The 71,548-nt window shown below is 38.1% G+C and overlaps 4 protein-coding genes and 1 long non-coding RNA gene across 8 annotated transcripts; all 5 read left to right on the top strand.

The window, feature by feature from the left end:
* Window positions 1-6,746: 6,746 nt before the first annotated feature.
* Window positions 6,747-7,396, top strand: LOC104602691 (uncharacterized). The gene is made up of 2 exons (XM_010266470.1): window positions 6,747-7,159; window positions 7,267-7,396. Exons 1-2 carry the CDS (start codon window positions 6,747-6,749, stop codon window positions 7,394-7,396), a joined length of 543 nt encoding a protein of 180 aa, XP_010264772.1.
* A 4,801-nt stretch (window positions 7,397-12,197) lies between these two features.
* Window positions 12,198-18,664, top strand: LOC104602527 (gamma-interferon-responsive lysosomal thiol protein). Of its 2 annotated transcripts, XM_010266253.3 has the most exons (5): window positions 12,198-12,650; window positions 13,281-13,346; window positions 16,323-16,463; window positions 17,896-17,988; window positions 18,208-18,664. In XM_010266253.3, exons 1-5 carry the CDS (start codon window positions 12,375-12,377, stop codon window positions 18,406-18,408), a joined length of 777 nt encoding a protein of 258 aa, XP_010264555.1. In that variant the 5' UTR covers window positions 12,198-12,374; the 3' UTR covers window positions 18,409-18,664. The 2 variants fall into 2 exon arrangements, with proteins under 2 accessions (XP_010264555.1, XP_010264556.1); XM_010266254.3 differs by lacking the exon at window positions 16,323-16,463 and having other exon boundaries at window positions 12,219-12,650.
* A 9,607-nt stretch (window positions 18,665-28,271) lies between these two features.
* Window positions 28,272-40,303, top strand: LOC104602529 (eukaryotic translation initiation factor 2 subunit alpha homolog). 2 transcript variants are annotated; one of them, XM_088897570.1, is made up of 8 exons: window positions 28,808-28,928; window positions 34,786-35,412; window positions 35,914-35,970; window positions 36,073-36,159; window positions 36,240-36,386; window positions 36,489-36,593; window positions 39,623-39,721; window positions 39,921-40,303. In XM_088897570.1, exons 2-8 carry the CDS (start codon window positions 35,188-35,190, stop codon window positions 40,074-40,076), a joined length of 876 nt encoding a protein of 291 aa, XP_088753696.1. In that variant the 5' UTR covers window positions 28,808-28,928; window positions 34,786-35,187; the 3' UTR covers window positions 40,077-40,303. The 2 variants fall into 2 exon arrangements, with proteins under 2 accessions (XP_010264559.1, XP_088753696.1); XM_010266257.2 differs by lacking the exon at window positions 34,786-35,412 and having other exon boundaries at window positions 28,272-28,928.
* A 7,938-nt stretch (window positions 40,304-48,241) lies between these two features.
* On the top strand, window positions 48,242-52,279 carry LOC148802170 (uncharacterized). The gene is made up of 2 exons (XR_016082267.1): window positions 48,242-51,847; window positions 51,912-52,279. It is a non-coding gene; the product is annotated as an uncharacterized LOC148802170 (long non-coding RNA).
* Window positions 52,280-62,853: 10,574 nt separating this feature from the next.
* Window positions 62,854-71,472, top strand: LOC104602530 (putative methyltransferase PMT23). 2 transcript variants are annotated; one of them, XM_010266258.3, is made up of 8 exons: window positions 62,854-63,567; window positions 65,169-65,318; window positions 65,931-66,201; window positions 66,422-66,532; window positions 66,762-66,933; window positions 67,035-67,289; window positions 68,851-69,045; window positions 71,080-71,472. In XM_010266258.3, exons 1-8 carry the CDS (start codon window positions 63,046-63,048, stop codon window positions 71,315-71,317), a joined length of 1,914 nt encoding a protein of 637 aa, XP_010264560.1. In that variant the 5' UTR covers window positions 62,854-63,045; the 3' UTR covers window positions 71,318-71,472. The 2 variants fall into 2 exon arrangements, with proteins under 2 accessions (XP_010264560.1, XP_010264561.1); XM_010266259.3 differs by having other exon boundaries at window positions 62,856-63,567; window positions 70,968-71,472.
* The last annotated feature ends 76 nt before the right edge of the window (window positions 71,473-71,548 follow it).

The raw sequence follows: 71,548 nt of genomic DNA, 5'->3' as shown, positions 1-71,548 counted from the left end.
TGAGAATTGCAAATAACTTCTTCAAAGGCAAGTGCTTTGGGTTATACCGGGGAACAGAGAATAAATTGGGCTTGGTAGAAAAGTGAGATTCACGAGATCTTTGATGACTTTGTTGTCTTGCTCTTCGCAAATCCTCTATTAGTTTGGACGAGCAACCACAAGAAACTCAAAATAGTGGAATACTTAAAAGAAGTATTTTTGAACTTTGGCCATTATCTTTCTAGGAGCTCGGAAGGGCACTAAGCATTGTAAATAGTATGCACAAAAAGCAGGGAAGTTTCAAATGGGATGGACTATGTGGGATTTGGGAACAGGTTCTCTTTCTGCAATCCTTTTGTGTCAATTGTGTCTTTCCGTAGAGCTACAAACACTATGGCACATGAGTTAGCATCTAGGACTAGATTATCTGAGAATAGTCAATCGGAATTCCATGATGTGCCTCTGGACCGGATGAGAGAATTGTTTTGCACTCATCCTTCCCCAGAGGAGCTTTGTAATCTCTCCAACTAATGAAGGTCTTTTGGTTTGCCGAAAAAAAAAAAAAACTCAACACATTGTCTGAACAAACCTGACTTTTCCTTATCTTTCTTCTCCATTTTCTCTCCTGCTCTCATTCTCTCTTCTTTGGTTGGAAGAAGAGGAATTCATCAGTAGAAGATCACACCAATGAGGAATTCATCAGTAGAAGATCACACCAATGAGGAATTCATCGGTAGAAGATCACACCAAAGAATTAGAGGGTAACATAATATTTTAAAATTTTTTATGAATTCACATGTGAAATCAGCCCATAAGATATATTTAAATCTATTTTAAAAACTCAAAATATATTTAAATGGTTTTCTAAAACCCCAAATATGTTAGGCTGCATTTATTTGCGATACAAATGCCGAACCGAGGTATTTATGTACTCCTGTTCACGTTTGCAAGCATTTGTTTGTGATACATAGATACATTGATTATTAGCGTAAAAATGTTTTTTTTTGATAGGTTTGTATCGTTTGAAGAGTGCATTACTGCATTGATTTTTTGGATGTAATCTTGCTCTCTCGGATTGACGATGTAATTAGGGTATGTATTTGTGCTGTTCGATTGAAGAAAATATAGCCGTTCGGTTGACGAGTGAAAGGAGATTTGCTGCACCCCCCTCCCCTTCCAACGGTAACTTTTTCACCCCCATCTCCGACCATGGCATGGTTGTTGGTGGTCGGCGATCAGTAGATGTTAATCTCCTCTTGTGTTTAAACAGATTTTGTTTTGCTATTTTCATGTTTAGATCTCATCTAGGTTGTGGGGTTCCTGTCGATCTTCATCTAGGTTGAAGATCTTCATCTAGATCGTCGGTGGTCGGGGTTCCTGTCGATTTTCATGCCCGATCTTCATCTGGGTTGAAGTCTTCCCTTCAAGATCTAAACAAGGTAATAGTAGATCTGACTTGAGCTTCACAGATCTGATGTATAAACCCATCTTCGCCCATACATGCACAGATCTGGTTTGTTGCTTCGACTAATAAGGTTTTTTTTTTTCCTTTTTTGTTGCTTCTTTCTCAGATTTAGACAAGTTTACACATCTTCCGCTTTGTCTTCAACAATCGAGTATGTACATGGTGAAAGTTAGTCTTATTGTTTGTTACTCTTCTTCTTAGTTAATCGTTTGTTATTGTTATCCTTCTTGTTTGTTACTATTGTTTGATCAAGACCTCTTATTGTTAATCTTCTTGTTTGTAATCCTTTTCTTAGTTAAAAGGAATTTCAGTTTCTTTAAACAGTAGAGTAAATATATTGCTCTAGTCTTGAGTTTCCATTAACCAACTTTTCCCAAAAAAAAATAAAATAAAATAAACGGATCCATAATATTTCAAGAAACACTTTGCAAAAGAAAATGAAAAGGAGAATAATTTTGCAAAAGGTTCGATCTATATAAAAGAGAAATGAACCTGCTAAATTTTGCAAATGGCAGTGTTGTTAGAACCCAAAAAAGGATACAATAATACATACATTTCTCTTGCCAACTGAAGCAAATTTTAGCCCAAAATCATTTTCAGCCCTTCTATTTGGAAAATTTCATATTCAAATTTGTTGAGAAATGCCAACATAAGTTGGAGTTTAGGGCTTATAAGGGTTAGTGGATCAAATACACCATTAATTGAGAATCCCCTGTACGTAATTAAGAACTGCCTGTCAAAACACAGACAGGTGCAACCTGAACGGGCTGGGGTTGTGGGTCAACCCGAGTTACAACCCACCCTAGTCACAAGTAACTAATCAAATTCATGCGGTGTGGTTAGCTATATGGATTTAGTTTACCATAAAGATATATATATTTGTGTGGTGTCACAAGTAATTTAATCATCCAAATGCCTAATTCTAGTTTTTTAGCCAAGTTAGAATTTAATACACAATAATTGCCAAAAAAGTACAAAACAACACAAGGAGCAGCAATTTTAGAAAACTATATGCTCCATCCCAATTTTTACATTTCCTTCCAAAGCAAAAAAGAAAAAGAAATAAAAAAAAATACTTGAAACCCACCAAGATCTGATAGACTCAGAAAACATGTTTTTAGATATGCAAATCTGCAATCTTTTTTTTTTTATTTCTATTTCCTCCCTTGAGTAACAATACATAATATACTGTTGGAACTCTTAGAAATTATGCTGCAAGAACAAGTTCTGTTTAGGAGAAGCAGGCCCAATCTCTTCCTCCAAACACCTCAACCCATAACCAGCACCCCCATTACCCAAGTTTTTTGCTTCAAAATTCTTCCCATCAATGTCTGCATCTGAAACTGAAAACTTCCTCCTTTGGTATGAGGCAACACTTAGAAATGTGATCCAGGAAGGAGCCCTAAACTCAAACCTTTGATCCTGATCAGCTTCGATTGCATCTGCATCTGAGCCTGATCGGTTTGAAGACCTCTGTGATGACTTCTTATGCAGCCTACTACTACCCAAGACCACCTCCTCCACTTTTTTCTAACATTTTCATTTAGGCTGTGACAAGTACGTGTTAAAAAAATAAAATAAATAAAACCTATACATATGAGGAATACACATGTAATAGAACATCTGTCATTGATTAAAAGAAAATTTAAGAGAGAAGGTGTAGTAGATCATGACCCAGAAGAGAACACTACTTCTGAGCTCTTACCGACCCCATTAGGAATTGAATAAAGAATCTTGGTCTGCAATTCAGTCCTGATTAGTAGGGCCAGTATTGGTTTTACCTGTTCTGACTTTATTGAACCCAATGCAAATACATAGCAGATGACAAAGATACCTCCCACTATTCTATATGTTTCTTCTCATGGTTTGCCTATAGTAATTTTATCCAAGATGCCTATATTTGTCATTTTATATGACATACATGAGAAGAGAACATAAATTTAGCAGGTTTATTGTCAAGTTGTAGAGAAATTTTGCAGCATTTGGTAAATAGGAAGTGAAATGAAGTGATCTCTGATCTATATACAAGAAAAGGAATTAGGAGGAAGGTCATTTGTTTGGAAGTATGTGGTAGAGGCAGAAAGATGATTTCCTCTCTACTTTATAAGAGGGAGGCTAGCTACTAATACAAGTGAATGGACCAGAGGATTCAAAGAATCACACATTCCACTAAGGAACCCTACTAATAACATAAGTGGGAGCTTATCCCTAAAATGGTGATCAGTTTCCTTTCAGTATAGAAGGATCACAGAGTTCCTTTTCCTGCATTATCTTGTTACTTGGATACCTCAAGGAATGGCAAATAATCATTAAATGAAATCAATTCAAGTTAAACACCCATAATAAATGTCAAAATGAAACCTAGTTAGCTATCTATCTATCTATCTCTCTCTCTCTCTATATATATATATATATTAGTTGATACATTTCCATCTAGGTACTCCATATATGGATTCTTTTACATGTGGAATCCGAACAGAATGATGAACTTGGGTCATTGGGTCTAATCCAAGCCACTTTGATGTTATTTCCAAGTTCCATATAATTTCCAATTAATTTGTACTTTTTACATTATGTCCATATAACACAAAATTCATGTTTAAACTAGGATAAAATGAAGTACTACATTTGGCACCCAATTTATTTTTATATTGTCTTACAATGGCATGTTGTCTCATGGCACTATTGACTTGTCAGTCAAGCATGAGGGTAACACATGACACTGTGGCCAAGCGTAGATGGATCAGTGCAGCCATTAGTGCCACTATGACATATCTTGTAGTGGTTGTCATCATTAAACAGTATACTGAATCTATGAGTCGGGGGGTACGGGAGGTCAGAAGCCTAGGGAAGGGAGTATTTCTTAACACCGTATTTAGGTGGCATTTGATAATTTGAAAATTCAGATCTGAAAAGTTAAAAAAATATTAAAAGTGTCTGAAATCTGAAAAGAGGCATAGACGCTTTTCTACTATTTGTAAATGTTGAGTTCAATTTGCATTATCTCATAAAAAATAATTTTCAACCTCAAAATAATATTGAAACAATACAAATAACAAATAATAAATTAATAATTACTAATTAATAAATGAAATGATTAAAATTAAAAAATAAAAATTAATGACTATAAAAATATTAAAATAATTAATAATTTACACAAATAAAAATTAAAATAATTTTTAAAAATTAATTAAATAATTAAAAATTACTAGTTAATAAAAGTAATTAATAAATAACACAAGTAAATTTAACAAAAAATTATTAATGTTTAATAAAAAATATTAAAATAATTAATAATTAATAATTAATAAAAATAATTTATAATAAAATATTTTTACTCACCGAACCACCGCTACTGCATGTTGCAACGGCGGTGGTGGTGGTGAAAACACAAGGGAGGGGGGGGGAGAGAGAGAGAGAAGACAGGGGGAGAGAGAACTGCAATGGCGGCGATGGGAACGTAGAGGGGAGAGAGAGAGAGGCGTTCTTCCTCCCTAAGCGAAAGTGAGAGAGGCGTTCTTTCTCCCTGCGAAATGATTAGGTTTTTTGGATTTGGGGGTAATCAAGGGTAGCACGTGCCATTTCTAAAAAATTAGAAGGGTAGATTTGATCTTGCACCGGCTCTGAAACGCGTCTGAGCGTGTTAAGAGCCGACCCAAGGTCTATTATTTTCAGATTTGAATATAAGATTCAAACCATGTTTAAGAGGTAAAATCAAACAAGGGGTGAGGTCTGAAAAGTAGCATTTTCATATTTAGACATCTGAAAAGTGCAATTAAATGACTCCTTAGTAGTGAGGCATCCTGTTTATCTCAAATTAGGATGAGAAAGCCATGTTTTGATTCCCTCTATCATTTACTTATGACACATAGTGGACTTCGATCAACCATTAATATGTCTGTCGAAGAGCAAGTTGCAATGTTTTTGCACACTATAGGGCATAATGAAAGGAATAATGTCATACATGTTACCTTCGGGTGTTTACAAGAGACCGTAAGCCGGTAATTCCATAAAGTCCTACGTGTTATACTTAGATTGTACATTTTGTTGGTTATACAACCAACTAGAGAACAAGTACCCACGGAGATTAGGAATGACTCCCGGTTTATGCCATGTTTTAAGGTATGTAACGGATTTTTACATTTTTTTCCTTAAAACCTCCCTAAACCATGAAATTAACATAATTTAGTTAAATGTAGGACTGTATAGGTGCAATTGATGGGACCCATATCCCATGCAAAGTGTTTGTTAAGGAGCAAGGCAAGTTTCATGGTAGGATGGGAAAAACAACACAAAATGTAATGGTTGTAGTGACATTTGATTTAAAATTCACTTATGTATTGGTTGGGTGGGAGGGTTTGGCCACTGATGCCACGTCCTATATGATTCCCTGCAAAGAGAATGCAAACTCCAAGTTCCAAAAGGTAATTTAAATTGATACTCTATCCTTTCTAATACTCGAATAATGGACTCCATTGTCTTAACTAACTGCTTATTGCCAATGATCACTCAACGCAATATAGGAAAATACTGCTTAGTAGATGCCAGATACAGAAACATGTCAAGCTTCCTAGCACCTTACCAAGGCATTAGATACCACCTTAATAAGATATGAAGGCGGTTGCCGGAGTCCCCTAGGTCGATTTTCAACCACAAACATTCATTATTGAGAAATGCAGTGGAACGTGCTTTTGGTGTTGTAAAGAAGCGTTGGACAATCCTTGATGCAACACAACATTTTGACTTTGACACGCAGGTCAAGATTGTTATAGCTTGTTGTGTGTTTCACAACCATATCATGGGAGTTGATCCACATGACCAATACACCCAAGAAGGGATTCGTGAGGCGGACATGCAAAATACATTCGGTGGGGATGAATTTGTGGATGAAAGTGCCAATGCAGATTCTCTTGCACCGAGGTTGCAAATAAATAAACTCGCAAAGTGGTCCACATTTAGGGACCAAATTGGGTCAGACATGTTTTGGGACTGGAGGAGATTGCGAAGATGATTAGGAGTTGTAGTATTTGGATTAATTACTCATCATCATTTGGAACCAATTTGTATTAATTGTAGTTCTTAATGTTTAAAACCTCCAAGTTATTTGTTTTATTATATATTCATGACTTGGTATAGACATTTGATATATCAGCAATATTTTTTAAACACTTTATTTCTGTATTGTACATGTTACTTTTATGTTGTTGAATACTAGAGGTATTTTCAATATTTCTTTATGATAGTGTATGTACATGTCTATATGTTATTTATTTACTACATGAAATGGAATACTTTGGTAGGGATGGTCTCTATTAGAGATACAACAAGAACATCTATTAGTAATAGGAAAGATGGCAATAAGGGAAATGATGTATTGTTTGTCTCTCAAACTATGTCCAACAAGGGTGATCGAAGTCGACAAGTAAGATGGAATGATGCCATGGATAAGGCATTGATTGAGCTACTTGCTGATCAAGTAGCATTGGGCAACAAAATTGATAAGGAGTTTCAGACATCTGCATATACATTAGTATGCAAGGAGATGACTGCCCATTTCAATATTGATATGAGAACACCCCATATTAAGAGTAGAATGAGAACATTAAAACCCATATACATGGAAGCCAAGAAGCTACTCGGGACTAGTGGCTTTGGTTGGAATGAATCCAAGAATCAAATCATACCTGACCCATTGTTTGGGATGATTACATCAAGGTAAATGTGGCTTATTTGGTTTTTTAATTAATATTTAAAAATTAACAACTGGTCATGATGCCATCTATAATGTAGGCCAGTCAACTTACACTGTGTGTTAAAGGCAGAGTGATGGAGATGTTTGAGGAGATGCAAACAGTTCTGGGAAATGATCAGCCTACAAGTGACAAGGCTATGGTAAGGTTTGAATCCATGACTGAGTGTAATGTTGATGCTGATGGTGCTGAAGAGGTTTGAGTCAATGATGATGCAACAACCCCACTAACTATTGATGAATTTATTTGTGAAGATGGTACTCAATCAGTCTCCAACAACAACCGTAGGGCAGCTTCCTCAAATTCAAAATAAAAAGGGCGCATGGATCAAAACCGAAGCCCAACCAAGACTTTATTGATGCAATTAATAGAATGAATATTACAATATCAACAATTGCATTTGCACTTATAGTGGAGACTGAGATGAATTTCTTAAACTATTTATGGAGGGAAGTTATGGACTTGGAAGGGTATGACATCCAAGTCCGGAACACTGTCTTTGGGTACCTAGGTGAAATGAGATGGAAGCAAAGATTTTCCTTGCGAGGGACAAGCCATTTAGAGCTCAGATGGTCATATCCATCATATCTAAGATGACTGGTTTTGGTGGAATGCAGTAGTACCTCTTGGCTTGTTATGGAGTTTAGACAATGAAACTTAACACTTCTACTATTTTTTGTTATAACCAAATTAGGTTGATGCATTTGCTGGTAAATCCTATTAAGTAGTTGGTGGCAGCTATAGTAGCTATTACAACTCCTTAGAACTTACCTCTATAATGATACTTTTGACTTACTGATATAATGGAACTTCCTTGTTATAACTCTTTGTTTGTAGTATATCATCATTTTTCTATTGCTTGAAATATATGTATAATTAATTACATTGTTAATATCTTATACTCACATCAGTTTGTCCTAATGATGAAGTGTGTAGCATGAAAAAAATCCTATGTTGTGTTCAAGGGGAGAAAGCCCGGTGTGTATGACTCATGGCCCAAGTGTCAAAAGCAAGTTGCTGGGTTCAGGGGGAATTCTTATTGTTCATATAACAGTCGAGAAGAAGTTGAAGATGTATACTATAAGTATTGTAAGGTAGAGCTGGATACAACATATTCCTTTGAGAAGTTGGTTGCAAGGCCATACACATCAACAATTAGGCCATATCTGATAGGAGGCATCATTGGATTCTTTACTGGGATTATGGCATGGGGGTTGTTTAATTAGCCAAATCATTTGGAAGGTTATATATATATATATATATATATATAGGGAGAGAGAGAGAGAGAGAGAGAGGGAGGCATGAGTGGGGGAGAGAGGGGATGTATGAGTGAGGGAGAAAGAGAGAGGGGGATGGTTCAGATGCAACTCAACTAAACACTAGGTGTGTGTGTATTTGTTATCCTCTGTTATGGATATGGATTTGTTTTCATCTATTCCTTTTTATCCTCGGAGGAACCACATTTTGGATTTACAAAAGGTCAATTGTTTGTTCAGCCATTAAATATCTCATTCCACCAAACAGAAGAAACATGGATATGAGTCAAAAGATATCTTACTTCTGCCATAAAGACATATTTTACACAACTGAAAGTTTGAAATTCAAATTTATTTTCTGTGAGCTGGTAATTATATTGTATTTTTATAATTGTTTATCTAAAAAATCTATAGCATTTCTTGACAATGATTGGATTTATTTACACATCATGTTGGTGTGAAGGGATTGAATAGGAAGGGGAAGGTGATTTCTATAGTTCCTTATGCCAATATATGGTCTATATGATTGGAGAGGAACTGTCATTCTCATATTTTTGAACAGATGACCAGATATGAAGGAGTGATCATCCACAAAATATGGGTTTCCCCATATAATCTGCATCATCTTCATCTGAAATATGGGTTTCCCCATATACTCGTCTGAGTCATAGCTACCCCATCCTGTTATCATTAAAAAAAAAAAAACCAAAACAAAACCTGGCATGTGGTTAGTGTGCCAGCATTCAAACTGATGTTTACGATTGGAATTCAGAAGCATGAAAGCACATAGCATCACAACTAGCTTGAACCAAAATGGCTGAGGAGGATTTGAACCCACAACCACACATGGTGGCACGGCAGCAAAGCCTGAACCAAAATGAATTCTGGGGTGGAGCCCCAGCTTTTTCTACCCATCAATCCATCTTCTTACGCTATCATTGATTAGAACTCTGGGTTTATCTGTTTATAGAAATCCGACCGTAATAATTGGCTAGAACTGCATATGAATTACATATTAATTGGCATCTTACACGAAGAAGTTAGAATTGCATATGAATTCATAAGAATGGACAGATCAGATTTCATCGAACCTGGACTGGTGGTTATTTGACCGAAAGTTTAATAGGTAGTTAGAGCATTTATGTTTACGAAAAGAATACAAAAACCAGACTAAGATATGAACTGACTTTACATTCATAAACCGAGATATAAGGGTAAATATGCAGAATACATATTTATATTTACATCGAAAACAAACGGAGCCTAAAGTTTTTTATTCTTAATATAATTATAATTGGTTGAAATATTGATTTAATATTATATCCTAATTGCACTCAATATTTGTTAAATCAATTGACGAATTGCTATAGACAGAAGCTCTTTAAGTGGGGTCTAGTGGTGTGGTCATTGTTGCTGGTTCCACCTAGGAGGCTCGGACAAACACAATTAAAACAATAAAACCGTAGGCCTTTGTTGGGACTGCCTTTATTCAATCTTTTAACGGAAGAGTGTGCTAACTAGGTGATGGGTCCATAGTCCTTATAGACTCGTAATCATCTGGTGGTTGATTTAATGAATGCATCTTTTTAGAGGACAAAGAGAGAGAGAGAGAGAACGGTATTTGCATCAGTTTTAAAATTTTAATTTTAACGAACAATGACAGCTTTTTTGCTGTTGTGGTCGGCAGGTTATAAAGTTCCAAAACTCCCCCTCTTTTCCTCTTTTCTTTGGGGTACTTGCGTCGTCCTTCATGGAATTGGAATGGAATGAAGCAGCGAATTGAAACTCCTCACCTCACGTTATCTGTGTAGCATAGTTACTTCTCTTTCACGCAAAAAAATAAAAACCTGATTACATTTCCAAATGAGATTCAGATTCAGACAATGTCATTCTAATAGAAATGAAAATGAGATTCAGATTCCATCCAAGTAAACAGTTGAAATAAAATGAATTATTCTGATTTAAATACCAAACCCCTATTCCCACGAACGAATGCTCATCAGCCAACAAACGCATCAGAGAGATCTGGGCCTTATCACTAAAAGTTGCTACAGCCCTTTGAGCATATCTGCTGAATCAGGATAACAACACCACAACCTTTGAGCATATCCCCCACTAAAAGTTGCTACAAACTCATCACACTGCTTTGAAGATGTCAAATAGATCTTCTGAGTTCTGATCAATGGCATCTTGGACATCCTAGCTAGGGAACCATTAATTGTTGCATTACTACACTACTCCAGCATCTTAATTAGACTGGTCTCAAACCAAATTTAAGGGGCAGTTATTTGACTTTCCTATATCAACTCTTTACCTCAGCTTGGAAGGACTATAAATATAAATATGTACAGTATAAATACAAGTAAAATAACACTGAATATAAGGTTTTGCACTCTTACATATTTGCATTTGTAGGAATACAAATGTAAATACGTAGTGTAAATACATATAAAATATAAGGTTTTACATTCTACATATTTGTATTTGTACTCCTTCCAAACTGAGCCTTAAGAGGAAAACTTTGTGTTCTTGTTTATGTTTTTTATGGAGTTAAATATCCTTTGACTTTTTCATAAAAGTCAACAGGTGCCATTTTTTACAGTTTATATTTACTTTTTTTTTCGTTTTTTTTTGAAAAATAACCGCTAGGATGGATTTGAATCGAGTTAAATATCTGGTTATTCGAGCTTGATTTATCAAAAAGAAAAAAAAAATGAGGCTCCATCTTTAGCTTGATCTCGATTTGAGTTAGAGGCTTGAAATTGAATTTGGCTCAATTCAAAAACTCACATGCTTGAGCTTCTTTGAACTTGAATGAGGTCCAAGTTTTATGTAAAAAAAAAATATAAAAAAATTATACATGAAAAAAATAAAAAGTATACATAGAAAAACTATTCCTTATTTCGTATATAAAAAAATATTTATTATTATATAAAATATAAATTTAATTAGGCCTGCAAGTTTCGCAAACCGAACTTCATTGAACTCAAACTTAGCTTAAAACTCAGTTTAAACAAAGTCGAAACTAAAGTTTCACAAGTTGAGCTCAAAAAACTTGTAAAAATCTTGATTCATGTATGTAACTAATAACCAATAGATTGATTGAGTTCATTAACAAACCATTAAGAAATTTAACCTTAGCTCCATTTAAAGAACTATTTTTTTTTATGTGCAACCAAACACTTAAAGTTATTTTTAAAGTAATTTGGAAAGAATTTTTTTTAATGATCAGGCTATTTATTTCCCTGCTTCTCGATGTACGCAATAAGCAAACCAATGGACTATCCGGAGACTATGTTTGGTTTAATAGAAAATAACAAGGAAATAATAGAAAGTTAAAAGAAATTCTTAACAAAATATACAAAACTTCTGAACAATTTTCCCCAACTTTATGTTTCTTTCCATTAAACCAAACACAATTAAAAATTCGAAACTCAGGAGGGGGGTTTCGTCTTTTAATACTACCCTCTAAAGTATGTGTCTAAATCATTCTTCACACAAAAAGTTTTCGAAAAAGGTTAAAATACTACCCTCTAAAGAAAGCGTGGTTCTCCTCAGTCCTCAAAAGCTAAAGTCGAAGGGTCATTTTCTGATTCGGGCCTAGAGTAGAGTTAAAAGCTACCAAGGGACCTTAAAAAAAGGAAATAAATAAATAAAAGCTACTAAGGGTATTTCTGTCATATCGGCAAAATTATGAAACAGACCGATCTAGCGGCTAGAGAGTAGAGAGATCCTTGCTATTTAGAAGGGGGCTTCTTCGCTTCGATCGTGTCATCCAAATTCTAAACTAACGAGTATCTCCCCCTCTCCAAGTGCAGAAATGGCGGGGCCAACGGCCCTAGTCTGTTGAAATTAAATACCACCGGAGCCCTAATTTTCGAATCTCACTCAGTTCATCTAACGCATCTCCAGGAGTTTTCCGCCATGGCTTTTCGTCGATTGGCTTCTCTGTTTCTTCTGTCATATCTCTTCCTCTTTGGCTCTCTATTTTCTTATTGTTCAGCTGCCAGGGTTTCATCTTCTGCTTCTGGTAAAGTATCGCTGGCTCTGTACTACGAAACCCTGTGTCCCTACTGCTCGAGTTTCATAGTTAAACATCTGGCCAATGTTTTCGAGAAAGGACTTATCAAGATCGTCGACCTCAAGCTCGTCCCTTACGGAAATGCTAAAGTCGGATCCAATAACACCATCACCTGCCAGGTTTCCTTCTCCTTCTCTTCTTCATTTTAATTAAAACTATTAAAACGCCCTGAGAAATGTGATTGATGTTTGAAGGGGTCAAGAGGTATTTCAGTTAATCTTAAAGGTGATTTTGGTCATTTAAATTCGATAATAGCGACACGAGGCCTTTTTTTTATTCGTTTGGGCGTGCGAATGTGATCTGGATGAAATCCGCGGGAATAAGGCCCGTAGGAAGAAGCTTAATAATAATTAAACTGGCAAAGCAATTAAAGCATAATTTTTTTTTTATCAAAATTATTAGAATTTGGTTTTTTCAGTATCGATTATGCGATATTAAATCAGTGGAGTGACCATAGCCCTCTCCATCGGAAAGGATGGATTCTGGTTACTGTTTACAAGTATAGCTGGAGAGGATTCAACTTTCAAATTCAAGCTTGCGCGGTTGCGCCGAAAGGTCCAAAGCTATGTCGCTTGAGGACTTGAAGCCTTGAATTACACATGTGTTAGACATTTTCTCTCTAACTTGCATTTTCGCCTTTCGGGAACAAAATGGTTATTCATTCTTCTTGACGAATAAAAATAAATAAATAAACAAAAACCTGATGGACTTCGTTGTCTTTAATCATTAATTTTATTTACTTTTCACAGCATGGCTCATACGAATGCTTACTGAACACCGTCGAAGCCTGTGCGATCAATGTCTGGCCGGATCTGGTAAGACCACCCACAACCCCCGCCGAATTTCTTTTAATAAATTATTAATTTGTTGTTACATGGCCATGCATTACACTTCTTCTCATTGCATCTCTTCCTACCGAAAAAAAAAAGACGTGCTTCTCTGGATATGAGTAGTTAATTTTACATAGTACATGCAGAGGAGGGGCCAGGGGGTGCCACCTCTCCCAATTTTTGAAAAAAAAAACCCTTTATATGTGGATCTATACAGACTACTCTCATACTACGTGAGGAATATTTCAAGAAATCCTGAATCCAGAAATCATGCTCCATCTTCCCTGCACGAGTTCAGATAGATAGCCTAAATGTGCAATGTTCCTGAAGAATGTGGTTTCAGTTCTCTGATTCTAATGTGGGTGCACGCTACCATAGCGTCCAAACATTCTGTAATACATGCGGCACGTGTTTAGCCAAATTTCATGGCATTCGGGCAATCCTAGGCTTCTAATATTTAATGTCATTCTTACCTCCATGACTTACGGGATAGTGTGGTACTTCAACGAAAAGGTTCTTCAGCAATCAGCAGTGTGGTTAGAATCAGTTTTCCAATGCTTAGTTCCAAAGTCATGTCAATTTCTTTAGTTCACAAGGCATGCCTAGTTCAACAGATGACTGAACATTTAATTGCCAACATCCACATGTACAGCATCCATATCATCAATGACTATATATCTCAGTAATATGGGGCTGGAGACTTTTCATCGGACGTTTAGGTTTTTTTTAGTAATGTAACTACCCGGCTGTAATCTCTATATAGAATTACCTAGTATTTAGATAGCTGGATGTACAACCATTTGTGTCCTGTCTACATGTAGCATATAGAGTGGTTTCTTGATTCTGTATGAATGAAACCCTTGCTTAATCCATTTACGAATTACTTTTAGAAAACATGGCAACCTATATCTTCACATAAGAATGGACTATTCCTCAATCAATGTCTGTTATTTTTTTAAGTTTTTTGATGAGTAACTTGAGAACTTTTATTAATAAAGTGAAGGGTAAAAGTAGATGATAGGACCAAAAAAAGAGAAAGGCCTACCACAATACCCCCTAAGGTAGAGCTACAACTTGGGCAGGCCCAAGATGAACTTTTGCACTGGTTGGACTTGGATTTTCACGCTCTGAACTGGGCCAGAGCCTAAAAAATCAGGCTTTGTCTCAATTTGACTTGGGCTTGATTAGGATCCCATGGAATCAAAACCTAGCCAAACGGAAGCCCTGCTTACTATAGTATATCTACCCCATAATACATGTACATTGTGTATTTATGCTACATTTATTTGTGTATACCATACACTAATATGTATACTCTAGAGGTTACAACACATATATGGTCAATCCGGGCCCACACTCAAATAAAAAGATGTACAAACAATAAACATATATTATGCATGCTATGCCATTTATCTTTTATTTTTGGTAAAACCATATTTATATACATATGTATGTAAATACTTATTATCTACTGACATTTGCATGTAATTTTCTTTTATTCTATATTTAATTTGGGCTATAAAACCCAAATGAAAGCTAAGTGCAAAACAGAATCAAGAAGATCTTCAAACCCAACCAACCTGCCCAGGGCCAGCCTGATTTGTATCAGAATTTGCTTGGGCTAGCCAACTCAGATGTTGAGCCTGGTCTGGGCCTAAACCCAGTCCAATAGGCCTAAGATGCATCTCTGAGTTATGAACATAACATAAAAAACATCCACAAGATATCAAAACTATCCTGGGATGCACTACCCTGATACATCAAAGTCCTTCCTACTTCTCTCCTTGCCATACTGTCAGCTTTAGAGTAGGTTGACCTTGGTCTCTGCCTGTCTGGTGAAACAAGATGCTCACATTAGAAGCCAGTGATCTGGATTCTTTGATGTTGTGTCACAGTAGCCATGATATGAATTATTTCTGTTTTACTTTTTGTATGGCACACAATGTTAAAACGCTACTATGGTTATGGGCCTAATCATATTTATTTATTATTTTTATTATTTGCACAAAGTAGCTGTAGCTGCCCTCAGACTCAAGCCCATGTTCTCGCATTTGCCATGCCTGGGTTTTCCCATTACACCAAGCAATGACTCCCTAAAACATTACTTTGTGTTCGATGGATAAAAGAATTTAGAGGTAACGTAGGCCTTTCTAACTGTTGTAATGCTTTGTATAATCTCCTGATGATTCTCAGAGACATGCCACAAACTTTTACAATGAACCTGCTATTCGACAATGACCTAAGAGTCCTAGTACTGATAACAACCAGATTTGTTAGACATGGTACAAGAAGCTCTTTGCATGCTTTTGTTTGCTAAAATAATGCTTTTGCCTAAATTATAACAATTTTCACCTATACTGGAACACCAAGGCAGTTGGCAGAATGTAAACCAAGAAAAATGCATCTAGTTAAATAGTTGTTTGTTTAACAGTTTTGAGAAAACATCTTAATCGATATGGTGCACTCTAAAGTCTAAACAGAAACAAGCACAATAATGTTTGGTGACTTGTATGAGTCGTCTTTCCCTAACTCTGAAATGGTGGAAGTGCAATTTTTCTTTGTGCTGACTTCACAGATTTCAGCAGCAAGAGTTACTTACATGCAACATCCGAGGTAAATTAACAATATGCTATTATCCATCAAATTAATTAAACTAAAGCTTTCTGTGATATCTTGGTCATAGATTGAGTTTCCTTGCATGAGTATTATCCAATTGCTATTTACAGATCTGTTTTTATGTTTGTGTTTGCTGAAGAAAGCATTCTCAACTGTTCAAATTGGATTAAATCTATTTGAAGGAATATGTGCGTTTTCGCTTTTGAGACAGCTGTTCTTTGGTTTCTGATCATATTGCTAAATTGTTTCTTCTCAGAACTTAAAAGTTACCTATAATGCCAATAGTTTTTTCACTCTTTCTTCCTGATTTCACCTTAAACATATCTCTATGATATTCTGATGCAGAATAAGCATTTCACATTCATTTATTGCATTGAGCATCTAGTCACACAGGGGAAGTACAATGAATGGGAATCCTGTTTTGGAAAAATGGGGCTGGATCCAAAACCTATTGCAGATTGCTATAATGATGGATATGGAAAAGAGGTTAGCTTTCTTCTTTAATCCTCTGTCTGCAGTACCTGTGCATGTATACCTTGAAGGATTGCATGTTGGTGCATATGGTCCAATTGTTTAGCATGTAGAGGGGAAACTTCCCTGTATTAATTTTATGAGGTATTAAAAGATTCAACAGCAAAAATCTTGGTGCAATTGATTGCTTGTGTTAAAATCCTGCAATAAGTATTTTAACTGTTTTGCATGTCTAATAGTTGTTAGTTATCGGTATCACAGTTTCTGTAAGGTTGAATTGAAAACCTCAAACCCCTCCTAGTCAAGCAGGATGAGCACATATGGTCATATATTCATGTTGAGTGAGGTACATATTTCCTCTAACAGGTTGAACTGCCTGTGTCCACTGTAACTACCAAAGAGAAATAATCTGAAAGGAAGCAAAAGCTAAGAAGAATATTTGTCTGTGATCAATTATTCCTGATTTATGGTTTTACTGATATTGAACCTATGTGAGGATAATTGAAACGCAATAAAGATTGAGTTATACTAAAATGGAAGTGAGATAAAAGAAATGTTTACAAATTCCCAAGAGACATCTTTTTCTAAAATTGAAAACAAGCACTGGGGAAGCATAAATGAAGAGTTCTGCATTGCCTATTTTCTACCAATTTTCCATAGATCTACACTATGGGAAATAATACAGTGGTTTGGAAGCAGATCTATGAATTGCTAATATAGCATTAGTCTATGACCTGTTTATTTGCACTATTCATGTTGGTTGGGCCATGACACTGGAACTGGGCAAAGTTTCTTTGAGATATGGAAGGTGATGGCTAGTAAACAATCTATTTATATGGAAAATAATACAGTGGTTTTTGGAACTCCAAATGCCTGGAAAAACTAACCTACTCAACACTAGATGTGGTGGAATCTATAGCAAGTGCATAACTTGATGAATTGTTTTTCACTTTCAACCATACAAAAGTTTTTGTAGGTAAGCATATAAATTTGTTGGGGTTGAGTGAGATAAAATCCGATGGCTTTTGTTGTATTACATCAGAAAGTATGCTACCTAGACATGGCTGGACAATGCATGAATATGTAATGTCAAAGTGAAGTGCTGGAACCCATTTTGAACTGTAAGTGTAAAATAAGTTGGAAAATCTGCTTAAGAATTAATCATTATGCATGCTTGTGTGTGTCAGACAGGTACAACTCCGCACCCCCTGAATATTTCCTTTGTCTCTTCAGAGACATCTGATAAAATTGGAATGAATATTTTCCTTTAGGCTGCTGGCTGTTGCAAGGCCATGGCTGTGCATTGTCAACTTATACTTGGATATCTTGTTCAAAAGCATCAGTTTGGAGTTTTAGCTTATTTATCTATTTATGTTTGTACTATGTAAATTCTTTCCTCTTATATGTTCCACCACGGCATGACATCAAGTTTATAATTGAATTGCAGCTTGAATTACGATATGCCGCAGAAACTGATGCTCTTCAGCCTCCTCATAAATATGTGCCTTGGGTGGTTGTGGATGGACAACCACTTTATGAGGTAAGTTCCCGGTAACCATGTAAATATGGTAGTGGTAGGTGCTGCATTTTACTTTTTAACTCTATACTCTTACCTGCTGATTTTTTTTTTTTTTTTTCATTTTTCTCCTCTGTTCTCAAGGCCATAAACAATTAAATTCCATTTAAAGAAGGAAAGTTGAGATGCAATTCAGACCGTGGAGAAAGTATCATGTAAATGACATTGTTTGTTTGGTTGTAGGATTATGAGAACTATATAACCTATGTATGCAAGGCATATAAAGGTTCTGCTGTTCCCAAGGCTTGCTTGGCACGGTCTCATGAGATCATTGTAATGGGGAAAGAAGACCCGGCCCCTCGAGTTTGCGAGGCAGAAGATACAACAAAAAGAGCTTGGGCAGAAGTAGGCCCAGGGAGGCGCCAGATGGAAAGTACAGCATAAAAAGTTATGGGGTTCCGCATCATCATTTAGTTGATCCGTCGTACTCATAGTAAGAAGCTGCATGTATACAAATTACAAACTGGAGTATGTGGTGTTGAAGAATGGTGTGGTGGTATAGATTGTAGTGGCATTAGTAATATATTGCTTGGTCATGGTGTGTGAACAGAGTCAAAATGATCTTGCATTGACACGGTTAAAATAATGGCTTATTAAATTTATAGTTATGAAAAAATTACAATTGTCTGTTCCTTGAAAATTTGTTAGCTCTCGGATGCCTTATACTTCTCAAATTGCTCGACTTTTATGATGAAAATGCCGAGATGTTCTCGCTTATTGATCTGTTTTTTCTACGCTTTCATTATTGTTTGAAGCAACGAGGGGGTTGATGCTAGCATCATCACTTTCACTGTTGGTGGGCTCAGTGTCTTCAACGCCATGGCCGTGCTTACAGTGAGAACCCCCTGTTATTTGCATCGTTCCTAGGCCCAATTCCAATGATTATTGGACAGTTTACAAAGGGTTTAAATTTGCATATGGAAAAACTTCTGTTCCTCGAGTCCGCCTATTGCTTAGGCTCAGTTTGGAAAGAGTACAAATACAAATATGTACAGTGTAAATACATAGAAAATAATACAAAATACAAGATTTTGCACTCTACATATTTGTATTTGTACTCCTTCCAAACTGAGCTTTAGGGATTGCTTTTTTACTTCTCCCACCCTGCAACATTCTTCACTTTTAATGGGCCATAACATTCTGGAGTAACAGGTTTAAATTTTGCATGAAACCAATATTCCTTGTGAAGAAGACAATGCTTCAAGGCTTTGTTTGTTTAATCTTCAAGCCTTCATAATTCTGTTGCACTTATCTTTAATTCATAGCTTAGCTCAGTCGGTAGGTTGAACCATGCCAATTAGAGAGTTGTAATTTTAGTTGTTTCTTTCAGTTTATGTTTCCTACAAATTTAGTTGTTTAATCGATGTACGAAGTTGGACCTAGAAAACAGTTTAACCACTGCTTCTATTTGGGTATTTCTTTTTATTGCTTTGTTCTAAGCTTCATAGTCCAAATAAAACAAAATCTGAACTTTTCAGAGGCTTTGTTAATAGACTAGCCTGCAACATGAAAAATAATCATGCCCCATATTGTTCATTTCATTCTTTGAGGAAACTCTACGTATAGAACTGTTACCATAGATGTTTAGTTGTTTACTTTTGCGAAAGCACTTTTACATGAAAGCACTTTTACAAAAGCACTTTTATGAAAACACTTTTACGAAAGCACTTTTATGGAAGAACTTTTATGAAAGCACTTTTACAAAAGTTCTTTTATAAAAGCACTTTCATGGAAGTACTTTTAGGAAAACACTTTTGTGGAAGTACTTTTACGAAAGTACTTTTATAAAAGAACTTTTATGGAAGTACTTTTGTGAAAGCACTTTTACGGAAGTACTTTTATGAAAACACTTATAAAAGTACATTACTAAAACACTTTTACAAAAGTACTTTTATAAAAGCACTTCTATGGAAGTACTTTTATGAAAGCACTTTTACAAAAGTACTTTTATAAAAGCACTTTTAAGAAAGTACTTTTATGGAAGTACTTTTACGAAAGTACTTTTATAAAAAACACTTTTATGGAAGTACTTTTGCAAAAACACTTCTACAAAAGTACTTTTACGAAAGCATTTTTACGAAATTTCTTTTATGAAAGTACTTTTACGACAGTACTTTTATGGTAGTATTTTTACGAAAGCACTTTTATGGAAGCACTTTTAGAAAAATACTTTTATGAAAGCACTTTTACGAAAGTACAAAAGCATTTTTAGGAAAGAACTTTTATAAAAACACTTTTACAAAAGTACTTTTATAAAAGTATTTTTGCGAAAGTACTTTTACAAAAGCACTTTACGAAAGTACTTTTACAAAACATCTATGCCAATTGGTAAACATCAACTATTGGAGACCTAAGCTGGTGGTTTGTGAATATCGACACAGTTTTTTTTTGAATAATTAAAATGAGCAACATAGGACACTTGACAGTCTAAAAAGAATTCACTTTTAGGAAAAAAGTGTTTGGTTCATAGCAATATTTTCTCATTCTGCCTATTTTACCCATTCTTTTCCATTTTAGAATTTCATCTTGGGTAAGAATGAGAATTGAACCAAACATGGCCTTATTTGATGAGTGCTCCGCAGGTTAGCCTCAATTTGGAAGGAGCACAAATACAAATATCTAGAGTGAAGAAACTTGTATTTTGTATTATTTTGCATGTATTTGTACTATACATATTTGTATTTGTACTCTTTCCAAACTGAGCCTTACGAACAACGAGATTGCGACTCAAAAAATCTCCTACACAATCATCTAAGAACAAATACCTCGACCTCAAAGCTATGACTCTTTCTTCCCGTCATGATTCCTAATTATGGAAGATGAATTATTTTTATTAAGATTTCTAATTTTAAATTTAGATGATTGCATCATTTATCTTTTTTGTAATTCATTCAACTTCTTGTAAATTAATCAAAAACCTTAGAAAATGCTTTTTGCTATGTAGTTATTACATTAAGAGATTGGTGTGGATCTATAAATATTCATAAGTTTGTGAGCAACCCTTGCAGTTGCAAACCACATGTTAAAAAGTAAAGTCCTCTTTCTTTTCTCACATTTGCATGGGTTAAAATTAGGGCTGCAAGTCGGACTGGGTTAGGTCGAGTTGAGGCCAACCTTAGCCCAACTCTAAGTTCTAAACCCCAACCCTAACCCTAACTAAATACCTCCAACCCAACCCAACCTTCTTAATCTTGAAGAACTTCTTAATCTAATATCTTAACTCAACTTTCACTACATATATTAATCCTATGTTTTATTAGTATTTGTTTGTTGATATTTTTATTGGTTATCTAAATACAAAACTTAGAAAAAAAAGAAGTGTTTGAAATGACTATAGTTTATTATGAGTTATGACTTATAATAGATCTTTTATAAGCAACAAGCATGGGTGGCAAGCAACAAGGAGGAAATAAGGAATAAAATATTCAAAAACATAAAATATGTTATTAAAGTTTTAGTGTTTCCAATTAGGATTAAGTGAAGCGATTATCTTAAAAGAAATAAATGATAGTATGTGGTGGGGGCTATACAACTATCATGCATCTAAACAAATCAATGTATGATATAATTATATATATTATATAACATATATTTATATATGATATGTACTATAGATTCAGGTTCGAGTTGGGTCGGGTTGCTCGAGGTGTTAACCCTAACCCAATCCGAAGTAAAGTCGGGTTCATAAATTTCAACCCTAACCCTAACCCGAGCATCAACCCAACCCAGCCCAAGTTGCAACCTTATTAAAAATAGACAATTAAGTTATCTAATTGATAAGTAATAGATAATTAACATGTGAAAACCCTATCAACTTTCACTTGACAAATTATTTTATCTCTCACTGATCATTATAAAATAAATTTTCAGTTTTTTCTTTAATATATATCATCCTTGTTTTTTATGTTTAAAAAATGCCCGTGGGCTGATCTTATATATATATATTAATACGAAAGGGGAGATCACTCCTTTCACCAAATGGAAGTAATTTAATTATTGATTATAATTAATTATCAATTATAATTACTAACTTCAAGAGATTGATGATTTGGATCAAAGAGAGCAAACAAGGAATTTGAATGCAAAAGGTAGAAGTTGAAGAGAAGTTATTAGAAGGGAGTGGGAGAAAATTATAATAAGGGAGGAAATCTATTGGAGACAAAGGTCTTGAGTGAGATAGCTGAAGGAGGGAGATAATAACTCAAAGTTCTTCCATAACTATGCTTTAGGGAGAAGAAAAAAGAATTACATCTCAAAACTGAGGATGGGGCATAGAAAGGTAGAAGACAAGGAAGAAATTTCAATAGTCATCGTGTAGTTTTTCAAAGGGCTCTACTCAAAGGATGGTAGTAACAGAATTCCTCTGAACAGATAGGAAGGCCCAAGATTGTCTGAAGACAAAATGTGTGGCTAGAAAGACTTTTTGAAGAACAAGAGATTAAAGAAGCAATTTTTAAGATGGACGGTGATAGGACTCCTAGACCGGATGGGTTCCCTATTCTTTTCTACCAACTTTGTTGGGACACAATCAAATTTGATCTAGTGGAGGTATTTGCAGACTTCTACCTTTCAGCCATTATGAATAAGGGTAACAACTCAACACTCATCACCCTAGTGCCAAATAAAGAGAGATCCTCAGAAGTTAAGGATTTCAGACTTATTAGTTTGGTGGGAAGTTTATACAAAATAGTAGCGAAAGTTTTGACGACTAGACTAAAGGAAGTGTTGAATGATCTAATTTCAAACAATCAATTTGTTTTTGTGTAAAGAAGACAAATTACTAACAACATTCTAGTGGCCAATGAATGTGTAGAAGAGAGAAGACAGTGGCAAGCCAGGGGTAGCAATCAAGTTGGACCTTGAAAAGGCCTATGGCAAAGTGGATTTGGATTGCTTGTTAGAGATCCTAAGCTTGAGAGGTTTCGGGAGAAGGTGGATGAGATGGATAAAAGGGTGTATTAGCTCTGCTTGGTTTTCAGTCCTAATTAATGGGGAACCTACTGGTTACTTTAATGCAAACAAGGGCTTGAGACAAGGGTGCCCTCTACTCTTCACTTTAATGGCGGGTGTACTGAGTTACTTGATAAAGGAAGCGAGGGAGTTAAATTTGCTAAAAGGTTTTGAGATAGATAGGGAGGCAGTTCCAATTTCTCACTTGATGTTTGCAGATGATATTATTCTTTTTTTGGAGGCAGATTGGGAGAACATTTCCATCTTAAAGAGTGTGCTAAAGAGTTTTGAGATGGTGACTGGAATCAGAATTAATTATTCTAAAAGCAACATTGTGGGGCTGAATGTTGGTGAACCTCTATTGGAGGTATAGAGAGCTGTTGGGGTGTAAGTTGGAGAGGCTCCTTATCATCTATTTGGGAATGCCTCTTGGGGGGAACCCGAGAAGTCAAAGTTTTTGGGACCCGGTAGTGGAAAAATGTGAGAAAAGATTGGCCACATGGAAGAAAAGCTTTCTTTCAAAAGGTGGAAGACTCACACTAATTAAGGCTTCCCTCGCTAACCTACCAACCTACTTTTTGTCGGTTTTCCGAATCCCAAGCAAAGTAAAAAGCAAGATTGAAAAACTACAATGGGATTTCCTTCGGGAAGGGGGTGGTAAAAACAAGTGTCATCTAGTAAGCTGGAAGTAGGTTTGTAAGCCAAAGGAAGTTGGTGGTTTGGGACTAGGACATATTAAAGAAAGGAACTTGGCCCTTCTTGAAAAAAATGACTTTGGAGATATCCCTTGGAGATGGAAGCTTTGTGGACAAAAATCATCAAGAGCAAGTACGGGAAACATGCCAACGGTTGGGATAGCAAGGTCCACTTGAACCAAGTCAAAGCATCAAACCCTTGGAAAGGTATTACTTCTATCTATGATATTTTTCTTGTTTTTGTTAGATACCAGGTAGGGAATGGTAATAGAATCAAATTCTAGTCTGATTTGTGGTGAGGGGAGGACACCCTCGCTAACTCCTATCCTAGAATCTTTAACCTGTCCCTTTCCAAAGAAGCCACGGTTGCCTCTAGCCTCAACCCCTCACCCTTTGGAACAACCTGGAACCTAAACCTGAGAAGGCCTCTAAGGGAAATAGAAATTATTGATATAGCTAATTTGCTAAACTCCCTTGATGAGGTCTACATCTCTCCCACTACCCCTGACGAAAGAATTTGGAAACCTAACCTTGCTGGTAAGTTCTCCTCTAACTCCTCCTTCAAGGCTCTAGTGTTAGAAGACCTAAGACCTCCTTTTCCGACTAAGAAAGTATGGAGACCACACATCCCCCGTAGAGTCTCTTTCTTTGTGTGGGAGGCCTGTTTAAAGAGAATAAGCACATGCGAGTTGCTGCAGAAAAAGTTTAAAGGAAGATTATGCATCTCTCCTCATGTTTGTCCTCTTTGTCTTGGTGATGGGGAGACAACGGACCACATCCTTCTCCACTGCCCGATCACTAGAAAGGTTTGGTACTTCTGCCTAAACCTAGTGGGTTACAACTGGGTGTTCCCGGAGAGGGTGGTGAACATCTTGTTGCAATGGCAAGGCAGAAGGCTTGGAAAAAGAGGAAGATTTTACTGGAATACAGTGACCCATGCAGTCTTGTGGGGTATTTGGGAAGAAAGGAACATTAGAACCTTTGAAAATAAAGCTAGAAATATTGAAGATCTAACTTCCTACATCACACATCTCTGCAATCTTTGGGTAATTAACTCTGAAGTGTTCAAGGGGCTCTCCCTAAATGATCTCCAGAGAAACCTACCGGAAATCCTACACTCCTCTCCAATTTCTGAGTGGACTATAAGATAGGCTCCTAGAGAAGGGGGAGGAACGGTTCTAAACTTTGACAGTAGCACCCAAGGTTCCACAAGCCAAGCAGGAATTGTGATAAGAACCCCATTAGACGACTTGCTCTAGGAACTCTTGAATCAAGTTGTTATGCACATTCAGAAGCTAGAAAACAAGTTGTAGTTGATAAGATTAGAACCTTAAGGAAACTAAGTCCCTAAAGAATCCAATCTTGAAGACACCACAAAGGTTGATCACTCCCTTGATGAGTCAAGATATTCTATTCTATCAAGAACACAAGAAGGCAAAGCTAAGCTTGCTGAAAATACCTCTATATTATTGATGATCTCGTTTTACATAATTGTAGCCTTTATATAGGCATGTAAACATCATTATCTTATAAGGAAACACCTAATCTAATGATGATCCCTTTAATTTAGGAAAACAAATCTGCCTTGATAAAGGAATCATTCTAAAAGACTACAACTAATGACAACTAAGCATAGAAAAGTCAAAGTAAAACAAAACAAGACAAAAACAAACCCATCAATACATCTTAGCATGCGGATTGGGCCTTTTCTTATCATGTCCATGCGCCTTGGTCTTATGTCATTGATTCCAAGCTTTGTTGTTCAAGATCTAAGCCTTGTACATTGTCTTGCACATAAAGATAGGTGATTATCCTTGGTGAAGCTTTGGAAACTTCTAGAACAGTCTTAGAATCTTTTAGAATAGCCTCTTTGTCATGCACTTCCATGATTAAGCCTTGTAAAATCTCTTTCATCATCTTTGTTCTTGCCCTAGTCATTGGACCACCGATTCCTTGCAAAGGATCTTGAGAATATTTGGGAATATTAGCTTAAGCCATTTGGCCAGCACCTCGATCTCCATTAAATTGGGGGTGTAATTCAAGGGGAAAGGGGGAATATTTGCTGGGCTTACAATGGTCCGATTGAGAGGGCTGATGCCACAAAGGCTGAGGTTTTGGCAGCACTCACAGGAATTTGCCTCGCCAAGCAACTAGGATTATCCTCCTTAACAATTAAAGGGGATTCTGCAAATGTTATAGCTTGGTTACAGGATAAAGGAGGGCCTTGGAGATTAGCCCACTTTTTAGTGGAAGCCAGGGACATCCTAGACTCTATGAATGTGAAGTTGGTCTAGATTCCTAGGGAGCAAAATTCTATTGCTAATTTCCTAACAAAATCAGGGGTCTCTAGAGATTTCTTGTTTAGTGACAGTTGTTTGCCTTTGTAAGCTGGCCAAGCCTCTCTTGGCTTCAATACATCCTCTCATGTACTTCTGCTTGTTTCTTCTTTAATAAAAAGTTACCTTTGATTCAAAAATAATTACTAACTTTGCCAAATGGCAGTAATTTAATTATTGATTAAAATTAATTACCGATTATAATTACTAACCATTACTGATTATAATTACTAACTATTACTGACTATAAATATCAAACCCGATTTTATTTATAAACCTAGTTTAGATAAATATTATTATCTATTTATTTTAATCCGATTTTAATAAATACTGATTATTACAATAATTTAATAAATATATAATTAGTGATTATAATTAATAATTACTGTTATTATAAATATTGTTAATAAATAGATATTTACTTTAATTTTACTTAAAATTAAAATTATAAATACTATTAATAAATTTAGTAATTATTGTTATATTAAAAATAATTAAAAATGTTATTAAAAATATTGTTATTGATTATTTAATAAAATATTATAATTATTGACTATTATTGATAAATACTATTAATTTAATTTAATTTTGGTAATTATTAATTTAATGAATATTGTTAATACATCCTATTCATAAATTTAATAATTACTATTATATTAAAAATAATTAAATAATATTATTAAAACTATCATTACTAATTATTTAATAAAATATTATAATTACTTACTATTATTGATAAATGCTGTTATTTATTAAATATTAAAATAATGTTTGTCTTTTTGCTTATTGAATTTCTTTGGTTTAAATTTTTGGGTTTTGTGCTTTGAAGGTTGTTATATAATGTTAGTTAAAAATGCTTTTTGCATTTAGCTAAATTAATTGTTTCAATGTTCTAAATATCAACACGGGCCAGTACGCCTTGTGTTGGTGCCTTTTTTTTATGTTTTTACTTATTTTTTTTCGAAATCGGTTCAAAGGGGCCAATTTAAGGCCTAGCTCCCCTTTGAACTAGTGGCTGACCCAATACAACCCATGTAGGGGTGTATTAGGAAGCCATCGGCATGATACATTTCGGCCGATATGGGCCAATATTTGAACCTTGAATTGCTTTGGTTTACATTTATATATTTTGTGCTTTGAAGATTGTTACATATTGTAAGTTAAAAATAGTGCTATTTGATTTTTTTTTGAAATTTAATAACTGTTATACCTAAAATTGTCAAATAATGTAACAATAACAATTGTAAAATAACTATAAAGATTATCAAATATAATTTAAAAGAAATTACCATTATTAGACATAAATTACCAATATTTATACAAAAAATTACTAAAATAAATCAAAAGAAATTATCACAAATTAGTAGACTTTAGGATGATAATTACTTGAAATTATCAAATAATATAATCCTAAATACATTAAAATAATTTGCCAAAAATTATCATAAATTAGTAGAAATGTCCAAAAAAATAGCCACTAAATTCAATAAAATTGATAAATTACTAGAACTTACCAATAAACTATCATATAATAAATATAATACATTAGAATATATTTACCAAAAAATTAGTATATAATAGAAGTTAGTAGAAATTATATAATAGAACTAATTTCCACTAATCGACCAATAAACTATCTTATAAAAAAGTATAAAAAATAAGTATATATTGACCAAGAATTCTCATAAATTAGTATAATATAAATTACCAGAAATTAGTAGAACTTAGCCAAAAATAACCACTAATTTCCATAAAATATTATATTTTCCAAGAATTATCATAATTTATTATATAATAGAAATTACCAGAAATTAGTAGAACTTAGGGAAAATAACCATTAATTTCCATAAAATATGATAAAATAGATGAAATTAGTATAACTTTGTAAAAATAACCATTAAATTCCAAAAATTAGTAGAACTTAGGATGATAATTAATTCAAATTATCTAATAATATGAACCTAAATAAATTACAATAATTTATCAAAAATTGCATTTTGTTTTATTATGCATTGCACGGATCCCCGCTAGTTCATTAATTTATATCAACCAATTCTACTAAGGCAATCAAAAGGTGGGAATGGTTGAAAGGTGGCCCGTTCAATCACGAATTCAGGATGATTTGGATTCCTAGGTGTTGTCAGAAAAACACAAATTAATTAGGTAAAAGCTTCGAAAGACCTTGTCGAATCCTGCTGTCGACGTTTTATTTCCACGTATTTATTTTGGCGCGTAATTTGGAGGATAACCCTTACTTTAGTTGCCGATGGATGGGAGGATGATACCAACTCACAAAATAGAAAAAACATCTTTCGTCTAATCGTCTTTGTATAATTCTTTCCTAGGCCGTAAAACACGTAGGACTCCAGCTCTTAGACCAGTGCGTAGACGCTCACAGCTTTGCTTTATTCAAGTCCCAGCCTAAAGGTTTCAACCATCACATCGTATAGAAGAAAACCTTGAATTCTTGTTCTAGGCGAAAACCCTAGTTTTGTGTTTGCTTCTAGAATCCTAGAAAACCTAGCTTAGTTCCTCAGACATGGCGACGAATGTGCCGAACTTAGACTGCCGGATGTACGAAGCAAAGTACCCAGAAGTTGACATGGCGGTAATGATTCAAGTGAAGAACATTGCCGATATGGGAGCTTATGTTTCTCTTCTTGAGTACAATAACATAGAGGGTATGATTTTGTTCTCGGAACTCTCTCGTCGTCGGATTCGCAGTGTGAGCAGTTTGATAAAGGTAGGACGACAAGAGCCGGCTATGGTTCTTAGGGTTGATAAGGAGAAAGGTTATATTGATCTCAGCAAGAGAAGGGTGTCGGAGGAAGATATTCAGGCATGCGAGGAGAGGTATAACAAGAGTAAACTTGTTCATTCCATCATGCGCCATGTTGCAGAGACGATGCAATTTGATTTAGAGGTACATGGATCCATGCTCTTTTGCCCTTATATCTGCGATATTTGTGTTAGGATAAGGTTTCAAATCCTGAAGTTCCGGCCTGTCGATGGCTATGCTTCTTTCAGATTTGAAAGCTAGTTCAAGTTTTAGAAGCTCTCATTCTGTTAGATTCAAGTAGAAGCTCAATTCGGTCGAATTGATTTAATTAATTCGTAAACAATTCTTTTTAGTGTAACAAGTTTACTTGTTTTTTTTAACCGGTGCTGTAGTGTACTTCGCATAAGGAATCTTAGCTGTTAGATGGTAATTATTGCCAAAATATATATTAGGCACTTTGCCCATTCTTCCCTAATTGATACAGATACAGAGCTATATCTTTCAGATTCGAAGAGTGCTTGGCAGAAACTCTTAACCTTTTCGTCCTTCATATGGACCTCTGTTATAGACACACCACCCGGCAGCGCACTGTGGCGCAGTGATAGGCAGCAGCACGCACAGCGGGCCGCCCGCCGCCAGCTACACCATCCCTTATCTTATCTTGTCCTTATCTTATCTTAAAAGTGTGTTACCATTAGGAATAGGTAATTAGGAGTTTGATTTCAAGTTGGAGTTTGAGTTTAATTAGGAATTTCCTTCTGTAATCTCCTATTTGAGGAGCTACGAATTGAAATAAAGGCATTTAGTTTTCCCAGTCAAGAGAAGAGTAAGGAGAGTTCGGGTGGTCTCTTGGACAAATCACCAATTAGGAGAGTTCGGGTGGTCTCTTGGACAAATCACCCATTAGGAGAGTTCGGGTGGTCTCTTGGACAAATCACCCATTCGGTTTTCCACAATAGGTTCTGCACGCAAGGGCGCACGCAAGGGAAAGCATGGCTTCCTCCCCGTGGACCGACCTGTGACGAGATCCTACGCGCGGGCCCATAACAACCTCTTCGTCTTGCTCTGCATGCCTAAGTACCATTTTTTCATGTCCTTCTAAGCCTGTAGTTAGCTGTCAAATCCAAAATTAGCTGCTATAAGAGTGGTATCTCTCGTTTACCTACCACATCCTAGTTTTTATTTGTTAAACGATCTTCATATCTTTATCAGTTGAACAAGAGCACACAACGAGTGATTATAACTACATGACATGATATGGTTTTCTTGATCAGGCCGTCCAAACTAAGGACCCTACTTCTTTCTCATGTTCATTTGAATCAATGTGACATGAGAACTAGGAAACCTATTTCGTCTGTTTTGTCTCCTGAGAACCTTAGGGACCATTTCTTCATGTGATGGCTTTCTGAAAAGCCTTATAAACTGGATGGTCTATAATGAGAGACTTGGGCTGTTATTGGAGATAAGGTAGGTAACTTTAGGTTATTTTTATTTTGTTTAGACTTTAGAGACTCTTTTAATCCTTACCTCATACATTTCTTGTATAATTCATTTGTAACATAGAAGAGAAAAAAGGGGGTTTTCTTTTTGCCTTGGAGAATTACTTTATTTGAGTTAATTGTATTCTCACTGGTATGAGAGTTAATTTTTGCAAAAGCAGTATTGTGGCTATCAACTCAGTGGAAGTGGATCTTCTAGAAAATTTCAAAGCGTTATTGGGGTGCAAAGTGGAGAATCTCCCCATTACCTACCTTGGGATGCCTCTTGGTGGGAATCCAAAATCCCTCAACTTTCGGAGTCCTGTGTTGGAGAAATGCGAGAAGAAACTAGTGACTTGGAAAAAGTGTTATCTCTCCAAAGGGGGTAGGCTTACTCTCTTAAAGGCCTCCTTATCAAATCTTCCGGTCTACTTTCTCTCTGTCTTCCAGATTCCGACCAAAGTCAGAAATCATATTGAGAAGCTTCAAAGGAATTTTTTTGGGAAGGTGGTGGAGATAGGAGAAACCATTTAGTCAGCTAGAAACAAGTATGCAGACCAAAAGAGGAAGGCGGTTTGGGTATTGGACAACTTAAAGAGAAAAATTCCTCTCTTCTAGGCAAATGGCTCTAGAGATTTCTGAAAGAACCTAATGCTTTTTGGATTGCTGTCATCTCAAGTAAATATGGACAAAATACAAACGGGTGGGGTAGCAATCTCCATTTGAACAGGATAAAGGCCATTAATCCTTGGAAAGGTATATGTTCCATTCATGCTTCTTTCTTTCTTTTTATAAGGTATAAAGTGGGAAATGGTTCTAAAATTAAATTTTGGAAAGATCTTTGGTGGGGGGAATCTACCTTGGATGCCTCTTTCCCTAGGCTGTTTAACCTCACCCTTGTCCAAGAAGCCTCTATTTCTGATTGCCTCCCAAACCAGTCTGCCGAGAATTCTTTAAACCTCCACCTCAGAAGACCCCTAAGGGACTCGGAGATTTTTGATTTAATAGCTTTAATCCAAACCCTCAAAGATTCCTATATATCCCCCTCTCATTCTAACACCCGAATATGGACCCTTCACCCAAATGGCGAATTCTCTTCCAAGTCTATGTTCAGGGCTTTGACTGCTGAAGATCAGCATCCCTCTTTTCCTTACAAGAAAATTTGGTGCAGCCACATCCTCTCAAGAGTTTGCTTCTTTGTATGGGAAGCCTGTCTCCAGAAAGTTAATACTTGTGATCTCCTTCAGAAAAAGCTTTTGGGAAGACGCTCCATTTCTCCTCATGTTTGTATTTTATGTCTCAGTGAGGGTGAATCTGTAGATCACATCCTTCATTGCAGCTTCATGATGGGAATGAAAATTATCATATTTTTATCCCTTAATATTCAGACTTTTATACTTATTTAGTGCCTAATTGGACTCACTATTCTTGTATTTTGATTTAGGGCACGAAAGAAGGCGTTAGGTGAAAAATAAGGCTAATCGGGTAATTTTGCACAGTTTCGGTGCCGTGTGGTAATTTGAGCATAACTCTCCCATCCGGACTCCGATTGAGATGATTCAAGATGCATTGGAAAGATAAGGAAAAACTCTACAACTTTCATGTTTTGAGTTTTGATAGATTCGGACTGCATCGAGGTCAAAATCGGGCCCGAAGTCTAAGCAACTCATAGATGAAGCCCAGTTCGCAGCAGAAGCCCAGCTCACAGAGAAGCCTTGCAGCGGCCCAAATCGTTGAGGAAGCCCAATACGAATTTAGCATGCAAGAATAAGAATCATCAAAGAGTCCTATCAGATTTAACTTTCTACTGTATTTCTAGAAAGATAAGAGAGATTAAGATTACCAGTTAAGAGATAGGAGTAGATTAGATCTAATCTAGGCATTATCTATTAGAGAACTAAACTCGCAATGGAGAAAGAACTCCTAAGAGGAGCAGGAGACAACTCCCTCCTAAGTCTATATAAAGGGGGCGGACTAGCACCCAAGGCACCATCAAATCCTCGAAGAGAGCTTCAGCCTTCAAGAAGAGCAATCAACAACCAAGGAGGAGGAAGCAGAGTTCGCCCCCTCTCACCTGGAAGCTGCGATTTCATCATGAAGTGTCTGTAAGGTTTTAATTTCTGGTTGAAAGGTTAGGGAAACTTTGATTCTATAAACATTGTGAGATCTAATTGATTTTTATTTCAGTTCATTGTTTATGGATATTCATATGTTTTCTGCAATTAACTGTGAAGATTATTTTTATTGATTAAGCAAGAAGGCGTCCTTGCTCATTCAATTAGAATAATCTATGGCCGATTGAACCTCCAGTTTCGTATATGATTGGTAGGTTTGATCATGGTGGCAACTAACAGAAATTGATTGCAAAAAAGTTTTCGATCTATGTTAGGAAAATGTATGATCTGGTTTAAACGGTCCGAGCTTGTGAGATCGCTGACCAGAATTGGGTCTCTCCCCTCTTAATGCTATTAATAGATTAAATCCTAAGAGCTTGTTCAGGACTGTCTATTAATAAGAGAAGCAATCAAAGAGCTTGTTTTTGTTGTTGAATAATACGAGTAGAGGCTGGCTGTTAGAGCTTATTAATGGCTATAACCAATTTATTCGTAAACATATGAATTTATCCTTGCATCGAGGATCAATGATAAGAATCAAAGCTGAACTTGTCCCTTCAACCAGAAGCTATCTCCCATCGATTTGATCCTTGCTTTCTGTTATTTTCTTTTATTTCATCTTATTTTCCTTAATTCAACAACCCCCTACTTCGTATATTTGGAAATAAATCCACCCAATCCCTGTGGAGACGACCTTGCTCATCACTATATACAAATATTTAAATTGAGCAGGACATTTTTCTTTGGTTGGATTCGACACCCACCACTTCACTCAAATGATATGGTCCCATTTCTTGAATATGGCAGGGTACAACTGGGCTTTTCCAAAACACATTATGGACAACTTGAATCAATGGCAAGGAATAGGGCTTAGCAAAGGGGGTAAAGTCTTTTGGCAATCAGTGCCTCATGCAGTAATGTGGGGCGTTTGGGATGAAAGAAATACTCGTATCTTTGACAATAAAAGCAGAACCTTGGAGGAGTTAATCTTAGATATTACCTATCTTTGCATCCTTTGATCGGTGAATTCAGATCTATTTAAAGGACTTTCAATCAATGATATTATTAGAAATATTCACCCCTTTCTGTTTCTGCCTCATCCTCAACAAACTCCCTTGAGGCATCCCGTTTCCATCAGTGAAGGTGTGATAACCCTTAATTTTTACGGTTGTGCCTTAGGCAATTCGGGCTTTGCAGGTATTGGTGGTATAGTAAGGGACGAAAGGGGCAATATCTACTGGAATTTTAGTGGCCCAATCAGTTGGGCCGACTCCACAAAGGCTGAAGTGATGGATACTCTCACCGGAATCAAGATAATTAAGAATTTGGATATTCAGAATTTGATCATTGCAGGTGATTCAGCAAATACAACAAAATGGTTAAGAGACAAAAAAGGGGGCCCTTGGAGACTTTATCACTATCTGACTGAAGCTTGGGATTCTTTGGATGGATTGAATGTTAACTTAGTTTGGATTCCTATGGAATACAATCATACTGCAGATGGCCTAGCTAAATTTGGTGTGTATTTGGAGCATCTGTATAGCAACAAGCTTCCTCCTTTGTCACTTGCAGGGGTCCCCCCCCATTTATTCTCAAAAAATCTTGGTTAAATTTTCTCAAAAAAAAAAGCTACTGCATTTCATTTCCTCCATCTCTGACTAAACAGCTTACACTTTGCACAGAGAGAGGGTACCGGGAGTTTTAATAGAGTTTTGGGTTGAGTTGGATTGACTGGCAGGACATATTTGGAATAAACATATATGCAAGGAAATATCTTATTTGCAGAAAGGCCAGTGATTTTTTTTTGAGAAAAGTTAACTTTTCATTAACAAAAGAGGGAAGGATTGCCTACCGAGAATCTCATGATTATGATATTCAGATATTAGTTAAATGACCTTTGGCCAAAATATAAATGTATAATTCTGTGTTGGGATATGGGAATTACTTTATTTGAGTTAATTGAATTCAGTAGTCTTATTAGTTTTAGGATTTTTGTTGTCCTATTGTCTTCTAATTAGTTGTGGATTAAGGCCTTATTTGTTTCTCTATTTTAAGTGTGTCTTGGAGGGTATATTGATGGGTCCATATTATCTTGTCTTATCTTAGTTCTAGAGTGATTAAAATCGTATCTTTTAATTTGTCCAGAGACGTGAATCAACAATATCTTATTAGTTTATAGATAAGGCCCAATTTAACGAGAATTTGTGGTGTGAATAATTTAATTAAAGTTGTTCATTTTATCGGTTTGATACCTTTGTAGATCTTATTCTCAATCTTTCTTTCTCTTTATTTTTTTCTTCCATAATTCTATGCTTTGCTTATGTTTTTCCCATTAAAACTAGTTATACTGTAATTCCTCAATTGTTTTTTCTCTTATTCTTGACTCTCTCCCTTCATGCTGTTTGGCAGTGGTATTGTTAACAATCGCAACATGCATTGCTAAAAGTTGCAGCAGCAACTGGATTTCTCCAGTACTGGAATACCTTCCAAACTCATTTCCTCTTTTAAATCTTCCATTTTCTCTTAACTCTATTACAATAATACAACCATTATTCCTCAACACCATGACATTTTCGCTTTCCCCATTTAGAAGTCTTATGTTCTTATCTTCCTTAAACTAGAGATGGGGTGCTAGTCCAGGGAAGGGAGCTTATTTGCATTAATTTGTGATCTGAGGAAGACAAATTGTGCATAAAAAAGAATATTATAGTAAAAAAATGCAGGAATACATCATGAATATTATAGTAAACAAAGGAACTGCTGTTTTAAGATTGTCATGAGTTGTGTCCTCAAGTGAACTTAGGAGGTAAGATGAGCTTTAATTTTCTTCTAATGTGTTTGTTTCATTTATTGAGGAAAAGTTGGAATTGGCTACATATAATTTTTTTTTTGGTTATGGTTCTAAGGGATATCATTGGATGCTTTAGTAATTTAAAGGTCATCCTGGGAAGTGAATGCTTGCATACCATGCATGCTTTCTTTCTAGCTGTAGAAGTTCATTCTAAGGGATTTCATTGGCACCATATATCATTTTCGGTGAGTGTCTCCATCTCTCTCTATCCTTACTCCTATCCCTCCCCCCTCCCCCTTCCATCCTTACCTCTTTTTCTCTCTAGATATATACAAGTTATCATTTTTGGGAAGTGCTTTCCTTTTTCTTTGCAGCATACATCAGTTTTTGACTTAATATGTCATTATAGGAGGTTTGTCTTCATCTCTTGGCAGCATGTATCCCATCCTGGAAGTTTGTGTATGCTCAAGAATAAAAAAGAAAAGGAATGAAATTTCTTCTTACTATCGGGTGGATCCAAGAAATCTTGATAATTTGGCCCCATGCATCTAATTTTTAGAAATCCCAAGATATTTATTTTCTTCTAATTGAAGAAGTTTTGTGTTTGTTTTACATAAACAGTCCAGACCATATCTTTTTGTCCTTATGTTTTGTAGTATGACTAAAAACTTGTGGGTATGCTTGTGGACTCTATCCATTTTATTCTGCTGCGCCACTTGCTGAATGTTGGTCTTTAATTGTTACAGAATCTGTATATCCATGTTGGCTGGCCATTGTACCGCAAATATGGGCATGCTTTCGAGGTTGTATCCTAAAGCTTTTATTTTATAAACCTATTTAAATTTTCAGAGATCATTAGCTCATGATATTGAAGTTGGGCAGCCTAAATATTCTTCTTTGAGCAGGCATTTAAGCTAATTGTGACTGATCCTGATTCTGTTCTAAATTCGCTCACTCGTGAAATTAAAGAAGTTGGTCCTGATGGCCAGGAGGTAATGAAAGTATACTTGAGATTTAGATGTCATTATCTGAGTTGATACTCAAGCTTGTTTCCCATTCATTTATCTTACAGGTGACTAAAGTAGTGCCTGCTATGTCAGATGAGGTGAAAGATGCCTTGATAAAAAATATTAGGAGGAGAATGACTCCTCAACCACTGAAGATTCGTGCAGACATTGAAATGAAATGTTTTCAGTTTGATGGGGTTTTGCACATCAAGGTCTTGATTGTGCACATCTTTTGTCATACTTCTTTCCCAAGATTGCCCAATGTGTTGTTTAGCCTTAAACATTGTATTTAATGTTTGTATTCAATTTTGTAGGAGGCCATGCGAAAAGCTGAAGCTGCTGGCAATATTGATTGTCCAGTGAAGATTAAACTAGTTGCTCCTCCACTCTATGTTCTTACAACTCAAACTCTTGACAAGGTCAGTGGAAACTTCTTTAATTTTTAGCATTAAGGTCAGTGGAAACCTTGCAATCCAGTTGTTATGGTTTTGTGTGCTTTTGATTCATGCAATTTCTGCTGCCCAAAAACAAATGCAGAACTGATTTTCTTCTACGATGCCATTTTAGTAGGTAGCCTGATCAGCTCTTTGTTGTTGTTCTTCCCTGCTTTGTTTGCATGTGTGTTTTGTGAACTTAAGTTCCAATATGTGGTCTGGTTCTATCTGAATTAAAGGGTGGAGCCCAAGTGAAAAGGAACTTGTGTTTGTCAATTTTGTTTGGATTGGACTGTTGGAGCTACTTCCTGCCATTCCCATGTTACTGTATAATAAGAAGGAAAGGAATGAACAAAATTATAGAACCAACAGTTTTCCTTATAGGCATTTGATAATATATATATATATAATGAATAAACCTAGTTCTTTTCGGTAGGAGTGGGCGCGTGGGCGCTTTAGTGGATTGAAGCTAAAACTTAGAACTAAGTTTAAATCTAAAAGGAAAATGTGGACTCTAGGATGGGCAGCCTACAATCATGCAAATGCAACTACCACAGGATAAATTGAACAAAAAGAGTATTGATTTCTTTCAGAGGTTGTTGCTCATGTTGTTACTTTTTCACTGTAAAAACTTCTTTGATTGTTATTTACTGCCAAAATATTAAATGCATATCATTATAAAGCATAATGAAGAAATCTAATGTATAAAAGTATGAATTTTGACATGCTGACTGAAGCTCTAACATCAAACCAATGACTTTTTTATGTTTCCAAAATGTAAGCCCAACCCACAAATTTTAACACAATCTGGCATTTGACCTAGAGTCTCAACCAAACCAACCTGAGCATATAAAAAGCCAATCCCAAACTAAGGTTAACAAAGCTTAGTACCTGTTAAAATTTGAGGAAAAAGTAACAAAAAGATAGAATGGTGCACGTGAGAGTACTGGTCTGCACAGTATATAAACAAAAAGACAACTCACTCCTTATCTAAAAGCTAGGCAGGCAAATTGTTAGTCTTTGTATATAAAAAAAGGTCCTCTCTATCCCGGATCTGGTGAGAATATCGGCAATAGAACTCTCTTGGGGTCCATTTATGTCTTCCATTTAATGAAGCCATAATTTATATAATTTGGTTGAAAAAATGCTTTGGTCTCTGAGGCCTACTTCCAACTTTCTGTCACTACTCAATTGCATTCTTAGAGTGGCCTCAATTGCCAGGGATGAGACCTGAAGTTGTATATCATTTTATGAGCCCCCATGGAATCTGCATCCATAATGGATCCACTAAAGGGCCTAAATGTCATGCCTGATAGAGTTTCCACCATACTAAAGCCCATACGTGGTTGGTGGAGAAGAATGGACTCTATTAGGAGGGTTCATAGGAGAGGATAAAATGATTTTCTATATGTTTGTTCATAGATCATTGTAAGAAATTCCTTTGAACTCCTTTCGTTGGAAGCATCCATGAGCTAAGCATGGACAGCATCCTAACTCTTAAAACCTTAAGGGGTGTTCTTTGTTTTAAAACATCCTCTTATTTCTTTCTTCTCATGTGCACCCGATCACGACATGGGTAATGACCTCCTAGTAGTTTTTACCCTTAAATCCAAGTCTTTGCCCTCTCCATTGATTGAACAAGTCCTCAATGCTCCATGGAGTTTGTCCTATGGAAATAGCCATCCCTGCCAAGTCCAAGAAAAAACTGCCAAAATTGCCTGGTTAGGAGGTAAGGGTTGACTTTTTCTTCCTGAAGGCACTTGAAACAGACATATGGTCAAATGTATGATCATCTCATTCTTTTCCTCTGCAATAGGTCCAAGTATTGGTTTGTCACATGCTTTTGAAACAAAGTGAAACTCTAGTTGGAGTGCTGGACTGTGAATGGAGAGCCGAAGTATTCTTTAGGAAGAAAGGACTAGCATTGGTATTTTCCATGATAGAGGAAAAGGATTATTTGAGTGTGAATATTCTAGGTGTGGCAAGAGCAGATGAAAGTCTATGGAACATTCCAGTTTCCAGGATAGACCATGTTTTCTTGATGAAATGAAGGATATGATACTGCAGCCTTCATTCTGGAGGTGTAAAAGTCTGGGTTCTAAATGGAGCGTGATCCATTTTCACCCATGGTCCATGATAGTATGGGTCGACCTTGAGATCTCTTTCTTTGACAATTTTGTGCTAATACATTTCTTTTCCATGGCTAGAGATAATTCTTCTGGCATCTTTCTGAATGTCTTGTTTTCAGTGTTTGAACCCACCGTTGATCCAGACTTTCAGTCTATTGAGCCTGTTGCCTGGAGGAGATAGGAGAAAACAATTTGCAACCCAGACCTATTAAATGCTAAAAACTCATTAACTTGGTCAGTGAACCCTTGACTTGTTTGAACAATTTACCAGGTGACTATTTAGTAAATGCTTACAAAATTTTTGTTATTAAATATTTGAAACCTAAAGACACATAATTTATACATAGTAGGTGGACTTGTTTTGTCTCTTCACAGACTGGCTATGAGTGTGTTGCTAAGTTGCCACAGACCTCCTCCCCCTCCTCTCCCATTTTTCCTTATTCTTTGGTTGTTCCTCTTCAATCATTTTTTAAATCTTTCTATCTATTTTGGGACATTATAGTGTATATAAGGGAGGACATTATTTTTGTCCCCCCTAATCTAAAATCCTTTTATCTTAGGTCTCAAATCTAATGTTTATAGAACATTTACATTCCAAATGGTTTGATCCAGATTGAACTGTTACCAAAAGGAACTATGCCTTTTATTTTGGTGGGAGTCCTATTTCACTTTTATCATTTCATGTATGAAATACATGTACTTGCATAAGGCACCTCAAAGTATGACATGTTCCTCAGGGTGTCTTTCTAGTAGCCTTGGAGGATTACTGAAAGTGCAATTAAAGCTGTTATCATTTATACTTGTTGCTTATATGATGATTATTTATTTATTTTACTTCACCATTGTTGTCTACTTATCTCATATCATGTCTGTTGTGGATGTCAGGAACAAGGAATATCAATTCTTAATAATGCAATCAGAGCCTGCACCGATGAAATAGAGCGTCACAAGGGAAAACTTGTAGTGAAGGAAGCACCTAGAGCTGTAAATACCGATCTCTTCACTCTCTTGAATCTTTTAATACTTGGCTGTTTATGTATGTGGTTTTTACTTTTTATTTCTTGAAAACTATTGAATTCTTGGCTTAATTCATTTGGACATAATACAATATTGAAGATGCTTATATCATGCGAAATTTTGTTCTTTCATGTTATGGGATTAAACTTGTATACTGTTGTTGTAGGTGAGCGAGCGTGAGGATAAATTACTTGCCGAGCACATGGCTAAATTGCGTCTTGACAATGAAGAAGTTAGTGGCGATGAAGGCAGTGAAGAAGAGGAAGATACGGGGATGGGAGAAATTGATCTGGAAAACACAGCGTCTGGGATAACAGAGTAGAATTGCAACAAATAGATTGAGCATTCTTTTTTTTCTTTGTTTAATTTTTCGTTGGCATGCTTGATAGTAGTTGTATAGAATGGATTTTCATTTTCTGTATCATTAACCCCTTTTCCGATCTAGCTATATTTTTTCAACAGGTTTTTTCTAGTTGAGAATTGAAATATTCCCCGAGTTAATTTGGAGGTTACTGTTTTGAGAAATACATAAACATAACTATATTCCAAGGCTCATGTCTTTTATATAGCAATTACCCTTTCAAACAAGGTTAGAAATGCTATACATATCAGAAAGGCAAATTTAGAAGATGTATTGAGATACGCTTTGGATATATATGGATATTGATGAAAATTTAAGATATGTATGGAAACACGTGGAAATGCTATAAATATTTTAATAAATTATAAATAAATATTAATATCACTAAATATAGGACCTAAATAAGCTATTTATACACAATGTTCGAAGTATAGACATGTATCAGCTCGTATCGGTTGGCGTGTATCATTTTGGGGGCTCCTCGATATGTCCCTATAGAGGGTGTATTGGAGTTCTGACCAGACCAGTTCAGGGGGTGGAGGAGCCTTAAACCGGCCCCCAGAATTGGTTTTGAAAAAAAAAAGTAAAAAAAGTACTAATATAGCCTAATATGCCCCTATTAGCATATCGGGTGTATCGATATTTTGAACTTTGTTTATACATAAAAGTCATGTTTTAATAGGTTTTATGAAAAAACATATTATAATCAACGAACGAGAACAAAAATATACTATCTAATAAAGTATTTAATTCAGTTCCAATCTTCCAAGTTCCAACTTCAAATTTTAAATATATTATAATTTATAAATTTAACATTTGAATTCCAATATAATTTTTACAACTTTACATGTGATGAAGGAAGATTTGGCCCGACCTCGTAATCACTCAACACGTGGCAAAGGCAAACAGCTCGGCACAATAGCGCGCCCAGGGCGCGAACACCAAAGGGAGGAACCAGCAGTCCGAATTCCCTACCAGCAATCCGAACTCCCTACAAGGAGCCCGAACTCTCCCTTAGGCCCCGAGCCTCACACAAGGCAATGACCCGAACTGGCCCGCCTCATGGCAGTTCGGGACACTCCCCTATCCAAACTCAAGACTTCACCTCGCTCACCACTCCAGCACTTCGCCTCTAGGACGCCGAATTGAACAAACGTACTATACTTGACACCGAGGAGGTCCGTATCCAAGGGCGGCGCACCTGACTGACTTGGGATCTGACGCTTGACAGCCGCACTTCAACGACCACCTGCCACCGTCATCGCCAGTCGTAGAGACGGCTCCGACAAAGAGAGCAGTGGCGGTTCTGTCCAGCAGAGGGGATGACACCCGAACTGGCAGGAGCCCAGAGGTAATCATACCCGACTTGATAGAAGCTTAGGAGTGAGTGCACGAGGTGGTTATAAAAGGTTCCCTACCCCCCAAGAACAAGGTATGTGAACTTTGCGCCATCTGGTTTTATCTTGCCTTTGAGAGAATTCTAACTTGAGCTTCGGAGCATTCATACCGAGTTCCCCCCGGAGCTTCCTCACTCTCTCCGTTTCAGGCTCCCTGTAGCTCTGTTCAGAGGCAAGGTCGTTGACAGCTAGGCTTCTTTTCTCCCTCTAAAACTCTCATAACCTCTTTTCTCCAAAAACCCCAACACTCATGGCTTCTTCCAGCAACGCCGGACGTGGCACGGAGACAAACACCACCGGGGAACAACTTCAAATCCCCGTGGTGTGCGTCGGACAGTTCACCATCCCCCTTCCGGTGGATGGGATCCCCAGCTTGAATGTGCCACAAGCAGTGGCGCCCGTAAACCTTCCTGCCATGAGCATCCCCCTTCCTCTCCCTATCGAAACAACCTTTACTGAACCAACTGTTGTCCCCCTGGCAACCAGCCAGAACCAGTTGGACGACCTGATGCAATGAATGCGGGCAATGAAAGCCCAAATGCAACAATTCCAGCAACATCAGCTTCAGCAGCACTAAGTACTGCACAACATCTCCCAGTATCACTATCAGCAGTAGTTCCCCCAACTGCCTCTGAACCAACCACTACTTCCACCTCGGCACCCTGCTCTGAAGCCGATTAAGGCCTCCCCTCAGGGTGGATGCCCCCACCAAGGAAAAGCCTCTTGGCCCTAGAACCCCCCTAACAGCCAAGCCTCATCTCCAGGCCGAAGGGAAAGAAAAATCACCCCCGCCACGCAGCTCGCAGGCGGGTCAGGAACCTCGCCCGCAAGGTCAGCACCTCGGCGCTCCAGGCCCGAGTTCCCGCTCACGGAGAACCGATTCAGCGCCCTGGCAGCAGACTACCAACATTCCGGGCCAATCGAGCTCGGCAACATAGAGGCCAGCAACGCTAGTACCAGGCTCACTCAACAACGAAGACGCCAGCGAAGTCGCCGAACTGCCACCCGTGTCCTGCCCGAGCTCAGAGGTAAGGAAGAGACGAGCTCGGACGAGGTAAAAGCTGCCCCGATTCTCTCAGTTCCTTCCCCCCTCGCATCAGAACTCCTAGTAGTCCCCATGCCCAGAGATTTCAAGTTCCCACCTTTGGACAAGTATGATGGGTTCTTCGACCCCAACGACCATGTTGATGCTTTCCAGTCCCAAATGCACCTCGCCAGGGCCAGTGAATCGTGCATGTGCGTGGCCTTCACCACCACCTTCAGGGGGGTAGCCCGCATTTAGTACAGGAACCTGGCCCCCGGGTCGATAAGATGCTGGGCCCAGCTCGTGCAGGTCTTTACCGCACACTTTGTCATCAGCAAGCGGTGCCCCAGAACTGAGGAAAGCATCTTCGGAGTAGTCCAGAGAGAAGGAGAATCCATCTGGGGCTACATCAAGCGGTTCAATGAAGCGTGCTTGCAGATATTGCGATTAGACCCCGCGGTGCAGCTCGCGACGGCCAAGAGAGGAGTAACGCACAAAGAGTTCAAATGGCACATGGTAGCTAACCAGCCCACAACCGTGGCCGAATTCCTCAAGCTCGCGGATAAGTTCATGAGAACAGAGGAAGAAATCAACCAACGGACCGAAAGTAGGAACGAGAAAAGAAAGAGGGAAGGCGAGCCCTCCAACCCAGTCGACAGAAAAAACCTGGCCCGGGAGCTGAAGCCGAACCAGCTATTCCGGGCTCCCTTAGCAGTTCGGACGGATTACACACCGTTAAACATGAGGCGGACCAAGATCTTTATGACGATCAAGGACGCCCCATACGTAAAGTGGCCACCTCGCCTAAAGGGGAATCCGAACGAGAGAAATAAAAATTTGTACTGTAGTTTCCATAGAGACCACGGTCATAGTACCGAACAGTGTAATAATCTCCGGGACGAGATAGAGGGACTCATCCGTCGCGGAATTTTGTACAGCATGATAATAATAATAACAATAAGGCAGGTCGGCAAGGGGAGCACGGAAAGGATGCCCCCGAATCTAGCAGCAGACCAGCCGAACCGTCGCAACGACAGCCTCCGGAAGAGAGGCCAGTTTGGGGAACCATCCATGTAATAGTGGGAGGTTCGGTGGTAGCAAGGTGTACTTCGGCAGTGGCCCGAACGTCAGTTCGCGAAGCAGCCCGAGAGGAACAGAACCCTCCAAAGAGACCGAAGACTGAAGGGCCGATCTTCTTCACGGAAGATGATGCGCGAGGGGTCCACTACCCCCACGATGATGCGCTTGTCATAAAACTGAGAATCAGCGACTTCGAGGTCAGGCGCGTACTCGTGGATTCGGGCAGCTCGGTGGACATCCTCTTCAAGTCAGCATTTGACCAGCTACAGTTGCAGAAGAGTGAGCTAAAGCCTACGAACACTCCTCTGGTGGGCTTCAGTGGAGAGGAAGTCAGGCCCCTTGGAAAAATAACAGTACCTGTGGAAGTCGGCACATGGCCTTGTGCGGTCAGACTCAACCATGATTTCCTGGTGGTCGCGACCCCTTCCCCATACAATGCCATAATAGGGCGGCCAATTACGCATATCCTGCGGGTAGTGGTCTCCACATACTATTTGGCAATGAAGTTCCCTACAAACTTCGGTGTGGGGGTAGCGCGGGGCGACCAGCTTGAGTCCTGCAAGTGTTATGTTGCCGCCCTGAAGGGAAAAACCAAGGCGGCTGACGACCTTGAACTGGAGCGGCCTACGGAGCAAGGCGAGGAACGAGCTTCGCCCACAGAGGAAACGGTCACAGTCCCGACTTCGGCTATAGACCCAGCTCGCGCACTACAGATTGGTGCTTCCGTCGAGGAACCACTACGAATCGAACTGGTAAGTTTTTTACTTCAAAATTTAGATATTTTTGCTTGGTCTGCGGCCAACGTGCCCGGTATTGACCCCAGCCTTATAACTCACAAACTTAATACTGACTCTGTAGTCAGACCCGTTAGATAGAAGAAACACAACTTAGCCCCAGAGCGCTGGAGGGCGATCGACGAGGAGGTCGAAAAGCTCCTCGCAGCAGACTTCATAAGGGAAGTTCATTACTCGAGCTGGGTAGCCAACCCAGTGCTGGTAAAAAAGGCAAACGGCAAGTGGCGCATGTGCGTTGACTACACCGACCTGAACCGAGCTTGCCCGAAAGATTGCTTCCCCCTCCCCAGAATCGACTGCCTAGTGGATGCGACCTCGGGACATGAGTTGCTAAGCTTCCTGGACGCCTACTCGGGCTACAACCAAATCAGGATGGACCAGTCCGATGAGGAAAAAACCAGCTTCATAACCGAGTTCGGCCTATACTGCTACAAGGTCATGCCCTTCGGATTAAAAAATGCCGGGGCGACCTTCCAAAGACTTGTAAATAGGCTGTTTCGGCCCTTAATTGGCACGAAAATAGAATGTTATGTAGACGACATGGTCGTCAAGACGCAGTTTCCACAGGAATTAATACAAGACATAGATTCTGTCTTCTAAATCCTGCGTCAATTTAGAATGAAACTGAACCCTAACAAATGTGTCTTCGGTGTCACCTCGGGCAAGTTCCTAGGGTACATTGTCAACCGGCACGGTATTGAGGCCAACCCGGACAAGATAAAGGCCATCCTAGATATGGGACCACCCCGGAAAGTAAAAGAAGTTCAGAGGCTAAACGGCCGTATAGCCACTCTGAGCCGCTTCATGTCCAAATTAGCAGACCGCTGCCTGCATTTCTTCAAAGCAATCAAAGGCAAAGGGTTTGAGTGGACCCGAGACTGCCAGCTCGCGTTCGACAAGCTAAATAGCTACCTCACTAGTGTGCCAACCTTAGCTCGGCCTGAGGAGGGCGAGGTCTTGGAACTGTACCTCTTGGCAAGCGACGAGGTGGTCAGTTCGGTACTAATAAAAGAAGTAGATCGGGTCCAATGACCCATCTATTTTGTTAGTAAAATTTTGCAGGGAGCAGAGACAAGGTACCCGCAGATAGAAAAGCTAGCATACGCACTGGTGATAGCAGCCCGGAAACTCCGCCCATACTTCCAGGCTCACACTGTCATCGTCTTGACTGACAAACCTCTGAGGCAAGTTTTACTCAAGCCCGAGGTTTCCGGTCGACTGACAAAATGGGCCATCGAACTTAGCGAGTACAACCTCCAGTACAAGCCACAAACTGCTATCAAGGCCCAAGCATTAGCAGATTTTATCGCCGAGTGCACGTTTAGCCTCGAAGCCCCTGGGCCGGTCGAGCCCAAGATCCCCAGTTCGGGCGAGCCCGGAGCTCCCAAGCCAATAGAGTCTGAACCCCGTGAAGTAGCAGCCAGTGTGGCACCTCTCTTGGTTAGGCCAAACGCGAACTAGGATGAGGCGCCCTGGATCCATCACGTAGTTGGCTCCTTGAACTAGCAGGGCAGCGGGGCTGGAATAGTGCTACGCGACCCGAGTGGCATGAAATTGGAATACGCACTACGCTTTGAGTTCGCGGCATCCAACAACAAGGCGGAGTACGAGGCACTGATAGCCGGGCTGAACCTAGCGCACAAGGTAAGAGCAAAGCACGTAGTTATCTGCAGTGATTCCCAGCTCATGGTCAACCAGGTTACGGGCGAATACGAAGCACGCGAGCTCACTATGATTGCATACTTGGCAAAAGTGAAGGAGGCTCTGCTCAACTTCCAGTCACACTTCATCAGGCAAATCTCGAGGTCAGAGAACACTGAGGCCGACGCCCTGTCCCGGTTAGCCAGCACGAGTCACAACACCATGAGAACCGTGTACATAGAGGACTTACCTTGGCCTAGCATTCTCGGTGGGGCAAAGGAGGTCGCTCCCGTCCGTGAAGCAGAGCCGAGCTGGATCGACCCACTCGCGAGCTTGTTGCTAGATGGAACCCTCCCTGAGGACTGCAATGCAGCCAAGAGGGTGCAACGCCAGACAACCAAATACGTCATAATAGACGAACGGTTGTACTGACGGTCCTACACGCTCCCCTACCTGCGTTGCTTGCGACCTGCCGAAGCTGAGCTCGTACTCCGCGACACTCATGAAGGTCTGTGCGGCGGACACCTGGGGGGCAGAGCCCTCGCCCAAAAGGCACTTTGACAAGGATACTACTAGCCAATGATGAAGGTAGAAGCCGTCGAGCTCGTCAGAAAATGCGACAAGTGTCAGAAGCATGCCAATATCCACCATCAGCCTGCTGCCGACCTCAAGTACCTCCCCAATCCATGGCTGTTTGCACAATGGGACATTGACCTCCTGGGGCCATTCCCGCCAGCAACAGGTGGGAGAAAGTTCCTAGTGGTGGCAGTTGATTACTTCACAAAGTGGATAGAAGCTGAACCTCTGGCAATAGTTACAGCCCGAAACATACAAAACTTCTTTTGGAAGAACATAGTATGTCGCTTCGGGCTACCTCGGGTACTGATCTCCGACAATGGCAAATAGTTCGAGGATATCAAGTTCCAAGAATAGTGCCAAGATATGAGAATTCGTCAGAACTTCACATCGGTCGCACACCCGCAGGCAAACGGTCAGACATAAGTAATGATTAGAGCCATCCTCCGTGGACTAAAAGCACGACTAGACCGAGCTAAAGGGTTGGGCTATCAAGTGTTTTATGGGCTCACCGAACTACGAAAAAAACCGCCACGGGAGAGACCCCCTTTAACCTCACCTATGGCACCGAAGCGGTAATCCTGGCGGAAATCGAAATACCTACACTACGACTAGAAGCATATGACGATCAGACAAACGGAGACGAGTTACGCACCAACCTTGACCTACTGGATGAGGTAAGAGACCTCGCGCACATCCGAACAGCGGCCTACCAGCAAAAAGTAGCTCGATACTACAACGCCAGAGTAAAGAAGCGGAGCTTCCGTGTCGGTGACCTGGTTCTCCGTAAGATCATGGTACTCGAACCCGGCGTGGGCAAACTCGGACCAAATTGGGAAGGACCCTACAGAGTAAAGAAAGCACTCGGGGGGCATACGAGCTCGAAACCTTAGAGGGTAAGCAAGTACCCCGAGCATGGAACATCGTCAACTTAAGGCGACACTACCTATAGACCACCAAGCGAAGTGGATAAAATCGCCACCAAAGCCTAAGGGATAGGATGCCGAGCTAACGAAGGAACCTCGGCATAGGCAAGCAAAGAAAAGTCAGCCAAAGGCGAAACAGAGACAACGAACTAATAGGGACATCGGCATCTCAGAGAGTTAACACCAAAACAGGTCGCGCAAGTGCGGTAACCCAGGCAGGAAACAGACTGGGACGAATGGTCAGTTCGGCAAATACGTTCAGTTCGGGAGAAAGAACAACCAACACTTAACCAAAAGAAAAGTCATTCCATTTCAAAATAAGGGAGTACATTTCGAAAAAAAAAAAATTATAGGCCCGGAGCTACTTCTTCATTATCGGAAGGCACTTCAACGATACCCGAAGGCCCTGCCTCGCCCTCGGAATCTGGCTCACTATCAGTAGCATTGGCCATCTCCTGAGTTATGCGTGAAGTGGATATGGCACTGATATCGAGCTCGGGGTATGTATTCCGGATCATCCACCGGCTTAGCTTGAAATCCCTTTGGTACGAGTCCACCATTAGGTCGTCAAAGCTCGGCGAGGCAGGGGGATTCTCATGGCATCTTCAATACCTTGAGAAAAGATTTGTGTCCTCTTCCTAATGTCCTCCTGAAGGTATTTGATCTGATGCTGCAAATCCAGCCTCAGGTTCGCCATGTGCTTCACTACAACTCCCATGGCCTCAACATCTCTCTGAGACATTGCTTGCCTGGCCTCTGCAGCACGAGCAGCCGCCTCAGCAGCTCGGGAAGTCGTCTCGGCAGCACGAAGAGCCTCTTCGGCAGCTCGCGCCTGCCTCGAGCTCCTTTCCACCTGGGCCACCAAGGCATGAATAGAAGAGTTCACCTACCAAAAAGAAAGAACAAGTGATCAAATGAACGACAGCAAGAAGGATAAAAGCAAAAGAGCTTGATAAAAAGTTTGACTTACCACCATGGCATGAGTAACAGCACGACAGGCCACCTGATGCAGAGGGAGATCAGTCCACGCCGCGACCTCCTCGGGGAAAATGTCCTCCTTACTCTTCTGAAGAGCATGGGTCGGCGACAGCACACTCCTGAATTCCCCTAGGCCCCCCGAGCCTGAAGGCCCAGCTCGCGTATGAGCAGACCCAGAGCAAGCAGGAGCACCAGAGTAGGTGGGAGCCCCCGTGTAAGTAGTCTTAGCATACAGGCCCCCTGCCGCTTCTTGCATTGGAGGAGTCATCTCGGGCTCCCTGGGCAAATCCTTTGATGGGTTGTTTGGTACCTCGGGCTCCGCATCCCGGGGCAGCTCGATGTGAGTTCGCTTGGCGACTCGCTTCCTCCTCTTCATGCCTTGAAACAAGTGTCCACCACGAGTCCTTCCTGAGTCCATCACACCTGCAAAAAAGAGTTCGACATCAGAAAAAAGCAAGAGACAGAGCAAAATAGAACCTCTAAGTAAGGAACCTACCCGAACTCAGGCCGGCCGCAAATAGCTTGGCCTCCGTCAGATACTGTTGGCACTTTAGCCCAAGCCGCGCCCATTGCCAGAGGCCCTTCACTGTCTCTTTGTCAAGCGTAACACCGGAGTCAGGGGCGGCCATCCCCCACCCGGTCTGAAACGGCCACCCCAGCACACTTCGCACCCCGAAGTAGTCCCGCTTCCACGCCGGGACCTTGTTAGGAAGTTCATGTAAAAGATTAAAACCCGGGCGAGGAGATAGGTAATACGCCCACCTACGCCCAGGGAGGAGACCCGCTTGCTTCTTAAGCATTAAGATGGAAGAGAAGATCTCCAAGTCTAAAGGAAAGCCCTGTTCGCAAAATAGGGAGATTGTCCCCACCAAATTACGAATGGAATTCGGGTGAAGCTGGCCGACCGTAACGCCGAAGTGATTCAAGACCTCGACAAGGAGGGGATGGAAAGGCAATTGCAGCCCCGCAGCGAGCTGCTCCCGGAATATCACGATCTCATCTGGACCGTGTTCCCAAGGAAAGCTACCCGAAGGTATGAAATAAGCGTACTCCCCAGGCAAGTGGTAATAGGTAATAAGGGATTGGAGCCCCTCAGGCGTCATGGTCGAGGGGTCAAACTTGTTTAACGTCCGACCCCGACGAGAGGTGGACGCCAAACTACCCGAGGCGGTTCGACCTACAGGTTCGAACTCTTCCTCGAGCTCTACCTCCGGCTCGCTAGGACTATCAGGGGATGCAACTCGGTTCGTGGAACCTGCATCTGACCCACTTGAAGAACCGTCTTTGCTATCCGAGCTAGACATCAAGGAAAGAAGGTGGATTCCAAGAAGGTATTCACCCGGAAAAAAGCTTGAACAAGACTACGGGAACTTGAATGAGTAAAAAACCTTGAACGCGAACTGAAAGCCTGGACGCGAGCTGAAACTTGGACGCGAGCTCAAGAGGCAAAGCACAAAAGTGACAAAGTGACTGGGGTCCCCCACTATTTATACCCACAGTGACCGAGAAGCAACAGCACAGATCAAAGTCAATCCGACGGCCCGCAGTCGCGCTGACCGCACATCTCTGAGACCGAGACGTGATTGGCGCACGTCTTTCTAAAACTGATAGAGCGCCGGCGCACGTCTTTCTGAAATTGACAGAACGCCAGCGCACGTCTCCTCACATTAAAGGCGGCGGCGGCATGTTTTCAAAATTTGAAAAGACGCCTGCTGTCACGTCTCCCAGCGGCGCGCTTTTTGAATTTTTGAAATAAAGCGTGCGCTGTCACATCTGTCAGCATTTGTAGGCAGGTCAGCGCGTTTCCCACCTTTTGGGCGCTTGAAGAAACCCAAAAAACCCTGACAACGCACCTCGCGCTATCAGTCAACCGAGATTCGAAGTACGGGACAAATCCACCTGCCACCTTGCAAACTCCCCACGCCAAGGCAAGACCCTTAGCACGAGGAGTGGGGGCAATTGATGAAGGAAGATTTGGCCCGACCTTGTAATCACTCAACACGTGGCAAAGGCAAACAGCTCGGCACAACAACGCACCCAGGGCGCGAGCACCAAAGGGAGGAACCAGCAGTCCGAATTCCCTACCAGCAGTCCGAACTCAGTCCGAGCTCCCTACAAGGAGCCCGAACTCTCCCTTAGGCTCCGAGCCTCACACAAGGCAATGACCCGAACTGACCCGCCTCATGGCAGTTCGGGACACTCCCCTATCCGAACTCAAGACTTCACCTCGCTCACCACTCCAGCACTTCGCCTCCAGGACGTCGAACTGAACAAACGTACCATACCTGACACCGAGGAGGTCCGTATCCAAGGGCGGCGCACCTGACTGACTTGGGATCTGACGCTTGACTGCCGCACTTCAACGGCCACCTGCCACCGTCATCGCCAGTCGTAGAGATGGCTCCGACAAAGAGAGCAGTGGCGGTTCTGTCCAGCAGAGGGGATGACACCCGAACTGGCAGGAGCCCAGAGGTAATCATACCCGACCTGACAAAAGCTTAGGAGTGAGTGTACGAGGTGGTTATAAAAGGCTCCCTACCCCCAAGAACAAGGTATGTGAACTTTGCGCCATCTGGTTTTATCTTGCCTTTGAGAGAATTCTAACTTGAGCTTCGGAGCATTCATACCAGGTTCCCCCCGGAGCTTCCTCACCTTCTCCGTTTCAGGCTCCCTGTAGCTCCGTTCAGAGGCAAGGTCGTTGACAGCTAGGACCAACCGGATTGCGCACCATCAACATGAATCATATAAAAATTCAGTTATTATATAAAGGGTAAATTTCTTAAACTACTTTTACTGTTTACATATTATCTTAAAGTACTCTTGCTGTTCTGAAAATTACTATCACCTTTAAGTGCATTAAGAAACAAAATGTTGAATTTACCCTTCACTATTCTTCAAATTTTAAAATAAAACCCAATTGATGAATAGTTTCGCCGATGATATTTCGGAGAGAGATCAAATTTGCCCTTCATTCATCCCAGAGGAAGACCCCTGAGGTGCACCCAGAGAGGCTGATCCGGTCACCAAGGTTGCAAAAGAGTGAAGATTGATACGTCATACATGAGGGGGGAAAATAAAAAATGAGTGAAGCAATGGAGTTGAATCCGAATCTACGTGAAGAAATCGGTTTCAATTCAGTTATCCTACAAGGGACACCGAGTTGCTGCAAGAATCTGCCGGCGATGGCGAGAGTTGTTCGAGAACAAGAGAGACCAGAACGCTTGGCAATTGATACCACAACTTGTCTTCATAGATTACATAATACAATTGTTATTTTGGCTTTCACAAGATTCACCTTTATCTCACCTTAGCTCAGGTACGACATTTTCTCTCAACAGAACAGAAAATTATAATGGCTTCAAAATCCTGGTGAACGCAAGATGGATTTACAGGAAAAGGAAACAAGGCAAAGAGATGCCCTCGAAAAGGTCTGCTTGCCGATCCGGTCACCAAGGTCTAATCATCCAATCCCACCGCGCATGCTCCGACACGAACTGTCGACTCGGAGTTAGCCCAGCAAACCAATTCCCCCTCTTTGCCCACCCCAACACACGCCATCGAGCACCGACCTGCCGCCCACACTCCCTCCACTCGCCGACATTGACCTGTTTCCACTTCAGTACCGTTATTGGGTTCCCGTCGATCGGTTAAGGATGAAAGTCGAACGACAGCTGCTACAATAGATTCTGCTCCAGGGAAGTTGATGGATGATTGGAGAAGCCTGAAGCGGTAAAGGAAGGAGTGAAGGGAAAGAGTGAGGGAAGAAAATGGTTGAATTTATGTTGGAGATGAGTGAGAATAGGAGAGAAGTTTTACTGCTGCAACTAGTTCAAGTTTGAAGTTGAAGACGAATACATTTCAACCCGATGGAGGTGAGGAAGAGAGAGAGAGAAACTGAGAGAAAAAAATGAGAAATGATGATGGGGAGAGAAGGGAAAGGGGAAGATCGCTGATCGCCGTCGCTGTTTGGGATGACGAAGATTATCCATAAGATTGTGTTTAATAAGGCTGATTCGCCATTTAGGGGTTTTTTTGGTCATCAAAACTGCATTAATGCTGACGTCGATAATTTCTACTAATGAACATTAAGGGTAACCTCACGGATGGTGAGTTTGAAAAATAAAAGCTTATTGACATGGGGTTACTGGACGTTTTGAAAAGTTACGATGCATTTAAGAGAAATGGTGAAAAGTCATAAGTTTTTAGACAATTTTTCTTAGGGTAAATTTATTGAACTATCTTTATCATTTAGCGAATTGAGCAAAAACAGATCTATCCTTTTGAAAATTGACTAATACTTCTTTTACCTATCCCTTAATTTCCCGTTAACAAAAAGATAAAAATACTATTTTATCCTTTAGATCTGTTTTTGCTCAACAATCATCGCCGGTGAGCCGAACTATTACGCCAACTCTCTATCCACTATAAACTCGGTGGTCATGCTAAACCCCTGTTTCTTGTGGTGGAAAAACCCTTACTTCTCTTTTCTTTCTTTTTCCCCGTCGGCCTCCCCCTCTTTCTATCACTCCTTTTTCCCCATCGTTGTTGGGTTCACGGACAAAGTAACAGAACATATGAACTTCAGTAGCCCTCGACTGTTAGCAGTGGTCATCGGCTTTCGGAGAAATTCAGCAACATGAACAGGGGAGATTTGCTATTGCTCTCTGTTGTTTGGTCCGACCAAAACACACAGGAAAAAAAAAAGGAGAAGGGGAGATCCGTTGGTGGTTGCCGCTGTTGTCGGTGACAGTCATCCATGTTTTTAATCTGCAACCATGCAAAGGATATCGTCACTGAAGTCGACGATAAGAGCAGCAATTAGTTTCTAAAACCACCTCCATTCATTCTATGGAGGCCAAGGGATGCCAAGGGAATAGACCAATGTCGCAGCTAAAGTCCGACGATATCATCTCTAAAGTCCGACGATATCATCTCTAAAGTCGACGATAAGAGCAGCAAGAGCTGCAATCGTGCGAAGGATATCGTCTCTGAAGTCGACAATAAGACAGTGGCGAGGCAGATTGCAGATTGCTTCTCTACTATTTCAATCTGCTCTTGTTGATCTTCACGAGGCTTTACCTGTCTGAATCTTGCTTGTCTTTCGAGTTGTTCAACTTCTTCAATGATTGGACCGAGCCTCGCCACTGTCTCAACTAGCAGAGAAGCAAAGGCAACAAAGAGAATGCAAAACTCGCAATCGAGAACTTGCTTAGTGCTGGCCTTAACAGTCTCTACTCTGACCCCTTGGACTGATTAGTAACCGAATTAATTTGCGACTCCAGTAAAGCTGAGGGATCCATTCTGACAGAGGATAGGGAGATCCCAGAGTCTTTGGTGGGGTACTGGGGTTCTATTTGGCAATTGTAGCAACTTTGGTGACTGGTGAGCATATTTCTGGTTTTGTTACTGGTGTAGAGCGCGGAAGACAACCTGAAGACGAGTTCTGATAAGAGCAGAGTGCGGAAGAAGAGCGGCTGCTTCTAATAGCCACTGGTAACACGTCACTGAAGACGAGCGGAAACACCAACCCGTCGCTAAAGTCGTGGAAGAGATCACTGGCACTGAAGACGAGCGTCGACGCATGGTGCTGGATTTGGCAGGGATCTGTGGAGGGCTCAGAGGTGAGGGTGAGCTCTTTGATGCCTAAGATGATGCTATCGTTTTTAGTTCATCGTCTTCCATCTTGGAAACTGTTCATCTGCAGAGGGCTCGGAAGTTGGCAGATCAACTGTTCATCGTCTTCTGTCTCGGATCAACTGTTCAGTTCTCTCTCCACAACAACTAATGGGTTTTTTGGGTAAAATTTCTTTTTCGTGAAAAAGAAAATATTACCTGTAGATGGAGATTAACAAGCTGATCAATCTCCATTGTTGTCTTGGTTTCGGGCGAAACTCACACTCAGACCACTATCACAGACCACTGTCTCTACCGTTTGTGACGGAGAGGTTTTAGGAACATATGTGGTATTTTTAGGAATGGAGGTGAAAAGGGTATTTTTGAAAATTTTCATAAATATATTACTCACATGATATCACATTTAACGGGAATGTAAACGGATAATAATGGTAAAAGTAGAGTTAGTCAATTATCATAATCAGTAGGGGTAGTGTTAATTTTCAAACATTAAGAATATACTTAATCAATCAGATTAAACCATAAAGATAGTTTAAGAAATTTAAACTCAGTTTTGGAGAAGTGACGGAATGGGCTCAGTACATATTGAGCCCCACAGCCCGTCTCCCCGTGCATTGAAAACATCTCCCATGGGGCCATACGAATTCTTTGGAGAAGCCGTTTTACAAGGAAAAAAAATTCTGTTTAAGAAGTAGAGGAAAAGCCTCCCAAACATAGCATAAATATGCTCATAACAGAATAATAAAGTATCGAGGGTTGAATAATTTTAAAGACTTTTTTTTCAAAGACTACAATCAGCAGGCGGGATTCAATCCCAAGTATTCAGAACCTTATCAACCAACCGATTGGCACCGTGTAAAATTCTAAGACAGATGAAACTTCCTTGACAATAATAATAGGCTATTCATGAAGTTAGTTTTCCATTGACATGCTACCATTCATCTTTTACGTTGGATAAATCATGGTTTTCAAAATCGGATCAGACCGAATGGCCGGACCGAAAAAGCCGGGAATCGGTCAGATGATTGGTTTCGTTTTTCTTAAAAACCGGATTTTTCCCTAAAACCGTTGATTTTGGTCAGCGAACCGCTGAATCGAGCAGTTAATTATTTGAACCGTTCGAATGATTTTGACTGTTTTTATTTTTTTATCAGAACAGGCCGAGCATTCAATTCGAATGGTTGAACCGTTCGGCCCGATAACCAAACCCCTAACAGGTTCAGTCACTGAATCGGTTTTAAAAACCATGGGATAAATGACAATTTGGGTTTGCTCCCTTCTAGTGCAATGAATCGGATATTCATATTGGTCCAATCCATTCCAATCTAGTGTGAGTCCGTTATAGATGCATCAGGTCTTATCCATTTCATGAATATTTTTACCATTCTGAACTGGTCCAATTTAATGTCTAGATCATCCGAACTGTTTAAATTGGTTTTTAATTTAGATTAGATCCAACTCAAACCTGATTCATTGATACCTGTTACTTTTATCTAAAGTCAATGGACTAGATATCGGGTCAATCCAATCTAATCTATTATAAATCCATTACAAATGGTCTAGGTCCAATCCAATAATAAATACTTTGGACTATTAACTCTGTACTAATCCAGTTCAATATATTTTATTAGAAGTCTAATTCATTCAAATTGATTTTTATTTAAATGGGTCCAAACACAACCCAGTTCATTGACACTCTTAATTCGTTATTAACGTAAGCCCCACTTAAAAACCTTAGTAACTGTAAAAGTTTTCCCTTTTTCTTTTAATGAAAGTTTTAAAATATTTCTTTGTACCATGGTTTTTAAAAGCGAATCGGCGACTGAACCGGTCAGGGGTTCGGTTACCGGTTTGAACGGTTTGACCGTTCGACCCGAACGACTGGCTTGTTCTGACAAAAAAATTAAAAAATTAAAAAATTAGAAAACGGTCAAAACCGTTCGAATGGTTCGAACAGTTAACCGGCCGATTCAGCAGTTTTCTGACCAAAATCAACGGTTTTGGAGGAAAATGGAACTGGTCAGGTAACCAATTCCCGATTTTTCTGGTCTGACCGTCCAGTCCAATCCAGTCCAGTTTTGAAAACAGTGCTTTCTACTCGTAAGAAATCAACAATTTCATACCAGAACCAGATGGTAGCGATTATATCCATGCATATGCATTTAATACTTCTCAATGCGAATTTGACTTTTTTTTTTAATTTTTTGACACTAATGTAAATTTGTTCATAAAAGAACCTTGCTTCTCTTGAATTGAACTCATGAAAAGATAAAAATAGATCTAGTTGGGTTGAAGATGACTACATTTGCTTGTTATATTCTTGATGGACTAACTTGGTAGGTACATAGAATGTTATACATATACACCATATGCTTAGTTAACATATTTTGTTGATTAGATTGCAATTTTTGGTCACTGTTTGCATTGTGAATCGAATACCACCTCCTAGTCTACTAGTAGTCCTTTATAAACCACATCCTATTCATAGATTTGGCATCAATCCACGGTCAGGATTCATTCTATCTCTTGGATAAAGGTAAGATTTTTAGGGGTGGACTGAACGATTAAAATATAAGTTTGTGACTTTTTATAAAAGAAAGATATTAATCTTAAAAATTGGGTCAAAGTGTCTTAACTTTTTGATATTAGATACTCTATTTAATATAAAAATAGGGTAAAATACAAAAACCTCCCTTAACGTTTCTAACAATCATAAAAACCTCCCCTATAATTTCACTGTAACAAATGCCTCCCTTGAACTTTTGAGAAACTCGACAAAAACCTTCCTTCCGTTACTGATGCAAACGAAAAACATTAACTAATGCATTAATTTCTTTTAAATACCAAGTTTACCCTTCTATTACTACCCTAGATGGAAAATGTCACTGACCACCCACGCAACAAAGGCACTGGCGCCATCGTCTTTGCGTTATTCCTTCTCGTTGGCCAGGTCAGACCCAAACCAATATATGCTTTAGAGAGATTTCTAAAGCGAGATCAAGGCAGGTCTAGGTTACGAGATCAACGAAAGGGGGAAAATTAATGTTGTAACGACCACTCTTCCCATCTTATTACATAGTTGTTGTCATTCATCTCAAAGATGAAAAAGAACAAGCTGTAGCGGAAGAAACTTCTTAATTAGTAAATGAAAATTCAGATCTCTAAATTTGTACACGAAGAGCCTTCAACCACTTCTATAAAACATGTTAAATCATCAAAACTGACTCACTGAAGGACTCTGTTGGTTGTGCACCCGTGACCTATCCCTAGTAATGACAAGGATCTCGTTAGCATAGCTGCTTTGCATGAACTACTTTGCAATACTAAGACCCCATCCTTAGAAGAAGGAAGATAGTGGTGGTGGCAACGACGAAGATGATACCGAAGAAGAATTCCCTCCGCCTTCACCTCCGGTGTCTTGTGGGAAAAATCCATGGACCAAGATCACTTTAGTTCTATAGGCAGTAGTGGTGGTGGGTTTCTCTCAGTGAGCAAAATAAGAGAAAACCATAGTCAAACATTACTAATAATTGCAAACGGCACCAATAAAGTTCACATCAACGTAGGAATCAACGATGCATTCTAATGCTGACTTGACTTCAGATCTCTAGATTGCGAGGCTTCAACTAGATGATGAGAGACTTCTATCTCATAATCAACCAGAAAGGCTTGCTTTCCAGTGAAAAAAAAAAAAACGTCCACTGGAGTGACCAAAGACCGTCATTCTTTTAGGGACGGACTGACAAGTTTTCCAGCTAAGCAAGTTGCAACTTTAGGTGTCGGAAGTCCAGCTGGCATGCATTCGTGCACTTTCTTGGCTATACTGTATCTCTCCGTCTTGCCCCTGTTTCCCAAGTTGGGAGTTTAGAGTTGAGGCTTGAGAGAGAAGTGAGAAAAAGTTCAAAGCAATGAGCGCTAGCCAAGGGGGAGGGAATGGTGCGTCTTTCATTGATGATGTTTGACAGTGATGGAAGGGTAAAATTGGTATTAAAAGAAATTGATGCATCAACTAACGTTTTTTGTCTGGGTTAGTGATAAAAGGGAGGTTTATGTTAAGTTTCTCAAAAGTTCAGGGGAGAAATTTGTTACAATGAAACTATAGGGGAGGTTTTTATGATTGCCAGAAACTTCAGGTAAAGTTTTTATATTTTACCCTAAAAAATAAGAGTTCAGATCTGCGCCCCACAGCACATCCCCGCCGTGTATTGTATTGGAAACATCTCCCGATGATTGATGATATCATCATCGGGAGATGTTCCCAATACACGACGGGGATGTACTGTGGGACATTTGTGGGGTGCAGATGTGAACTCAAAAAATAAAGGGAGAATTCATTACTTCTCCCATGATAAGACCATTTGGTTTAGACTTTTTGATTGAGAATTATACTTATGCCAGACCCGATTTAGCCCAGTTTCGAAGTTCCCCCATTACCCTGTAATGACAAGCGTCTGGTTTTTACAAGATTTAAGAGAGATTTCAAAAATATGAATAGCGCATATTGAAGGCAAAGAAGGCCATGTATTGATGAAGAAGAAGAGTTTTACGGTTATAGTTGCAACTATTACTCATTGATTTTATAGCATACGAAAAAATTGTAGAAGCCTCTCTTTCTCTCTCCCCCCTCTCTCTTGCTTTTTCTACATTATCGAAAACTTATTGTTTGTTTTTAATTTTATTTTTATTTTCCTCTTGGTCTTCGTCTGTCTTCATTGTTTACAGAAATGTGTTTGTCTCCATAGATCATTCGAATGGAACAAGATACTTTCTCCTTTCTCTGTAGTTCATTCAAAAGAACAAGAGGTTCATTGTTTGGTTTCAAGAATTAATCGAATATTTGATTATCTAATCAAATTCGAATTCAGTTTTTAATTTTGAATATATGACGAATATTGAATCAAATTTGAATCATTAGTTTTGTAATCGAATTTGAATTCGAATATGACATGGTTCAATTCAAATTTGCTTTATTTGCAGGCCTATTTCTAGTGTTAGCTAATTTTCTTTATCAATCATGCAAAGGTTGATAAAAAATGAATAGCCCCAAGTTGGGGTCATTAGAATGCCCACAGAGACATGATCCCAACTTTCTTGAATAGAAAATACAAGGATTTGGGACTGTTCATTTTTTATCATTGTTTGGATGGTTGATAAAGAAAATTGGATGACACTCAAAGGGCATTTGTGTCTTTTTAAATGCCATTTGATGGCTAATTAATAGACTGGTTAATGGCAGGTATTAGATTTACATGTTTCGAAAATTCGGGTACTGAATGGTCTCATTTTAAAATTCAAGGACCAAAATGGCATTAGGCTCAAAATACAAGGTACTAAACGAGAATTTCCCTTCACTTAAACTTTGAGGGCGGTGTATGGCATTGATGCCATTGCTCCAAAAAATGGTGACACATCAACACCACACTAGAAAAATCGGTGCTCTAGAAAATGGTAATATGTTTGGAATTGTTTTTCCATAAAAAATGGTGCTCCAAGCTACGCCTTAGAAATCGAGAATGTGTGATTTGGAGAAACACAAAATTTGACATTTTCTCAATTTGGAACTCATTGCTGCCAATGAGGACATGATGTGGTAGTGACATGGACTTCCTATAATAGGCACTGGTAAATACAAATAAAATTATCTCTAATTCCTATTTATCCTCTTTGCCACCTTTTATCTATATCTATCTAAAGAAAGTTTAAATTAAAATTTTAAAAATTACTAAAATATTTTAACAAATTATATAATAACTTTAAAATATTTATTAAAAACACAAAAATAATTATAATAAATTTAATAATATTCATATTATTAATAGTTTTATATTTCTGCAAAATTCATCACAAAATTGTGTACTAACAATATAAATTATGATTTTCTATATTATTCAAATTAAATGTTATTCAAATAATAGAAATTTAACATTAAAAAATAAAATATATTTCAAAATTTAAATAACTAAATATCATAAATAATAAAATACTAAAAATAGCTAAATAATTACATAGAAAAGTATTTAATTATTTAAATATTTTAATAACTAAATATCTTAAATTCAAATAATGAGTATTTTTAAATATTTAAATATTTTAAATAATTAAACATTTTACATAACTATATTTTAAATAGTTAAGTTAACGAAATTATGCAATAAAATAAAAAAAATCATAACATAATATTCAAATTAATAATAATTTAATATTTTTACAAAATTAATAATGAAATTTTGTAATAATAGTATAAACTTTAAAATAATTATTAAAAACACAAAAAATAATTATAAAAGATTTAATAATATTCATATTATTAATAGTTTTATATTTTTACAACATTCATCACGAAATTATGTACTAACAATATAAATTATGATTTTCCAGATTATTCAAATTAAATTTTATTCAAATAATAGAAATTTAACATTAAAAAATAAAATATTATTTGAATAACTAAATATCTTAAATAATAAAATACTAAAAATAGATAAATAATTACATAGAAAAATATTTAATTATTTAAATATTTCAATAACTAAATATCTAAATTCAAATAATGAGTATTTTTAAATATTTTATAAACTATTTAAATATTTAAATAATTTTCTCCTTTTTTTGAATTCAAATAATGAGTATATATATATATATTTCTTCAAAGTAGAAAAATATTTATAACATAATATTGAAATTAATAATAATTTAATATTTTTACATAATATTGTAAATAACTAATTTCATTTATATTAAGTAATAATTCGAGAAAATAACTTTCAAAAATAATATTTTATTATAATAATTTTAAACTCTTGATTTGTATTTATTATATAGTTATATATACAAAAATTAATATTTATTATATTTCAGTAATTATTTATTGTTTTTTGTGATAAATGTATTTTTCATGATTATGTATAAATTATTTTGTTTGGTATTTAACAGAAAAAATTTTATAATTATTGGAGATTAAACTACTATTATTGAAAATTTTAAATATAATTTATTATAATTATTGTATTTATTATATTTTTGTTATAACTTTTATTGATTAATTTTTATTAGAGACTAAACTGTTATTTGAGATTATACTATTTATTGACTAAGTTAATATATTTTTAGTACTTATTGTATTTTTGTAATTTTTGTATTTTTTCATTATCAATATATTTTCAATAATTATGTATTTTCACTATAAATTTTTAATAATTATTGGAGATTAAACTATTCTTATTTATCAGAGACGAGACTATTAATTTAGTTGAAATTATGAGTTTTCGTGAGTTGGTTCGGTTCGGTCGTAGTGGCCAACCAAAATGACTTGGTTAGGTTGGGGAGTTGGTCAGCTAAAACCGATTGAGCTTTTGTGAAATCCAACCCACTCAAACTGTATTAGTTTGGGTCAATTTTTTGGTTCTTCAGTCAGTTCAAAAGATTTAAACTTAAAAATTTAATTTAATTTTAAAAATTATAGTGCAATTACTAAAAAATAAATTTAAAAATTAGATTTATGATATAAAGCATTTTAGACTAAGAAATATGGGAAATTTCCCACTTTTCCATATTAAAAATTATATTTAAAATATAAAATATTAATATATCCATGGTTAGGTCTTTCGATTTTGGTTGATTTGCAAATGGTCAAAGTGAAACTGATCCAAGTTGGTCAAATTGGGAAATTTTTGAACCAAAACTGACCTAAAATACTAGAAAAATGAGCAACTCAAGTCGAGTTGATTGGGTTGGTCGGTTTCATTTGTTTGATGAATAAACCTAACTAAAAAATAATTATTGTTATTTTTGTATTATTTACTAGAACACACCTTTAGGGGTGGCAATTTTCCCCATCCCCGACAAGGACCCGACTTCCTCGACTCGATTGGGCCGGGGATGGGGATTGCTTTAGCGGGGCGGGGGGGCGGGGCGGGGGTGGGGACGAGGATTAATAAGAATCCCCAGCCGGGGTCGGGGATGGGGATTGAGGTCTCTGTCCCGCCCTGACCTCGATTATATATATTAAATGTTTTTTATATTAAATATACTATTATATTATTTATATTATATATATATATCAAAATATATTTTAAAAATTATTTATAATTTATAATTTTTATTTATTTTAAATAAATTTATTTTAAAAAAATACTATTATCTGAAAACATTTTGGGGATTCGAGTCCCCACGGGGAATCCATTCCCGTTAGGGTTCGGGGATGGGGGTTAATTGCAAAATTGGGGTCGGGCGACGGGGCATATGATCCCTGTCCCATTGCCATTCCTACACCTTATAGTTTTACATATTTACTTAAACCTATCTTATAGTTTTTATTTTACTAAAACATCCCATATATTTTACAACTTATTTACTTAATTAGAATATTTATTAAATCCATTACAAATTATAAATGGTATTTTAGTAAAATGCTAAATATAAAATAGATTTTAATAAATCCATAAAACTATAAAAAGTATTTTTGAATAAATGACCATTTCTATTATTTAATTTTCGCTTAATAAATTTGTAGATCGAATATAAGGATCTATACCAAATTACCAAACATATACTAGATCAATTAATTCAAATGTGCTTTACTGACTATTAATATAGAGTCCAGACTCTATATTAAAGTTTCTTTTGGTAATTGACAATATATTAAACTATTAAAGTGGGGTTCATTGAGATCCAACAATTGCCTTTTTGCTCCTTTCGAGGTCCAGAATTTTCACCATCTTTTTACCGCCATTCTTTCTGCTACAATGCTTGCTCATGAGGACCCTCTCGAGTTACAGACCCACTCAACTCTTTTCTCTTTGTCTCTCTCTCTCTCCCTCACACCCACACCCCCCAAAAGCTTCAAATTACCCGATTTTTTAGTCTCTAACCCGCAAAGGAATGGCACAATATATACAAGAACTATTGAGGGCGAGAAAATATCCATTTCTCTGTGCTTTGTTTGTCTTGCTTGTCTGCGTCTGGGTTCTTCTCTACACAAACGATCGATACCCTTCTCTATCTGCTACCAATTTCGAGAATTCTCAAGCAATCTCTTTGTCTCCTACTCATGCATCAGGCTCTCCTCCTCCTCCTCCTCCACCACCACCACCTTCACCTCCACCTCCTCCAATCTCAAAGACTGTCAAGAAAGCTAAACCCAAGCAAGCTGACGTCCCTTCCTTGGATGGGATCTCTAGTGGCAGCAATGGACTGAACTCGATTAGCTGGGAGTCCTGTAAAGTTCCAGTTTCTGTTGATTACATACCGTGCCTTGACAACATGAAAGCCATAAAGGCGTTGAAGTCAAGAAGCCATATGGAACACAGAGAGCGGCATTGCCCCAAACCTAGCTTGCTGTGTTTGGTTCCTCTTCCGCAGGGGTATAAAACCCCGGTCCTGTGGCCTAGGAGCAGGGATATGGTGAGAATAATACTTTGGGAAGAGGAAGGGAGTGTTTCATTTCTATCTGTAATGATTCCTCTCTTCTTCTTGCATGCTGAACTGCATAGCTTCATAATTTGGTTAAATACTCTTTTAAATAATTATTTTTCTGAATTTAATATTTTATTGATCACTCCTATCTCCCAATTTCTTTTCCCCTTCTTGGTTTCTTAATTGGTTTATGACATATAACGGCACGCGTCACAATTCAAGATTACTTTGAATTGGAGGAATCTAAAGTTTTTAGGACTTAGAAGAACTTTACAGTTCATTAGTTAAATGATTTACTGAAATACTTACTACACGCCCCCAGAAAGTACAAACTTCAGACACTAATGCGGTACCCCCAACCTGAAATATATTAGTACACGCCCCCAGAAATATATTAATTCAGAATTCTGAGGTAGAGTGCAGTCTACTTATCCCTTATTCCTTCTTATGCGGCTACGATCATAATCTAGAAACTACGAACCGGCCTTGGTTTGGTCGATAAGTCAGAGAATGATGACTTGATCCTTGAAGAATGCTTAGATGAGGAAATGCCGTAACACTGATTCCTAATAAAAGCAGGGAAAAAGTTATTACTATCTGAAGGAAATGCAGTGTATGGTTGATATTGTTTTGTGATTATTAAACATTTGCACAACACTAAAAAATATACAGATTTAAGCCAATCTATTTCTTATTTTGAGAATATGCTCTTACACAATAATACAATGGTTATTAAGGCAATGGCTATGCATATTGCCAGCTGTAGGTTTCATCTCAGCTATATCTATAGCTATACTCATTGTGCATGATTGTTCATTTACAAGTTGTAGTATTTATGGGTGATATCTCTGGATGGGGGCATTCCTGCTAGTTGGTACTGGTCAGATGATTGTAGTAGTCTAAAAGTTGGTTTTATTTGGTTGTTGACAGTTTAGAACTTATTATTGGTAAAAATTGAACATAGGAACAAACATTTTGATGGTCCAGCACTCTAGATAAAAGCATGCCTTATCATGTGCTTTCCTGTACCAATGCTTAACGGCAAACTTCTCTCTGTGATTGTTAGGTGCAAGATTTATTCTGGTACTGGCCAATCTGAATTGTCCTGGTTTGTTTTTTACATTATTTCACTTTTCAAGCCATATATGTGCTTGTATTGTTTTTTATTTTGTTTGTTTCTCTACTTCTTTCACATGCTGCCACTGCTTTAGCTACACTATATATATTTCTGAAATTGATGAATGTATCATGATAGGTTCTCAGAACAAGCATAAGGAAACATAATTATTTCCATATTCATGGATGCTCTGTTACATGTTTTATGTATTTTCTTAGTTTCTTTTGTCTCTTTCCACTTCTTGACGTGTAACTTGGCAACTTTACATAATCAGTTAACATATTAAGAACTTCTAGTTAGGTCAACTACAGAAAAATTATTGTGCATTTCATTAAAACTAGTTGCTTTCAAGTTCTGAAGCTATCAAGATACATCTAGAAAAGAATTTTAACAGTCATCATTAGCATTTTTTTCTTCTTAGCTTATCTACCAAGAAAATATTGTTGATGTTGTCCAACTTTTTAATTTACAGATTTGGTTTAACAATGTCCCTCATCCTAAACTCGCTGAGTACAAGAAATCCCAAAACTGGGTTCGGGTATCTGGTGATTACTTTGTTTTTCCTGGAGGTGGTACTCAGTTTAGAGGAGGAGTGGCGAGCTATGTCAAGTTTATAGAAAAGGTAGTATATCTGTACTACTGGTTAAAAGTCTGCCACTGTGTATTCGTGTACATAGATGAAACAGTTCATCCAGGACTTATTCTTCGATTGTTATCTTCATTTAGCTTATGCTTGTTGGATTTTCTTATATGTTAACTGAAAGAAGGCAACAAACTCGTATATTCAGAAATGTAACTTTGTTCTGCAAGTTATTTTTCTATTGCTGTGCTCCTATAACTTGTACCCATTCAAATTTTTCTTTCATTTTAAGTTAAAACAGGGGAATGTACTCATCTAATTAAAATCTTAACTCTGTTATCTAAAAACTAGAACACTGTTATTTCTCTCAAAGTAAAAAGTTCATAAGTGATAGAGGGATATGATCACTCTCTTCTTCCTAAGAAGAGTAGGATTTATTGGTGGAAAAAGAAATTGCGATCTTTTTAGCTGGGTTTTTGGCTAAGCAGATAGTGCTGGATAAGAATATTATCCAATACTTAGTTATCCAATTTGGACTACAATTAATTATATATTGAGTGTTGAAGTTTCTTGTTTTATGTTCATTTGATAAATATTTGATCATTGAGTTGGTGTTGATTCAGGCTGATTTAAATCTTCATTGGTTTTCACTAGACTCTACCAGTTATTGGATGGGGGAAGCACACAAGGGTTGTCCTAGATGTTGGCTGTGGTGTGGCTAGCTTTGGTGGCTACTTGCTAGAAAAAAATGCCATTACCATGTCATTTGCCCCAAAGGATGGACATGAAGCTCAGATACAGTTTTCTCTAGAACGGGGAATTCCGGCAATTCTTGCTGTCATTGGGACACAGAGATTGAATTTTCCTGATAATGTATATGATTTGATTCACTGTTCACGATGTAGGGTTCACTGGTATGAAGATGGTATGCCATGTCCTTGATTTACATCATCATCATCATCATCCAAGCCTTATCCCAACTGTATGGGGTCGGCTACATGAATCCTGTTTTTCCACTCTGTTCTAATTAATGCCATGTCCTTGTTTATAGATATGCATATATGCATATCTTGGAAATCCATTATTGATGCTTTATATTATGAAGCTAGTATAAAGCTTTATAGATTTTTTGACTGAAATTATAGGTGGAAAGCCATTATTGGAGCTCAACCGGATTCTTAGGCCAGGAGGGTTTTTTATATGGTCTGCAACACCAGTTTATCGTGATGATGAAAAGCATCGGAATGTTTGGAATGGTTTGTGATCGTACTGTTTTTCTTTCTAGAAGACATGCTATCTCATGCTAGTTACAGTCCTTCACACTTCAGCTTTGTCAATGATGCTGACTGATGCTTTTGAAAGTTGAGAAACATGTTCAGATCTGTTTCTATTACCTTTTCTATCAATGATTTTTCATGTTTAGTAACAACAGTACTATGATATGATCTTGTTAAACTTATTTTCCTTTTATGATGCTTCATGCAGCCATGGTAGCATTGACAGAATCTATCTGCTGGAAGATGGTGGAAAAAGCTGTGGATTCAGCTGGTATTGGGCTTGTAATATATCAGAAACCTGTCTCAAATTCTTGCTATGAAGAACACAAAGAAAGAATCATTCCTTTGTGTCATCAAAAGGATAGAAACAAAATTTCATGGTATTTTTCTTTTCCTGTTCTGAATTATATTTGTTTGTAGGACCAACTAATTTCCATTACTGTTGCTAAGATCTGGTTTCTTGTCTTTGTTGTTGAGGCAGGTATACACCCCTTGACAGTTGTCTTCTCCCACTGTCAGCAGCTGGATCACTCAGTGACCACAACTGGCCCACACACTGGCCTGTAAGGCTCAGCAGTAAACCTCCAAGTCTATCAATGGAACCGAGTGCTGAAAAATTATTCTATGAGGACAGTAAATACTGGTCTGCGCTTGTATCAGATGTTTACTTGAATGGCTTGGGCATTGACTGGTTGAGAATTAGGAATGTGATTGATATGAATGCTGGTTATGGAGGGTAATGTTCATTAGTAACCCCTGTCCTGATGCAATGTGGCATGAATAATTTGATTTTAGTTTTCACTCGCATAAAGGTTTATAATAAATTATATTAAATGGAGTCATTTATGGTTATTAAGAAAATTGAAAAATAATTATGTTTCTCAAAAATCTGAAATGACCTTTTTCTAATGTTTTACTAACAACTAATAGTTGACCTGCTCTACATATAATATTAATTTTGTTGTAATGTTTGCATCCACATTGGATGAATTTGCTGGCAGGTGTCTATTGGATGGATACATTTGTTCCATCTCATTTTGATTCATTTTCAAAATTCTGTTAGTTTAATTGCGTTTTAATCTTTTGTTGTGTGGTTTTTTAGGGTTACATCTGTTAGCACTTAATATATCAGATGTTGATTACAATATCTAAAATCATGCTATAGATTCTTTTTTATATACTGACAGTGTTATATGGATGTACGTGGTAATCAGAATCTGACATGTCTCAGAGTCTGACTTGGCAAGACAAAGAAAGGACTTTTTGGTATCTTTATAGAAAAGTATAGGTTAATAGTCCATATAACTGTTAGCACTTAATATATCAGATGTTGATTACAATATCTAAAATCATGCTATAGATTCTTTTTTATATACTGACAGTGTTATATTGAACTTTAAAATTATAAACCTATAGAAAAAGGTTTAAAAGATTATCTTTATAACTTAATGATATTTTATAGGAACAATGACATTCCTTGTGCACATCATCTGTTCAGTTTTGTTGAATAAGCAAGGAGAAAAAGAAAAGTGTCGCGTAGAAGTGTTCTTCAAGAACCCATGGAGTGTCAAAATCCAATATGTGTCCTACACAGACACTTCATCCATTGAGGAGTCCATGCAACACTGCATGACAACTTATTTTGTATTTACATGTAAAATTGAGTGCTTGTTTTCCTTTCCTTTTAGTCCTTTTCTTTGGTAGTAATTTTGTTTGGGTAAATATTCTTTGGTAGTAAAATTGAGTGCTTATTTTTTATCACTATTCCTGGACTTATGGTTCCTTGTTTTACTTTAATCAGGCTATTTGTAAGCCCGGATATGTTGAATGGCTTCTGTTGGTTCTTTCACTAATTCCACAAGTTACTTGTTATCTATCATGTCCCATGCTAATTTATACTTTTTCATGGAAATATTTGTAGCCAAAAGTAGGAAATTATGCACTTGGTGATTTTGAGTGATTTGGTGGGTCTTTAAAATCTCCTTTCTAAGGTACATTTTGAAGGAGTTCATGATAGTTACAATGTGGCATTTTGTTATAGGGGAAAATTTGGTTCAATTTTAAGGATGCAGTAAATGAAACTGTTTTCTTATAACTTTGGTTGAACTTGCCTTTGCATTTCAGTTCATATGATCTGTTAGGAAATTTATTTAATGCTTTACTTAACATGTCTTATCATGTTTACCAATAAAAAATGTCTTGTCATGTTTTAGTCTCCTTTAACATGTCTAGTTTATATTTGTTGTGCTTATTTAAGATTAGTATATCTTGTAATTGATTTTTCTGCCCCTTACCAGATTTGCTGCAGCACTTATTGGTCAACCCCTTTGGGTAATGAATGTTGTCCCTGTTGATGGACCAGATACTCTACCTGTAATTTTTGACAGAGGGTTGATTGGAGTTTATCATGATTGGTGTGAGGCTTTCAGCACGTACCCTCGGACTTATGATATTCTACACTCAAGTAACCTATTTGGAAATCTTACACAAAGGTATAACAATGGTCCTTTTTGTTTATACTTGCAACTTTGACAACTCAGCATGAGAAGAGTCAGTTGATTCCATTTCTTTTTTATTTCCTGGTTTTACCAAGTCCAGAAGACTTCATAAAAGGGTAAGTGACAGCACTTCATATGGCAATAGGGGTTTGAACCGGTGAAGTCCTAGAAGTCTCAGCCTGAAAGAGAGAGTAGAGAGAGATATGAGAAGAACTAGGGATGAAAGCAATAGAGTTTGAGAGTCAGTTTGTCTCTCTAACTGCCACCCACTTTTATTGATTTACTAATAAGTAGCAAATGACAACTTTACCCCTAAGTAAGAAAGAAAAGAAAAATAACATAACATAATATGAAATTCCAACTATGCCCCTCCCAACCATAAATGGAAAATAAGATAAATGAAGACACTTCAAGACTCCCCCTCAAGTTGGAGCATAAATATCACAAAGCTCCAACTTGTTACAAATAGAATTCGTTCTTGCTTGATTTACACCTTTGTTGAAGAGGTTGGCTAACTGATCTTCTGACTTCACATAGGGTGTAACAACTTCTCCACTTGCTACCTTTTCTCTCACAAAATTGCAACCCACTTCCATGTGTTTGGCCCTCTCATGGAATACTGGGTTAGTGGATATGTGGATTGCAGCTTGATGATCACAAAGCAACTCCATAGGAGAGGGTACATCTATCCAAATTTCCTGTAATAAGTGCTTCAATCACACTAACTCACAAGTATGAGCCATAACTCTATACTCTGCTTCTACACTACTTCTAGCAACTCCATTTTACTTATGCTTTTCCAAGAAATTAAATTATCCCCAAGGTGCAGTAACTTCTGGTGGACCTCTTGTTTGTGTTGGACCCTACCTAGTAGTTTACATCTGAATACCCTTCTAGGGATAACTCACCTCCCTTTATATAACGACCTTTGGCAAGGAGCACCTTTTACATACCTCAATACCCTTATAATTGCTTCCCAGTGGTTGGTTCTGGGATTTTGCATGAACTGGCTAAGCATACCCACACTGAATGAAATGTTTGTTCTTGTAATGGTGAGATAAATGAGCTTTCCAACTAGTCTCTTGTATCTCCCTGGATCATCCAAGGGCTCCTCACCAATAAAATCTTCATATTTGGATCAATAAGAGTGCCAACTGGTTTAGCTCTTAGTAGTCCAGTTTCTCTGGTAAGTCTAGAGCATACTTACATTGGGAAAAGGGATACCAAATTTGGATCTAGCAACTTCAATACCCAAGAAATATTTCAAGTGTCCCAAATCCTTAGTCTGATGTTGTTGCAGAAACTGCTTCAATTCCTTAATTCCCTCACCATCACTGCCTGTAATGATTGTATCATCAACATAAACAACCAAGATAATTTTCTCAGTTGGTGTATCCTTTCTAAAGAATAAATGGCCCACACTACACTGCTTTAAACCGAATTATTTTACCACATTGCTAAATCTGCCGAACCAAGTTCGTGGCGACCGTTTTAACTCATAAATAGCTTTCTTGAACTGGCACACTTTACCTTAATAAAAGTAGAATAAAATAAGAGGGAAACCAGTAGAAATCTTCCCTAGAAGTCTCAGCCTGAAAGAGAAAGAGTAGAGAGAGATATGAGAAGAATTAGGGCTGAAAGCATTAGAGATCGAGAGTCAGTTGGTCTCTCTAACTGCCGCCCACTTTTATTGATTTACTATAAATAACAAATGACAACTTTGCTCCCTATCTAAGAAAAGAAAAATAACATAACATAATATGAAATCCTAACTATGCCCCTGTGACCATAAATAGGAAATAAGATAAAAAGACACTTCAACAGTTCTCACTAAGACTTGGGTTATTTTACCTCCAACCAGAAAATAAAAGAGAACCATGGCATCCTAATTTCTTAATATTAATGCCCTCTTTCAGGTGTGACATTGTATATGTAGTTGTAGAGATGGACCGGATATTAAGGCCAGGTGGATGGATTTTGGTGCAAGACAACATGGAAATTATTAATAAGATAAACCCATTGTTGCAGTCACTGCATTGGGAGACCAGTCTACACGAAGGGCTGCTTCTTGTTGGTAGAAAGGGTTTCTGGCGTCCCACTGATGCAGGATCCAGTAGATGACCAGAGGTGCCAGTCTTTCCCTCCATATAATTTTTCTAGTTGCTTTAGTAGTTTCCATAGTGTGGCTGAGGCATTTAGCGCAACTTGTCTGTGTGGATATGGGGCTACAGGATCTGTACTACACTTACATGTTTCATTTCTGTAGGATCATAATTATGAAAACTATGTGCTTTTAGTTTATTCATAAGCACTTATAATTTAACAATGGAATCCCATATAGTTGGGATACTTGGATGATGATAATAATGTAGTTTTAGCGTATTCATTGGAAAGTAAGAAATATCTATAGAAGCTGACTGAGATATGATGCTGACTTTTTCCATCCCTTCTGCACAAGGGATCCTTGCCCTGGGGCACTACATGGTTGTCCATTCTG

This window comes from Nelumbo nucifera, chromosome 2, assembly GCF_055504915.1.
Source record: "Nelumbo nucifera cultivar China Antique chromosome 2, China Antique-T2T, whole genome shotgun sequence".
Taxonomy (NCBI): domain Eukaryota; kingdom Viridiplantae; phylum Streptophyta; class Magnoliopsida; order Proteales; family Nelumbonaceae; genus Nelumbo; species Nelumbo nucifera.
The sequence above is the reverse complement of the archived record's forward strand: the minus strand, read 5'-3'. Positions and strand labels throughout refer to the sequence as shown.

Excerpts from the sequence above, each read along its gene's own strand:
- LOC104602691 (XM_010266470.1), top strand. The coding sequence starts at position 6,747 with ATGGTCTCTATTAGAGATACAACAAGAACATCTATTAGTAATAGGAAA. Across the intron at positions 7,160-7,266 it reads TTTGGGATGATTACATCAAG|AGTGATGGAGATGTTTGAGG; the intron begins GTAAATGTGGCT and ends TGTTAAAGGCAG.
- LOC104602527 (XM_010266253.3), top strand. The coding sequence starts at position 12,375 with ATGGCTTTTCGTCGATTGGCTTCTCTGTTTCTTCTGTCATATCTCTTC. Across the intron at positions 13,347-16,322 it reads TCAATGTCTGGCCGGATCTG|AATAAGCATTTCACATTCAT; the intron begins GTAAGACCACCC and ends ATTCTGATGCAG. Across the intron at positions 17,989-18,207 it reads ATGGACAACCACTTTATGAG|GATTATGAGAACTATATAAC; the intron begins GTAAGTTCCCGG and ends GTTTGGTTGTAG.
- LOC104602529 (XM_010266257.2), top strand. The coding sequence starts at position 28,545 with ATGGCGACGAATGTGCCGAACTTAGACTGCCGGATGTACGAAGCAAAG. Across the intron at positions 28,929-35,913 it reads CGATGCAATTTGATTTAGAG|AATCTGTATATCCATGTTGG; the intron begins GTACATGGATCC and ends TAATTGTTACAG. Across the intron at positions 36,594-39,622 it reads CAACTCAAACTCTTGACAAG|GAACAAGGAATATCAATTCT; the intron begins GTCAGTGGAAAC and ends TGTGGATGTCAG.
- LOC104602530 (XM_010266258.3), top strand. The coding sequence starts at position 63,046 with ATGGCACAATATATACAAGAACTATTGAGGGCGAGAAAATATCCATTT. Across the intron at positions 66,934-67,034 it reads GATAGAAACAAAATTTCATG|GTATACACCCCTTGACAGTT; the intron begins GTATTTTTCTTT and ends TTGTTGAGGCAG. Across the intron at positions 67,290-68,850 it reads ATGAATGCTGGTTATGGAGG|ATTTGCTGCAGCACTTATTG; the intron begins GTAATGTTCATT and ends GCCCCTTACCAG.